Source organism: Phodopus roborovskii, unplaced genomic scaffold (genome assembly GCF_943737965.1).
Source record: "Phodopus roborovskii unplaced genomic scaffold, PHOROB, whole genome shotgun sequence".
Classification (NCBI taxonomy): domain Eukaryota; kingdom Metazoa; phylum Chordata; class Mammalia; order Rodentia; family Cricetidae; genus Phodopus; species Phodopus roborovskii.
In genome coordinates, this window is record NW_026126480.1 from 49,354,747 (window position 1) to 49,417,262 (window position 62,516).

The 62,516-nt window shown below is 52.5% G+C and overlaps 1 protein-coding gene across 16 annotated transcripts; it reads left to right on the forward strand.

Annotated features, from left to right (window-relative positions):
• The first annotated feature begins 6,797 nt into the window (after nucleotides 1-6,797).
• On the forward strand, nucleotides 6,798-60,019 carry Brsk2 (BR serine/threonine kinase 2). Of its 16 annotated transcripts, none has more exons than XR_007835034.1 (22): nucleotides 6,844-7,311; nucleotides 38,308-38,402; nucleotides 39,506-39,591; nucleotides 40,983-41,123; nucleotides 41,444-41,560; nucleotides 42,114-42,147; nucleotides 42,307-42,375; nucleotides 42,501-42,647; nucleotides 44,111-44,142; nucleotides 44,441-44,605; nucleotides 44,789-44,886; nucleotides 44,960-45,110; nucleotides 47,029-47,094; nucleotides 48,921-48,981; nucleotides 49,748-49,955; nucleotides 50,311-50,359; nucleotides 53,612-53,735; nucleotides 54,995-55,175; nucleotides 55,252-55,341; nucleotides 55,535-55,629; nucleotides 57,561-57,608; nucleotides 59,196-60,019. XR_007835034.1 is itself a non-coding variant. In XM_051193405.1 (21 exons), the coding sequence occupies exons 1-21, from the start codon at nucleotides 7,218-7,220 to the stop codon at nucleotides 58,953-58,955; spliced, it is 2,274 nt and encodes a 757-aa protein (XP_051049362.1). In that variant the 5' UTR covers nucleotides 6,798-7,217; the 3' UTR covers nucleotides 58,956-60,019. The 16 variants fall into 16 exon arrangements, 13 of the variants coding, with proteins under 13 accessions (XP_051049362.1, XP_051049357.1, XP_051049356.1 ...); XR_007835035.1 differs by lacking the exon at nucleotides 59,196-60,019 and adding an exon at nucleotides 58,786-58,886; XR_007835036.1 differs by lacking the exon at nucleotides 59,196-60,019 and adding an exon at nucleotides 58,738-58,819.
• Nucleotides 60,020-62,516: the final 2,497 nt, after the last annotated feature.

The window sequence follows — 62,516 nt, forward strand, 5'->3', positions numbered from 1 at the left end:
AAACAAACAAACAAACCATGAGAACCTGCTTTCCTGTGACTGGAAGATTCCAGACGTAGCCTTTTATCTTCCAGCTTGGGCCTGATGGGCTGAATTTTGATACCCTTGAGTGTCATAAACAGTTATTTTGTGCCACTGTTTGGGAGATCTGTTTCACAGCATGGCCTACTAGGTGTTAAGGACACCCACTCACAAACAGCCATTGGCCTTCTTGCCACAGTGTCCTCCACAACACCTTACTCAGGGTCCCCTGTGTCTAGCCAGTTAGGACTGGCTTGCTGTCCAGAAAACTAGATTCGGGTTTTAAGAGATTGTTTTTTAAGCTCAGGAATGGAGCAGGAGAGAGGGGGAGAGAGGGAGAGAGAATGTTTTTGGATCTTCACGAATGAGAACAGTTGACTAGCTCTGCCTTGAGGAATCTTTTAAAGAATTAGCCTATTTTATGGAAACTGGGATACCAATAGGCATGAGGGACCAAGCCTCATAGCCAAAGGAGAACAGAGGTGAAGTGGCCCAGGCTTTTTTTTTTTTTTTTTTTTTTTTTTTGCCAGAAGACAGATGTGCAGGGTGAGGAGGTGGGATGGCAGTACATCTGTCTCTTGGGATTCTGCCATGAGCTCAGGAACCCTACAGCTCCAGGAGCCCATGGTGATAGCCACCTGATGGGCAGTTCTGGTCCTCTCTCTCCATGCCTGCTCTTTGCTGTAGTCCTGGAGTCTTCTGACTAGAAGTGACTGCACTATACGCAGCAATGTCTGCAGCCCTCAGCTATGGGTGAATAGCTAGCTATGCAGAAATCTACGATCAAGAGAAGTCACAGCATCAGTCACAGGTGGGGTGAAGAACGTCCCAAACCCCAGGCCATGCTGGCTTCACAGCGAAATGGAGCAGCCTCTGAAAGTGTCAGCTCCCAGCAACTTCCAAGAGCTCTCAGCCAATAGTGGGTTGAGCCCTGCCTGCCTCCACACACAGCTGACATCAGCAGAGATGCCCTGGCTTCAAGCCCAGTGCTGTGATTAGGAAAACACAATTCTTAGTATCTGAAATGTTTTAATGAAAATGAAATGCTCTCAATTTTCTGTCTGGTCTGCTGTTTGTCTTGTCATGGGGAGGGCAAATGCTTTCTGCTGCTTCTAGACATTGGGGCTGAAGGACCTGTTGGGAAGGAAAATGGGCAGAGCTACCAAGGAGCACTGGGTGCTTGTCTGGACTGTGGCCTGAGGTCACCAGACTGGGATAGGACAGGTGGCAGGAACCCTAGTCTGTTACCAGAGACAAAGCATGGGACAGCCAACAACAACCCCACGCTTGGCAGTGTGCAGTACAAGCATGTGTGTATGCAGTCGGAGCAGGTGTGCAGGACAGTTGGGCTCAGGACTATGACTCCAGAGTGTAGCTTACCATCCTTCTGTTCCTGTGCCCCACAGGAGAAGCCACCTGAGACACATTCCCCTAACAGCCACAATAGAAGCACAAAAGTCTGTCAGGTACAAGTTTGTGGTCACTCTGTGTACACCACACTAGCCAGGCAGGTCTGTTGGTCAAGTCCATCACTGGTGTCTGTCTATCCACAGGAGGAGGTGCTGGTTGTATGAAGGCCTCAGGAGAAGCCAGGGAACAGCATTCTTCCTGTGGCCTTGGGCCTGGGCCCTGGCTTTTCGAGGACCTAGACACAATTGCTCAGGAGGTACTCAGGATGTGTTTGGCGTTCACCCTAACACTGGTCCATGTCAGGGGAAGGTTCACAGAGCAGGGGGCTCAGTGTGAGATGGGGAAAGGTCGAGTGGTGATTATGGGATGGATATACAGGGGCGGGGAACTGTGAATACAAGGAGACACTGCGCAGATCCCATGCTTTCCAGAGGGTCAGGGATAAGGGAGACAAGGATGGATGGTGGCCTCAACAACGAGCAAGTCCCTGGCCTCTGCTCTTAATGTGAGGGTGGTGGGGTTGGACCTCAAAGGATGTGGGAGAACTTCAGCTGTGTTGCTCTTGCCTCATACCTGAATGATACCACTGAGGAAGTGGGGGACAATGACTACTGAGCAGATGGTGGACAAGGGTTGGAGAGAAAAGTTCAAGCCTTAGAGAGCTGCAGGGTCATCAATGCCCTCCCGCTGAGTATTGCCGTTGCCCTTCAAAAGGGGACCTCTAAGACCAGCACCCTTATAATCACCTGGACTACAGTCTCTCTGCAGAGGCCCTTAACTGAGAGGGAGGATTGTGGGTTTCTACATGAGACCCCACAACTATACAGACCCATAAAAAGCTTGACATCTGAGGTGCATCTAGCTTCAGGGCTGCTGTGGGGCTACAGTTCACAGCCCAAGTTTGTTTCTACCCTGGACCTTGAGGAAGGCAGTCAGGACAGGGCTCTGTGGCTTCTGCACAGAAGGAGTTGGAGGTCCAATGATCACACTGCTCATACTCTATGTATGAGCAAACATGGGGCAGTACAGTGCATACTCAGTAGCCATGACAACCATAGGCAGCTCTTTACCCTCCTGCATCACTTGAAAAAAGGTCAGGTTATGACCAAGAGAGGACCATGACATTGGAGGTTCCTGAGAAAGGCAGGAAAGCAACCTTTATTAAATGCAAATTTCATGAGAGACATTCACTTTACAAAAAAAGGAAGCTCAACAGCTATTTGAGTATGGAGAAGTGACGCACAGGGTTACCTGGTGTTGAAAAAAAAAAAAAAAAACTTTCAAAGAAATTGACTCAATGTCCTGAGATGTTGACTTTAATTATCCATGTTCACCATCACTGTGATGCTCTTCCCTGACAGCTGAGGAATGCTTTGGAGGCATGTGAGGCATAAGAAGCCTCTAAACTCTGAAAAGCAAATAGCAATAATAATAAAAACTAAATTGAAACCATAAATAGTCTCATTACAAGCAAGAGCAGGCAGGATGAGAATGCTAGGCAGGGCACCTCTGCTAGCCTCAAAGCTGGTCTGTGGTTGGGACTTCACCTTTGCCTCAGAAGCTATCTCATTAAATGAGTCAATACAAGAAGGTCTGAGCTAAAGATCCACAGTAGACAAAGATACAGCTTACCGTTCCATCTTGATCCAGCTGTCACCAGTGGGCTGGGAAGACTCCATATAGACAGTGTTTGCTAAATTGCTTTGGACACAGTTTCTCTTTGAATCAATTCTTTGTGGCTTGTTCCAAGAGTGGAGGGAAAAGAAAATAATGCATGCTCCTGGCAACTGCAGTACTTGCGTTTACTGCATTTGTTTAATACCACCACTGCAAACCTCATTCCTCTCTCCTTCTTCCAGGGTGTGGGTGCATATTCCCAGCCTGCCCTCCACTCTGGTTGCCTAATTGTATGTTCAAGACAGTAAGGAGCCAGGAAGAGGGCCCCCTGGTGCTGTCTCCTAGGGAATGCATTCAGGGGCCTGGGCTGTTTCCCAGGAAATGGATTAATGCTCTAAAAAGATCCAAAAGGCCCTGGAAACAATGTCTCCTTTCCTTGCTCCCCATAATCCTACATCTGGCTCTGGCTTCCCCAGCCCTAGTGGTGGGGCCCCAGATGCCACATAACAATATCTATGTGCCAGAAAGTAAAGGAGTAAAGAAACAAAAGCAGCAATTTTAAAATGTGGCTCTCCAGCCTGCTTTCAATTTTTCAAAGCGTGGGAAAATGCACACAGCAAAAAGCATCTGTGGTCCTTTTCAGATGTATCCACACGCCAGTCTCTTATCCACATTTGGAGTGCTGTGCAACTCTTCCCAAGGCCAGTGCTGTATTTTCTTAGCCTCTTTTCCTTCTTGGACAAATGTGAATGGAATAATAGGCAGGGTGGAGGAACAAGTGAAGATAAGTGGAGGTACACCTTCCCAACCGCACCCCACATAGGCCTGAAGCTTGGCCACCTGCCATCCCTAAGCCCCTCCCAAATTACCAACCCCCTCCCAAGTCCAGGCCCCACAGCTGAATTACTGTAAAAGCAATTCCAAAGTAGTGGCCTCTGCCCTGGGACTTATACTCCTTAGTCTTGGTTACCTAGTCCCATTTCTTTATGTTAGCATAAGCTAAGCAGAAGCAGGCCTACTCTGCAGGAATTCTGAACCTCTCCTGGCTGTTTGCTCTTCCTCTTCACTGTCCCCCCAAATGCTCTGCAGCCACTCTCCCTGAACAGGCAGAAGCAGGCATGGAAAAACATGCACGGAATCTCAACACTTGGAAGGCTGAGAAGGAGGATCACGGCAAACTTGTGGCCAGCCTAGAGTTCATGGAGAGAGCCTGTCTCAAAACAAACCAAAAAGAAACAGAGGAAAAAGGCAGAGGAATTTCACTGGGACCGGCAGTGGGAAACATTTTTTTTATATAAATAATCATATATTATAGTTTTTCCGGCCTAATCTATTAAAATTTGAAACATTAATTGGGCATTCCTAGACAAAAGCACTGCAGGTTCACATGAATTCTTTTCATGTATGGCTGGAATCTATTTGCTGATATCCTGTTATTTGGTCCTTGGAAGTAATGGGCTCCACTTCTTTTTCTTGACCTGTCCTTATCTGGGGTTGGTCCTAGGTTATGTTAAATAATTCTGGGAGTACTGGTGTAGGGGGAGGTTCTTCTGCCAGAGAGGCCTCTTGGCTTAGATAAGGGCCTCTTTTTCTAACATTAAAACAGGTCAACTTGATCAATAGCACTGAATCCCTCACAGCTCTTGTCCCTAAAATACAATGGAACATATGGGTTCCACTAGCCAAGCATCCACAGTCACAGGTGCCTATTAGCTGACCATTACTTGGAATGTCCCTCAGTCTCAGATCTGCTAATCCTGGATAATGGCAGACTGGTCAAAGAGTTAGTGTTTGTGATTTCAAAAAGATGGGAGTAGGGGATGTGACATCTATTATAAGAATGTAGGATTCGAGAATTTATGGCACAGCTTTGGGTGGACCTGATCTCTGGGTGGTCCTGACAGTAGAGAGTGGTACAGCAGGGACGCAGCTGCTCCTGGAGGGCACATTCAAGGGAAGAGGGTCTATACCTGACCCTGGAGACCTGCAGATTGGTATTGGCTAGATGCGCACACAAAAATGGGCAGCTAGAGAGAAGGGAAGAGACCAAGAGGTAGAGGGTAGAGTGCAGGTAAAGAAGTCTTGAAGGATGAAGAGAGCCATAGACCAAATGCTGCTGAGGCCACTGGAAAGGTGAGAATGTAGACAAGGAGGCCAGGTGACTAAAAGGGCCCTAGTAGACAGGGACCTGGTGTCTCCTTTCTTATGTGGATCATTGGCCCTCCTACTCACCAGTTCTACTTCCACTGATCACCTCTGGACAAACCCTGTTGAATACTCTACTCCAAAGTTCTAAACACTCTTAAGTGTTGCTGGAAAATCACCACTGCCCCTAGTGGTGTCAGCATCAGCCTGAGGCTCACCCTCTGATTACCTGTGTGTCCCCATTAGCAGGACAGTAAGGCTCATTCCAGGACAAAACTTAGTGCTCAGTGACCCTAAATCTACCACCTTTAAAGATCAGGCTGGCCAGTTCTTAGGAGGGGAAGCTGTTCTGAGAGTTGGCTCTTTCTAACATTGACAACATAAACAGGACACAGTGTCCTCACTCTCCATTGTTCTTCCCTGGTAGTGTTGGAAAGAGTGGGACCCTCCTTAAGTTCACGCAGTGACACCTAGGGTGGGCAGGGAAAAATCAGGTGGCTGAAGGCAAAGGTGACATTTCATACCTAGGGACTTGTTGACATGGCACATTGTTGGCTAATGCAGTTTCCCTTGAGGTGCACAGGAAGTATAACCCACATCTGTAAAGTTCTGAGCCTGGCCCCATCTCTCCACTTCCATCACCTTCCACAGCACATCTTAAGAAATACAAGGGTTTCATGCAAGACAAGGAGGGTCCCTGTAGGTCTGACTGCCTCCATTGCTGGCTTAAGGCCATACACTTTTCAGTGGCTTCTCCTGATCTTACGTGCCATGAAACTCCTGGACTCGCGGCTTACCTTAAATATAGAATGGTCTGCTGCTAAGGTCTTAGAGGCACCAGGGGGCTCTGCTACAGAGTGCCTCTGCTAGAGTTTATTGATCTTACTGTATTGGTGTCTACTGGCATACAGCGAAAATGCCGTCCCCTTCTCACGGGAACAGAAATAGCCGGTGGAGAACGGCATCCAGGGCACTCTGGGTACTGCAGTGTACAGCTCTCTGGCTCTGCATGAAGCATTATACCTCAGATGCAGAACGCTACTTGTGTTCAGAGCCCTAGCCTGCACACAGCACCCACGCTGTATGCAGAACCCCAATCTAAAGGCAGCATCTCCACCCAGTCTGCAGAATCCAGCCCGCATGCAGTATCCTTGCCAACGCTTAATATCCCCACCCTGCAAGGAGCACCTGTGCCTGGTGACCAGAACTCCAAAACCGCCTTCAGAACCCTACTGCGGTACAAAGGTCCAATTTTATATATAAAGCTCTCGCGAGGGGCGGAAAACTCCTTCCAAACCCAGGGTGCAGGGAGAAAAACCCACACCAAGGCGGCCACACGGACTTTTCTCCGAGGCTTGCAGCCTCCACCACCCCTGCATTCCTTTTAATGACAAGGGCCCCCGGCAGGTAGAGCACGGTCCGGAGGCTCCTGGCCCTGGCGTGGCCTCCACTTCGCCCCCGCCCCAACGACACCCCAATCTCTCCTTTCTCGGCCCAGAGGCCCAGCGCGCTCTTAGAGACTGGAGGGGCGGTCCAGGCGGGCAGCGCTGATTGGGCTATGCCTCTGATTGACAGCTGCAAGCACCACTTGTCATGGTAGCTGAGGCCGGTGGCGCTCGCTCGGGCTCGGCTGGGGCTCGGCGGCACTCGAAGCTGCTCGGCTGCTCGTCTGGGCTCGGCTGAGCGGCTCGGTTCCTTTGCTCGGCGGGGCTCGGCTGCACGGCCGCGGACGGGCGTGCGCTGGGGGGCGCGGGGCGCGGGCCTCGGAGGTGGCGGCTGAAGCCTGGTGCCCCCGCCTGCCGGGTCCTCTCAGAGAGGCAGAGACATCCCCGCGGCCCGGCGTCGCACGGGTGCGGCGGGCGCGGAGTGGGGGGCGGCAGGGGCGCAGAGCGGCGCGGCCCGCCCGGGGGCGCCGCGGGCCGGGTCAGCGCGGACGGCGCTTGGCTGACTTGGACGCACGGCTGGCCGGCCCCTCCCTGCCCGCGCGCCCGGGCGCCCACTCGCCGGCGCGGGGCCCGGGAGCGATGACATCGACGGGGAAGGACGGCGGCGGGGCGCAGCACGCGCAGTATGTGGGGCCCTACCGGCTGGAGAAGACGCTGGGCAAGGGGCAGACAGGTGCGTGCGCGCCGGCGGCTGGGGGCGCGGGCGGGGCCGGGGTGGGGGGGCGGGCGCGCGGCCGCGGGGCCGGTGAGACCGTGCTGACCGCCCGGGCGGGGCCGAAGGAGGCCGCCTAACAGGGATGCTGTAGGCCGGGCCCCGCGGCCGCGAACAATGGGCGGCGGTGCGCCGGCAGCCGCTGCACTCCTGGGTCCCGTGGTGGAGCCCCGCAGCCCACCGGTTGCGGGCGGGCGCAGCCCAAGGACACGCGGCGCGGCCTGGGGCGCAAGGCGACTGGGGCAGCATGAGCCAGGCCTGGCGGCACCCGGCAGTCCTGCTGCAGGTGCGCGGCCCGGGGCCCGCATTGTGCGCCCGAGCGAGCGCCGGGCCCATTGTGCCGCGGGAGGAGGGGGATGAGCGGGCGCCCATCTGCCGTCTGCCGCGCTAATAGGCATGCTGCCTGAGCAGCTGCGTCCCGGCCGCATGACCCCCCACCTCCAGGCAGCGGCCACCGCCCGGCCATCGCCAGGTCCGGGCCTGGCTTTCCTAGCTCGGACCTCCGGTTCGGGTGGGGGGGGGGTGACAGCTCAGGAACCTTAGGAAAGCTGGACAGCGCCTTCTTCTGCACCCAGCCTTAAGCCTGAGAGTCTGCGACACTGGGCTCCCCTGGGGAGATAGAGGGTGACAGTTCCTGGGCTTGGGCCATACATCCCCGCCTGACGATTGAAACAGACCTGGGCCTACAGCAGAGACAAACCTCCCCAAGAGTCCCCACTGTCTTTCCCTCGGAAGGTACCATCTCTGCACAGCTTTCCCATAGACCAGCAGAAAACCCAGCTACCTTGCATTTGGCCAGCTTTCTGGGGCAGGCTGGGTTTAGTCAGCCCCCTCATCTGGTCAGCCAGGCGCATTCACACAGTCGTCTTTGTGGGAGGCTGGGACTCAGCCATTTTCTTTCTTCTCCCAGGACTGGCCTGTCTTCCGGCTGCCCGAAGGTCTGACTGGCACTGCCCACATCTCCTTTCCGTTTGGAAAAGTTCCCCAGAGCTGGTGCAGGCTGGGGAGTGGAGGACAGTGGGAGGGTGCAGTATGGTTCGGGTGGGGGTTTGGGGACCATCTAGAAGCACTCCAGGGCTTCAGGGAGGCAGTGGGAAAAGGTGATGTTTGGGAAGAAGGTGGGCCAAGCTGAGTTCCCTTGGAGGCCTGCAACTGTGATGTCACGGAGGCAGAGGCACATGGGTTTTGTTGAGTCCCATAAGCTACATCTTCCCCACCCTGGAGTCAGCCCTTAAGCTAAACAGTCAACACTAAGGCACTGAGCAAGGGGCTCATGGCTGAAGGGAAGGCATAGGCAGCTGGTGTTCTATTGAATTCCGGATATGCATGTTTCCTGGGATGAGCAACTGTAGTTTGTGAGGGAAGGGCCTGGAGCAGCAGAATGCAGAAGGCAGTGAAATAATCTAATTATCGTACCAATAAAACATTGTTATAAGAAGCCCTGGGTGTGTAAATGACAGCAGTGAATGATGCATGGTGTCTTGTGGACTCTGGGTAGGGGCTGGCCTCCCTGTTTTCTCTGTGGTATTACATGGTTGTATAGTTGACAGCATGATGGCCAGTGATATAAAAGGACCCTGAGCAGCCTTGCTCCTGGGCCCTCTGGACACACCCTCTCTCCTGACTTCTGACTGTCAAAGTGTGTATGTGCAGCCAAGGAGACTGTTCATCATGTGTGTCTTCCCTCTCTACTATTAAAAGGTCATCCTGGTGGATGTAGGTACTGGCAACTTAGCACCAGGTGACAGCAGAATTACTGTATTTCAAACCTTATATGTTACCCCTGAATCAGGCAGAGCCAGATTTCTTGCCAGGACAGCTTGATGGGGAGTGTAGGCCAGACCTCTGTCCACTGCTGCCCTGCTGACATGCTGATCTGAGGGTTTCTTCTGGCATGACTACATGTCATGGGAACACACACACAGATGGCTCTCAGTTCTACCCACCTGCTCATTTCAACACTAACCCTTGCTTCTTTCTGCTTGGATCTGTCTATCCACATATAAGCTGCTTCTTGGGGGCTGTGAATGGGGATAGTCTGGTGACAGTGAGCCTTCTGGAGAGTGTAACTCCATTACCTATAGGAAGATGGATCTCAAGATGTTGCCTCCATGGAGTTAGATGGGGTAGAGGGTATGTGGCTTTTCTATGCTTTCTGGAGCATCCAATCTGCCCCTTCTTTTGGACCACCCATTGGGCAGTGGCTCAGCCTTGCGTGCATGGGTGGCTTGGGCCCAGTGAGTTTCTCATCACTTTTGTTGGTGTTTGGCCTCTGCATCTGGCTGTTTTGGCTGTGGTCATGCAGTCATCTCTTTTTCTGTTAAACTACCTTGGAGACCTTGAGTATGTCCTCTGATGATTTATCCATGTATCCCTGTACTGGGATAGGAATCCACTGGCAAAGGCTTTGCAGGACTTTGCCCTGATCTAAGATGTGTTTCTCCCAGTTCCCTCCAGACTTGATAGGAAACAGTCCCTACCTTTGAAGGCACCCTTAGAGACTGAATTGGGAGGAGCAATGGGAGATGCTTTAAATCTAGGTGGTATCAGGAACAGAAGGATGGTTGCATAGTCTTTGTAGCCTCGATACTCTGCCCATGCTAGAGCTCTGCCTTCATGGACTCAGCCCAGGAGGGCCTGTAGGACCGTCTTTGTTGGGATTTCTATAGCTGGCTAAAACACCACAACTAAAAGCAACTTGAACAGTAAAGTGTTTGTTTTAGCTTACACATCACAGTCCATCATAGAAGGGAATCATGGCAGGAACTTGAGGCAAGGCAGGAACCTGGAAACAGGAACTGAAGCAGAGGCCATGGAAGAATGCTGCTTACTGGCTTGCTCCTCATGACTTGTTCAGCCTGCTTTCTTGTCTAATCTCAGGATTACCTAATCAAGAAAATGCCCCATAGGCTTGTCTACAGGCCAGTCTGGTGGGGGTACTCTTTTTCTCAATTGATCTCCTCTCTTCCCAAATCTAGTCTGTGTCAAGTTGATATAAAAACTAGCCAGCATAAACCTACTATAGGAGGTGATGACGGGGCCCTCCTCCACTCTGCAAGAAGTGGTCAGTCAGTCAGGCCAAGAGAAGGGATGGGTGAGGGGGTTGCCTTCGAGCTGACCTGCCAGGGCTTGCAGGTCGGTGGATGGTCATTTTCATACTTCTGAATGGCCTTTTGAGGTGGGGTGAGAGCTCTGATGACTGGCAGGCCCCAAGGGAATCTTAGAGTAGAAGAAACTATGAGGATGGAATGGGTGGGCAGGTAAGAGAGACAGGCTGATAAGGGAGACAGGTGGAGAGAAAGAGGTGAGATGTATGCAACAGAGCAGTAGGTGTCCCAGGACAAGGAATGTTGGTGTTCATGAGTGGAGAGCAACACAGTGAACAGAAACAGGAGTGAAGGCAGCTTCTGGAACCAGGTCCCTTTTCAAAGTCAAGCAGGAGCTAGTGAGTGGCTGCTGTGTCAGGCTCTGTCAGGCCCTAGGCTGGACTGGCGAGGGGCTGAGGGGGAAGCTGTGTGGGACCAGAGCCTCTAAAGCTGGGTGGAAAGGGCCTGGTGGCTTCTGCAGTAATGAAGGTGGGTGGCATGTCATATCTGGTGATCACCACTCATCAGGTTCTCGTGGCCCCTGCTGTGAGTCCCTTATGGGATTACACAGCCTTCTTTCACATCTGGCTCTGGCCATCTGACCTGGCTGTACAGATGAGGATACTGTGGCTTCAGAACTAGCACTCTGTTGGAGTTCTACTTATTGGGAACAGGGAATGATTTCTCTCCTGCCCAGGGTCTCGTTATGAGCTCAGATCAGGTGACATGCAGGTCTGGGAGCTGCATGGGTCATGCAGCTCTCCTGCCCCTCTTCTGCCCTGCTGAGCTCCTCTCTACAGCTAAGCCTGGGCACTGCCAGCCCTCCTCCCACAGTTCATGCTTGCTGAGGAGTTTCCATTCTCTCTGAGAGTTTTTTTCAGGCAGTGGGGCACAGAGGCCAGGGAAGAGGAGGTGTGCTTGAAGGGTAAGTGCTCTTGGTAGAGGTGGGGGAACCACAGGGGAACCATCCTGTCCTGGCCCACTGGGATGGTTCAGAGTACACCTGTGTCCCTGTGCACCTGGTCTCTGCCTCGTTACAGGCAGTGATGAAGACCAGAAAAGCCCTTTCATGGACACATGAGCTTCCTGCCATGGGATAGGGCATGGTTGTACTGGAAAGGAAAGACACACAATGGGTGCTCACTCAAGGTGTGCTATGTGCCTGCACAGCTCCTCCATTGGTGTGCTCGTGGGCCTGACTTAGATGGACTTTGCCCAGCCCCGGTGTAATAGGCCTATACAGGGTGGGCTTCTAGAGTGAGCCATGTCTAGATCTCTGCCCTGCTATTGTCCAGGGGAGATGTCTGTGTGTCTAGAAGCAGTGGAGCCAGCTGTTCTGTGGAGCTGCACTGAAGTAGGTGCAGGCCTAGCCCCTGCTGTGACTCGAAGCAGAATCAGCTCTTGACACATCTTCCCAGGGTGGTGGATGGTGGGTGGGCTGAGGCTGTGGGGGCTCCAGGTCCCACCATATTCCTGCCTGCATGAAGTAACCAGAGCCGGTCCTTACTCTGAGGGTAGCCAGACATTGTCTGTGTCACTGCTGTGCAGACTCCCCTTAACCTTGCTGTGCTCTGCTCTTCTCTGTGGCTAGTCACCTGAACAGTAGTGTGAGGCTGGCAGGACCTGTACCCCACCTGTTAGCAGCACCAGGCAGGCCCACTCCTGGATACAGTCTGTCAAGTGTGTCTTGGTGCCCTGACTGTCTGTCTGCTCCAGGTTCTTCTCTGGTATTTGTGGGGTGGGTCAGGGGAGAGCATATCACATTAACCCCTTCCTACCTGCATATCTTGCTTCTATACCACACAACGGAACGCAGACCCTCCATCAGCTATCATTAAGGGTGTCTCAAGTCACTAAGAAGTCCCATTGCCTGGGCTTTAGTAGAGTAGGGAGGACACATCCTCAGTGACCTAGTTGAGTATTTCTTTCAGAGAGTCCCTGAGGTAGGTTAACACTCAGTTGTACAGGCTGTCCTTTGTGGGCCAGGCCTGGAGGTCCTGTGGTCACTTGGAACTTAGTGAAGGCAATTCTGGTCTGATCATTCTGAGGGCTATAGCAGAAAGGCTTTAGGCCTCAGCCTTCATTTACAAATGGGTTTGGGGATAGGGTTTCCTTGGGACTTTTCGAGGCTCCAAAGCTGGATACAGTGTTTGGTAAGAGCAAGTAAGGGTGCCTGTCATGGCCCTCTTGTGGATACTGTGGGAGATGAAGGTCTCTTTGGGCTCCTCTGTTTGAAGAGGTCCTTTTTTTTTTTTTTTTTTTTTTTTTTTTTTTTTTTTTTTTTTTTTGCCATGTACTCTGCAGGAAGTCCATGGGTCTATGAATGGGCTTCCTTGGTTAGAAGTAAGACCTGAGCTTACCTGCTTATTTGCTAATATGCCCAGTGACTCAGATCACAGCCTAAAATGGCCAAACTGCCCACAAGGCCTCTACAAGACCTTGCTCAGAGATGCTGGCTGAGCCATGCTGCCTAGGGTTCTGAACAGGATGGAGGCTGGGCTTTGGCTTAAGCTTCAGGGACAAAGCAGGGATTGTGCCAGAGTGGCCACCACTCAGAGCCCATCTCGCTTAGTCCAGGCCTTGTTCTGTTGTCTCTGAAGGGCCAGTGTTCTGGATCCCAGCATCTGTGAGCCAGCCCCGCCTGCTGGGCAATATCATGAAAGTCCATCTGTTTGATAAGAAACCCCCTATTTTAAAAATAAATCTGGCATGCTGATCACAGGCTGAGTCTAAGGTTTTGCCCCAGGCCTAGAGTTTGACAGCATCTTCTTGGCTGACTGATCAATCTGTGTAGAGTGAGATAGTGTCTTCACTTCCTAATTGTGTGGGAGGATGTAACTGCCTTCTCTGGGTAGCGACAGCATCCTTGTGAACCTGACCAGGGTTAAATGGATACTTTTGGGCCCTTATGGTTTTGGGATGGCTAGAATAGGGCACAGAGCTGGTCTTGGGACATTGGGAGTCCTAGGTTCATCTGGAGGGTCTCTGGCACAGAAATTCTTTGGCCTTCTTGGGGGTCGAAATGCCTTAGACACATTCACTCTGTTGTTGCCCACTCTGGGTCCTGGAGAGCAGGGCTGGCCTTCCTGGCCCTTGGGCAGAGGCTTGAGGGCAGCTTGGACAGCTGCCTAAATGCTAGTGACGCAGGTGGGGGCGGCTACACGTCAGCTGAGGCTCAGAGCCGTGGGCAGTTTGCGCAGGGAGGCTATGAATGTGGCTGTTGAGGGATGTCTGGGCCTGGGAGCCCCTGTTACCCAAGTTGTCTACAGCCCTTGCAAGGGTGAAAGTATCAGGATAAGAGTTTGGGTGGCAGTGCCTGGTGGCCCTCAGTGCTCAAGGAGTAGGGCTGCTGGGTTGAGTCATATGCCTGTGGGTCCTTGAGAACCTGATCCAAGAGCCCATGACCAGAGTGAAGCCAACTTGGAGGATTACTGCCACATGGGCTGGCTTGCTACAAGCTCCCCTGGGTTCCTGGGCTCCTGGATACTGGTTTTGTCAACATGTGGCCTCTACCCTTGACTGAGCATTCTCTTGTCCTGACCACAAGTCCTCGCCCAAGGAAAGATATTGGCCAGAGTGGCCACCTTGAGGGATTATTGGTGCTGGGTTTGGGGAGGTTGTCCCTGAGATGGAGTTCTTCATGCTCTGGGCCTGGGGTCTATTGGACAGGTAAGGGTTTTTGTTCGGCTTCCTCTTGTGTGACCAGGTAAAGAGCTGCAAGCCTCACCCTTGACCTCATTCTCATACATAGTCTCTGGCTTGTCTTGGTGTGATCAGTGGGCCCTTCAGATGTGAACAAAGGCCTGGCATAGCCTAGGTGTTAAGGGTTTATCTACTCAGCTAGTATAACCTGAATACCTAGAATGCCAACCCTTCTCATTTTAGACCATATTGGCTGGCACAGAATTTTGCTGGTTTGGGGACAGTGTCCCTTTACCCTAGCTGTTTCTGGATCTCATACGCACCATCATTAAGTCAGGTTTCTAGTCTTTGGAGGTACATTGTGCCCCTTCTTTCAGGGCTGATGGGGCTGTAGTCATGATCCTACTAACTTGCCCCCTACCACCAAAGGCAAGTCCATCCCAGTAGGAGCTGGGCAAGCCCTATCCCTGCTACAACAAGTAGTGTTTGCAACTGTCTGGAAGCCCTGGGGTTATAATTTAAGGCATAGTTTGTATGCTATGTCTCTGGTCAGGTCTATCCTTAGGGCTTAGTTGAGAGACCAGGCTACAATAGGGAATCCCTTCTTCTCCATGCCTCTGTCTGTATAGCAGGGGGTGTATGACAATGAGATGACACCAGCGGAACTGTCTTACATGGGACTGAGCAGTTCTGTGCCTCCTGCTGTGTTCAGTGACAACCACAGGGCCAGCAACGTGCAGGCTAAAGGGCTTGAGACACGAGGAGAAACTACATAGACAGACCCTTCTGGAGCTCTTGTTGGTATAGCAGCAGGCAGAGAGAGGTGATGGGATTATTGTCATCTCTGCCTAGCCAAGAGGATGCTGGGCAGAGCCAGCCTCTTGAGGCATAGAATGGCATCTCTACCACCTTCACAGGCTCTGAACTAGTGAGCGTGTGGGCTGATTCTGTCTCTTGTCATGTGCCCATGGAGTCTCAAGCAAATCCTTGAATTCCTACTGGATTGAGCTCATCTCACTCTGGCCCTGTCTCCAGCATGGTGGGCATGGGGGAAGGAGACTTAGGGCAGCAAGCCCGCTATGGGTCTCCAGCTTAAAGGGAGTCCTCCCAGACTCAGCCCTGTGTGATTTCAGTGGATTGGGGCAGTTATGGAAGCTGTGTGCTCCGTGCTGGATCTGTCCTAGATTACAGCATTTCCAGGTAGGATGTTCAGGGGTCTCTAAAACATAGTAGGCCCCTTCCTGACATTTCCAACTGCAGTCCCCAGCAGCATGCATCTAGTTTTTGCTTTAACCATGTTTATTTGGAAATAAATCCTACCTGGTACTGTTCCAGTGTGTATGTCAGAAAGACAGAGGCTCTGCAGATCACAGAGCTGTTACCGCACCAGAAATAACTCTGGCTTCTAAAGCAGCAGAAGCTGGTCCAGCACTGGAATGAGAGTAAAGAGCTTTCCTGGGCCTGAACTTCTTTCATTGGCTGCCTGTATTTGCTGATCTATTGCTCCAGAATTCCTGAGTGGGATGGGCCTATCAAGGGAGAGAGGTTGGCTCTACCATCTGTCCTGAGCCTTTCAGCAGGTGAGGGCAGAGGTGTGTGTAGAAGGATGGCATCCCAGCTCAGGCCAGGACTCTCACTCTCCTGTGTAATTGGATGTCAGAGTTGCTGCTCAGAGCCAGCCTTCATATATGCCAGGTAGGAGTGGCAGTATGCCTCACTGCCCACTGGCAACTGATACAGCTTCCATCTCCAGAGAGAAGGACTTCCACCCAGTCAGAGTGTAGTTTCATGAATACTACTAGGGATACTACATTTCCAGCAGATGGACAGTGGATGCAGTAGGCATGGAGCTGGGTTAAACAAACCAACCTGTCAAGGCCTCTTGCATTAGGTCCCACATCCCAGCACCTTTCTTCATGGAGCTCTTGTGTTAACACACTGACTTATGGCCTCTATGTGGTCTTGGGAGGCTGTGTCGGGACCTGGGAGGCAGTGGGCAGTGACAAGCATGGTCATATTGCCTGACAGCTAGCAGATGCTGGGAAACTGGCATGCATATCCCCTGGAGAATGTTTATTTTCTTTGGTATTGGAGCTGCTAAGCTTAGCGCCTGTGAGTTGGGGTTCATGTCTAGAACAGAGGTATCTTGGGTATGCATGTGGCAATTTAAGCTGTTAGTCCATGTATATGGGAGGTGTTAGGGCTCAGGACTCCCTGGAACTGGGTGCCAGCATCTAGTGACTCTTGCCTACCTTAGTGTGCAGAGGAAGCTTTTGGCAACCTCAAGTGGTGCAGAGGCCTCAAGTCCCTTGATCCTTCTTGGGGGACAGCATCAGCCTCCAGCCTTCAGGTCTACTGTGTGGGGCCTTTGTTCCTGTCTAGCTGGGAGCTGTCCAGCAAGACTGTGCTGAAGTCCACAACTTCTGCCAGGTGCGGTTGGAAGTAGGGTGCTTCTAATAGCGGCTGGTCTTCATTCCCCAGCTTCAGCTGTACCAAGCTATGTGAGAGACTCAGAGGTCTTTGGTGAATTTCCAAATTTTTCTCCCAGCTGTGTCTTTGGGTTTTGTGATGGCCTTGGGTCACTGCTGGGACATGGACCTGGCTATGGACCAGTGGAAACTTACACATATTGGGCCTCATGCTGCCAGTCCTGGCCTGGCCTGTGTGCTCAAGGGTGCTACATGCAGGCCTCCAACTGACTCTGGAGGAGAACACTTCTTATTGGTACAGATTTTGACATTGACTTCTTGGTGGGACATCCTCTAGTGGGTGGTTCTGACTATAGGAGGACGAGGACATGGGTATCTTGGGGTTGGGGCAGGTCTACCGTTGATGTAGCCTTTCTCCTACCCTCACTCCTGACTGCCCATTGTTTCATAGTTATAAGGATGATGGCCATGCAGGAATGTGATGACCTTGGGTAGCTGTTGGGGCATGAAGTGAGGAGAGGCTGGCTGTAGGTCAGGCTGATTCCTGCACCTTATCCCTGGAAGGGGAGGTGCGTGGAGGTAAGAGTTGCTGGTGGCTCCAACCTGAGTTCTTCATTTCCACAGGGCTTGATTCTAGGCCAGCCCTGTTGGTTCCTTGCACATAGTGTCCATCTTTCCTGTCATCGCCCCCTCAGGCTACCTGGGATATGGGGATGCCTGGAGACAGGTGACATTTGAAATAAGGAGAGGCCTTGGGGGTCTTAGGAGGGGCTGTTGAGCCAAGAGATTCATGAAGGACCAGCCACTTGGGGTGTCTATAAGAAGCAGGATCATCTCAGATGGAAAGACAAGCCTGTGGGTGCCAAACCCCAAATCCCTCAATAGTCATTAATGTCACCAATACAGTAAATACCACAGGGTGACAAGGTAGGTGTAGCTGTGCCCAGTAGAAGGGTTCACAAGCCCACTGTCATGTTCTACCCTTGGAAGAACACATTTTAAGGGCCATTCCAGGCTGCAAGTTGGAACACTACCCAGCGACATCAGGATCCAGTGTCTGTGGGGAAGGGGAACATGCTAGGCTTGGCATAGGCACTTGATAGTCCCATTGTACCCCAGTGGTAGCACAGCTTGCCTTACTGTTCTAGACACACTGACAAATGCAGGCAGGAGTGGGTTTGCAGATGTACCCTTGCCCCAACCCCTCTGGTGTCACACTACTTTCCCTGATATACAACACTGGGACCTATGCACTGCCTGCATGTACCCTAGCATCATCTGGAGGAGAGGGACACAGAGCCTGATTAGGTCACTTTGGGGTCAGTGGCAGTTGTTCTTAGACCCAAAAAGACAGGATGATGGCTATACCCCTGGCTACATTGCCTTTGCATCTTTTGTTGTGGTGCTGGATGACAGTCCCACCAAGGGAGAATTCTTGTGGGTCCTGAGCTGATAGGGTGCCACTTTTCACAGTTCAGCACTGCTGGTGGGGCATGTGCTGGTTGATGCTCCTGAAGCTGGGCTCTTGCTGGTAGAGACCTGGCTGAGGTGGGGGTTGGGGGCATCTCCACAAGTAATTGCCAGTCTCCAGGTTCATTCTTGCTGCTAAGGCTGGGGCTGGCTGCCCAATAAGCTTTGACCCACTCTCTAGATGGAAGCTTCCAGAGCTAATACTCTTGCCTACTCCTTCAGAAAGCACCTGCATTTCCTACAGTGTTTTCCTCACCAGGTCAGATGGTTTATCTCCTGGCTTCCAGCACATCAAGGCCTTCAGGGCTATGGGACCTGAGGTGCCAGGGTCAGCTCCTTCTGGCAGGCCTCACTTCTCTATTCCCACTCCTCTCCCGGTCTGCTTTCCCAGCTCTGCTCCCATTCGTGATCCCCCTCTGTCACAGCCGCTCCTAGGGGCTCCCTCCAAGAGCTGTGGACTTCAGTGGGTATATGGGGACAGAGCCAGCCAGATGGCCCTGCCTAGTGCCCGGAGGCGAATATGGTACTAGAGACCCCACTGCACAGAATGAGGCCTCTGACTTCAAGTTCTGGCACCCATTGGGGACTGGAATGAGGATAGGCAGAGCTCTTGGGACAAGGCAGCCCCCAGCCTGAGTGACAGCCTGGAGAGTAAGAGGTGGTTGGGGCAGACATAATGCTGGGTTTCTCGCTTGGGCACTAGCTCAGTGATACTTGGGGACAGATGCTGCTGTTCGGAGGCACTGGTGTGTGGGCCGGCAAGTGCTGCCTCTCTCCTCTCCCTGTCCTTCCTGCCCGCTGCCCACTAAGCAGATTCTATTATTACCTTACTGCAGATTACTGGCCTCCCGCTCGAGGATGGACAGGCAGGCACGTCTGTGTGGGGGTGGCGCCAGTGTTTCTGTCCCTGACAGCAGGTGACTGCAGGGCTCAGTGTGATTCCCCTTCCCTGACTGTGGCCTCCCAGTGACATTGTAGGCTAGGCATGGGTCCATCTGTCCGTCTCTCTGATTGTTTGGTGTGGGGGAGGGGTCCCTGAACTGTGGTTCCTCCAGAGAGGTTGTTTCCCTGGACATGAGAACAGTACTGGCAAGGCTGCCTCCCCTTCCTTGGCTATAAGGACACAAAGGCAACAGCTGGACTCCTCAGCTTTCTCTTTGTTCATAGGCTCTGTCTTAGTTTATTTCTCTCTGTGGATTCTTGCAAAAGGGCTAGTACAGGGCAGGCATGGGGTGAACGCTGACTGAGTGACATGGAGATAGTCAGAAGCAAGTGAATCCCATCTGTATGGAGAGAGTAGATTTGCCTATGCTGGCCCATTGGTGCTCATAGCTGCCAATAGTAATGGAGCACAAGAGTCCCGAAAAGATGAGCGAAAAGATGGAGACCTTTTCTGCCCTTGAATTCCTCAAGGAGATGCTAGGGTTCTGCTGGTGAGAAGGCCCAGAGTCACCTGCCAGGGCCTCACATGCCTGTGGGAAATGCTAAGGGGTTAAGGTGCTAAGAGGCACTAATAGGTGGTTGTGAAGGAGCTAGTGGAATTGGAGCATCTCTGGGTCTTGCAAGTTGTCCCTGGTACTGGCTGTGTTTCTGGGAGAACATTGGAGTGGCCCATCCCTAGGATATCAGAGTGAAAAGCCTGCAGGATGCTCAGATGGGGAGACCTGGAGCCTTCTGCTTTGGGATGGGGTTTGAGGGTGTGTGCAGATCAGTAGGCCTGCGTCAGAGTATTTCTCTCTCCCTACCCCCTTTTTTTCTCCCTTTCCCCTTTGTGTGTGTGTGTGTGTGTTCATGTGTCTGTGTGTGTGCATGCATGTGAGCTGTGTATTGCAGGCTTGTGTTCCTATGTACATGTAGGCCTGTATGAAGGTGTGTATAAAGGTCTATTGTGTGCACACTTGTGTGTTTGTGTAGTGCTGGTGTGTCTGTGAAAGTCTGAACTCTCATGTCTGCCTGTGTGTGGGATGACAGTTAGAGACTCCCTGGGGCTTCCCAAGGAAGGCATCCCCAACCTCGTCACCATGGCAACCCCATTGCCCATCCCTTGGGTACTGGAGGGGTGGGGCCTAGCAGGTGCAAAGCAGGAGATAGCAGCTACAGGACTCAGAGCTCCGCCAACACATGGGAGCATGGGAGTGGCTGACTGTCTGGACTCCCACAGTAAGACCCCCAGCTTCCCAGAGCATTGCAGACTGCCCAACACTATAATCCTGCTTGTCCCTCAAAAGCTAGACAGCTGCTGGTCAGAGCACTGCCATTAGCTAGGTCTCCTTTGCTACACCATGGTATGCATTCAGAAGCTGGGAATCTGCGCCCACCCTCATGGAGGCCAGTGGGAGTTCCTAGTGTTGGATCCTAGGTTGCAGGCACCGATCTCCCTTCACTCTTCTGGTCTCCACCTTGTCCCTGCTCATCGTTCTACCTTTACCCTAAACATGCCTTCCAGGAAAATGTTGCTTCCTCAGAACCATCTCTTTCTGGGGTCTCTAGACCTGCTACTCTGAAAACGGCTCAGCCAGGTGCCTAATCACCTGCTTCCATTCCCTAGGTCCTGCACCTAGGGAGGGAGGAAGAGCAAGGCTTCCTTAACTAAGGACACCAGCTTAGATGATTGGTTCACACAGTTGAATTACTGAATAGATAAGGGATTCATCAAAAATACCTCATTGGGATAATTTTACGGTATTGAATTGCAGAGACCAGTTAATAGAAATGTAATGTGATCACCTGGCTCTGAGGGGATTGGAGTGGGAGGTCCTCACCCACCTCTAGAGATGTGTCTCAGCAAGAAGGGAGTTCCCAGAGCTGTCTAAGACTCCAGCATGGATGTTGGTAGTGGTGTACAAGGAGGGTGTCCTGTTAGATTCCTTGTGTGCCCTGAAATTTCCAGTTTCATAGCACTTTTGGACCCAGATAAGGGAGCTAGGGGAGGGTGCCCAACATGAGGGGACTGCAGAGGGTACCCATGGTGCTCCCTAGAAGGGATTGAGGACTCTACTTGGGGGTCTTGGACAACCCTTCCTGCTGCTGGGCTACTGGGGGTATGTGAGGAGGTTAACACCCTGCTTTGGGTTCTTGAGCCCTTTTCTTCCATGAATGGAAGATGTGGAACTGCCCCCCATCCCTCACATACAGTATTGATGGTAGACCGTGAAGTGTACCAGGGACCTAGATCCTATAGCTACTGAGTCCACACCCCCAACATCCCCATAGCCTCTCAAATCCTCTCCTAGGACATACACCTTGTAGTCTATTTATCCCTTCTTGCCAGCATGGAGGATTTGTGATACCCTGTTCATGGCCTGGGGTGTACAGACCTAGCCTAGCTTCCCTAGAGCCTCTTCCATAGTGGGACTTACATCTGCTACAGGGATGCTTTCTCTGTCTAGTCCTTGCTCCCCATCATTACACATGTTTATTTTCCTACTCTTGGTGCCTTTGGGAAGGCTCACCTGCCCATCCTGAGTCCCAGCTTTAGGGAGTTGGAGTTCAATGCCTGGACCACATGTCATTGTTCACACTAGGGGCCTCAGGCAGACCCCAGGGCAGAGCTATTGAAACAACTGTAGAGAACCCATGTCTTCCTTGTCCCCTAGCTTGGGCACATCATTCTTACTAGAGCCCAGAGTGATATAGCCAGTTGCCAGGCTTGGGTATTGGAGACACCCACACCACCGGTAGCCCCACATTGATTCTAAATCTACCTGCAGACCTTATCCTGTCCACAGAGTTAGGGCCAAGTCAAACTCTACCTACTTCTCATGCTGACTCCATGTTGGGAACAAGAGAGCCTTTGGGACAGCTAGACTGGTGACCTGGTCCCTGGAGAGGTGGCCCTGCCCAGGCTACAGGTTTGGTACCTGGGTTTTCCTTATTCCTCTATTCCTTTATGTCTTCCTTGACATAAGAATTTCCCCCTCCCCAGGAAGTCTGTCCCTTAGCTTGAAGGGGATAACCTGGTCTTAGAGCATTCTGAACTCTGTTCTAGGCTCCTGTCCTAGATATATTGGCAGGTGAGGACAGTTTCTCCATGATGTTTCCTGGACAGGGCATGTAGAGTTCCTTAGCTCAGATATCCAGTCATCTATGTCTCATTGGAGAATCACCTGCCATAGCTTCAAGGGTGCTGATGATGTCCTAGTGAACAACAGGCCTTGTGTCCCCATTCACACCAGCCTGTCACTCTAATATGTGTTTGGATTGTAGAAGTCACTTCAAGGTCCATGTGTTGTTTCAAGGCCAATATGCCATGTGAACCAATTTGTGAGATTGCAGAAGGCAGATCATGACAGTGATGGAAGTGAGCTATGGTCGCACAGACTACAAGGACACTTTGGGGGTGAAGGCTGTGTAGGCTTTCCTGATTGGCTGGTGACTTAGTACATGAGTGCTGATTACAAGACCAAATGAGTGTTTGAAATTCTTGTAGTTGTTATATTCTTGTTGTCAAGTCTATTGATAATGTTATAGGATGTAAGTGAGGTGGGAATTCTGGACAGCAAGTCTCAAGGGGCACATCAACAGTCCAAACAGAAGATAGGAAGTGTGAATGCCCTAGGGATGGGTCCATATTCTCTTCCTACTTGCCACTTAATTGTCATGCAGACTTTTTTGTTTCTGAGACTTATGTAGGGTGTCTTATGGTAGGGATGCCCTAGTTTTCTGTGCCATAGAGTGTAGAGAATCTCAGAGTGATGCTGGGCAGACTCCTATGCGGCCCACTGGTGGACTGTTAGGCTGCTATGGGTCCTGGACAGTTCTGAGTCCCCAATGTTAAGTATAGGCAGGTGCTGATTATCTCCTCTATTCTTTGGACCCTTGGAAGTATGATGGGTAGTAGACATATAAAGAAGGAACCGTATTCTCTGATTCTGGAGGCTGCTTACTCACATAAGCATCACCCATGGACCCCAGACAGGATGTCCCTGGGCACTCCTTCTTTTGGCTGTCAGCAGGTGAGGGCACAGCAAGGGATCTGGCTAGTGGGCAGTTGAAACTCTGTTCACAGGACTTAGTGGTTAGGGAGGTGACTGGGGCATAGTGGGGGCCCCAACTAAAGGAGGCAGGAAGGAAAGGAGAGCCTTGGATGCTCCTGCCTTATCTGCTCCTGTCACCATGGCAACAGATGGAGGTTTGGAAAAAGAGAAGGAGGACTGTATGAGGTGTCTGGGATTTGGAGATAGGGATCCTTCAAGGATTATTCAAGAGGGAGGGATATAACCTCAGGACCTCTTCCCAGGGACATTGAACCCCCAGGGCTTGTGAGTGGGCTTTGAGTAGGACTAATCCTAGTTTTTAGGACCTCTTGGCCTGATTCCTGGGACAGAATGGCAGATTGGGAAGGGTTTCATGTTCCCAGATGAATAGAGAACATCAATGGACATGGCTCTGTGTCTCACACCCTGAAAAGGTCTCCCTGGACACCAACCTCACCCATCGATGGTTATGTCCCAGATGTTGCTGAGCCCTTTCTCCCCTCCTCCCCAGAGAGCTTCCTGGACTGACCTGGCAGGTAGAACTAGTCTGTAGAGCACCACCTGGCTACACTCCCAGGCTCAGCCTTTAGAGCTCTGACAGGGTCAAGGCTGGGCTAGGGGTATGCATGCAAATTCAGAGCAACCCTGCACAGGACAGTTATGGTCTGTGAAAGTTCACACTGGTGCATGGGGAGATGAGAGAGGGAGCTGGCCTTCTCGGTAGGCCTAGGCAAATTCTTGAGAAAAACAGTGGGAACTTCCACCACGGGGAGGGAAAGCAGTCCTAGCCAGCTGTTACATTCCCAAGTACTGTGGGAGCTTGGCACTTGAGCTGAGGCCTTGGGACTGACACTACCCTCTGTGGGGGAAGGCAGCACTGCCTATAAGCCTGGCCTTGGTACCCAGGAGCAACTTGTCAACCTGGTTTGGCTCTAGAAACTCCTACCTGACTTTCCCTCTGGAGCACAGCCTCTAGCCCCCAGTGTGCTTTCTCTGCTGCATCTTCCTCAACAATTCAACAGACTGGGTATGGGTTCCTTAAGTGAGGCCCAGTGGCAAGGAAGTACACATCTCTGGGAGGGGATAAAAGGGAAGGGGCTGATGTTAATGGGAAAACATTTCTTTAATTGGAGACGGCAGTAAGGATCTTAGGATAGTTTCTGCCTCGGGTCAAACACTGCCCACCCAGGCTACACAGTGATACAGTGTCCTACCATTGTCTGCAGAGCCCAGGGCATTTGGCTGTCATTCTCCAGACTCAGGTATAGGGCAGGATCTCCTTGGACCCCAAACAGAGCAAAGGATAGTATATAAGCTCATCTGGCAGCCATTGCATGATCCTCCACTATATGCCTCTTCATGTCTGCCACAAGCCTGGTTGGTGATCTAGCCTGACCTCCCAGGGAGGATGGTGCGATGGGTCCCAACTCACACTAAGGCTGGAACCAGTTGGCTACACTGGCTATAAACACCTCTGGTGGTCCTGTACTCCATTGTGCAGTGTTCTTTCCACTCTTTAGTCTACTACCCTCAGATGACCTCACTAGGTCACAATCAAGGTAAGGACATGCTAAGCCCACCACCCTCCCTATTAATCCGGGGAATTTTGCCCTTCCCACTTCCTGGGTTCTTATCTGACCTCCAAGACACCCACAGTTATGGTCCCTGTGAATATGGTCTCCACCATATGGGGCCTTTAGGGAGTGCTGAGGGTAGACGGACCACCTTAAGAGGCTGTGAGTTTCTACAGGGCCATTACAGGTCTTGGATCCAGGTGGGTCCCTTTAGTCTGTGAGGGCCTCTGGCATTGGTGTTGGCAGGAAAGAGTGACCCTGTCCTCAGATATGTTGGGAAATGAAGTGTATCACCTGCTTCTATAAAAGGGTGCCAGGCCTTTCCTCTCTGCCCAGTACCCAGAGACTGAGCCAAACAAAGGGGAGGGAGAGGCAGCTGTGATAGGGCCTGAGATTAGCCCCTCTGGCCGTTCTATGGTTGAGACCCCTCTAGCCCCAAGCCTTTATCTCATGATTCACAGGTTCATAAAAGCATAGCCTCCTCTCCTGGGCTGACAGTGGGAATTGGCACTGACTCGTCACAAAAGGACATGTTTGGGCTGACAGGCTGAGTGCTTCATTGCTATGGTGGGTGACCCCCTGTAAGCCCCATGTCCACTTGCAGGAAAAACCCACTTTCTTTGCCTGCTGTCAGAGTTGAGCTCACTGGGATGACAAGGGCTGGCTTTAGAGCTCACTGAAGCCCCTGGCCTGATGTGGAGGTGAGCTGGGCTCCCTCTGCTGCCCATTCCTGCTATTCTGTGTTTGGAAATGGATGCATGCAGGGGATCTGGGTCCTCTGGGCCCTGGTATGAGAGTTCTCTGTTGGAAACATAAAACATTAGGACCGATTTGGAGAAGTGGGGTAGAGGCAAAGGGTTAATCTCTCCCCAAAGTAGGGGATCAAAGGGGGCTTCTTGGCCACTTGATGGAATGTTTGCATTATATGGATCAATTTAATTTCACCTCTTTCTTATTGCTAGAAGGCAGGACAGGTGGAGGAGGCATGGGTAGCCAGGGTGGAATCAGTGACCCACTGGAACGACACTACTTGTGTGCAGAGTGGTTCTGTGCTGAGACATGATTTTCATAGAGTTGGGAGGTCAGGGGGCTAGAAGCCTGTTGAGTAGTTGGACTTTGTTTTTGTTTTCTGATACTATGGATGCTTTATATTCATGATGTGGTCCATTTATATTTTCACCATGCATCTGAATCCTTTGAGTTTCTTGGAGTTCTCAGTTGCCTTTATTTTATTATTTTTTCTTTTTGTGGCATTGTTTACCTATTATGTCTGATTTTATAAACTCCAGGTCTATTTTCCTGCAAGCACCCCACCCCACACCATTGCCTGGGTTGGGAAGGCCTCTTAGGAGCAGTCTTCAATCCGTGGCCTCCTTATTGTGGGCTGATGGGTAAAATGCCTCTGTGGCTACTTCTAGCCAAAACTGCCATTCTGTCCCATCTATTCAAAGCCTTTGCCTTGGAGGCATGGGTTCCTGGTATCTAAGCCCTCCAGGCTACCTTTGGGCAATGGTGTTGGCTCCTGGCTAGACCCCTGCCTATGCCTCTTCCTTGGTGAGCTTCTAGCTGCCTTTCAGTGGGAGATGAGATGAACATGTGCAGAGTTGTTGGTGCTTCAAGTGTGGGGTCTTCATATTTGATGTCTACCACCAGGTAAGGGTACCAGGAAACCCCTGTACTAAGGCTGGAGAGACTCAGGTCCTACTAGACCAAGTTATAGAGGAGCCAGCTTCCCAGACCTACCTGCTCATCCGTGGGCTGCAGAGATATCTTCTATCTGGGAAGGGACTTGGGATACAGGACAGCAAGGTCATATGAGGATGATGCTCCTCTTCCCTTCAACATCCCTTCCATTCCTGGGTCAGAGCCTCTTTTAGTGGACACTGAACCGGGGGTATATTTTGCCTAAGAATAGGAGGCCCCTGCACCCATTTGGGTGATAGGCAGGGGAGGGCAGGGGCATATAGAGGCAGCCAAAGGGCCTCTGGCATGTGAAATATTTCAGGGCTTAATTAATTTAATTTGAGAGATTCCTTTACAGAGTGTGAACAGTTGTCTCCCCAGAGACGTGTGCCTTCCCTGGCATACTGGTGGGCGTCCTCGGGATCTATGTGTGGGAGCTTTGCCTGCACCCTGTCGCCAGCCTCCCCCAGCACTGGGGAATCCTAACTACAGCCATGGCTTGGAAACATGGATGCCCAAGCTGTGGGGGTGGAGGCTGAGAGGTGAGGAGTGGCTAGGGAGGCCAATTCAGAGCTCACAGCTGTGTGGTTGCTGAGAAGAACATGAATACTTTGATGTCTACAACTTCAAAGTCTCCACAGCCTGACAGAGAGAGGCATGCACCAAACCAGTCTTCCTTTGAAGCTGTCCACTGGGTCTGAGCGCCCCCAACCTGGGAGCCAAATTCCCTCCCCTGTGTGTGCCCCAGGCATCCTGATTCCTCTGTCCACCAGCCTTGATTTCCAACCTGATATGGTTTGTCATTAGGATCAGAAGAGGGGCCAGTCAGGACTTGGGGGTGAGGAAATCGGAGGGCCTTCCTGGACCAGCAGGCAAGCTCTAGAACTGTAGTTAAAGTGCCACACTCTGTCCAGAGCAATATCACTCTCAGCAGGCAGAGGGATGGTCAGTGTCTAGCGATCTGGATCCCTGAAGCCCCATCAAACTTGGGTTCTGGAGAGTTAGGGGTCCCTGGTGACTTGGAACACCCCCAGCTCAGCCCTGGGCAAGTCTGCTTTCCCACACTCTCAGCTCTGCGTGGCAGGAGACCCCTCTACCTGGCAGCTGCACTGTGCTGTCTGTGTTGACAGCTGGTGGCTGTCAAGGATCTTCTCACGACAAGCTTCTTGGGGCCCTGATGTCCCCACCCATGCTGTCCCTGGACTGTCTCCCCAGTATGGTTGACTGTGGATAAACAACATGGCCTCTCTGTCTTCTCTCATTTTTGACTGCCCCTTTGTTCAGGCATGGTAGACACCCTGAGCTTGGACTGAAAGGTAATGTTTGGGACAGCACCCAACTGGAAACCTCGACTTCTGATGCAGTGGCAGGAGAATGAGGCCTGAAGTCCTGTGAACTTTGTTTCTGAGCATGAGACCCCAGGCCCTGAGCCCACTTCCCCTTCTGAGAAAAAGAACAGAACTTCATGATAAAAGAGGAAGGTGCGTGTGAGCCTAGTTCTGGTCACACAGTGGCATTGCTGGGACATTCTGTCCTCCGTGTCCAAGGCTGGTACTAGGTCTCAGTGCCTCTGTCCAGTGCAAGTGTATTTGCTGGTAGCAGTCATATTGTTAATGGGCAAAGAGGTTTTTGTGAATGAACCTTTGTGAAGACAGGACCAGGTTTGTGATGAAGAACATACAAGTGCATGTGAGCTGGGATGTCATGTGTTAGCTCCCGGACCTCCAGACAGAAGTCGCTATAAAAGGATGTGATCTCTCACACTGCAGGGTAGGCAGGGCTGATTTTTGGGATTGCAGGGAACTCCTAGCTTTTTTCCAGTGTTGGGGGATTGCTGGTAGTCTTTGGTACACCCAAATCTAGATACCTCACATTGGGATATTGAACTAATGTGCAAAGGTCTTTTACCAAGGCCTTCCCCTATCCCCCATGTGCCCCATTTGAGGCTTGGCACTCAAGATGGATGCAGGCATCAGCAATGAGTACATGACAATCCCATCTCCACCAGGTCTACCGCCTCCATCCCCTCAAGGCTGCCTCCCACTCTGGGTTCCCTAGCACCAGATGAGTCTCTGTGTAGGGCAAGAGTAGGGAGGACCAGGCAGGGAGGAGATGCTCCCAGGGGACCCTGACCTCCAAGTGGGTAGTGGAGGAGTTGTGGAATCATGAGAAATGTGGGAACCTAGCAGTGGGAACTTTGCCAGCATGTAAAAGGGAAGAGATGTAGAACTCCCTCACTTCAAAAATCCTCTTGATATCCAACAAGGGCAAGAAATGGCCAAGATGCTTGTCCTCCTCCAGTGTCCATGTTGACTGCCAGTCTTTTGTCTTCTGCCCTGGCCTGAGAGGCTCAGGCATTGATCATTCTGGGATTAATGAGCATTGTGGGCCCTTGCTACACAGGAGGTGCTTTAGCTATGGGGCTCCCATCGGGAAGGATTCTGGGGCTGTGGCCATGGCTGGGGATATGAAGGGGAGCTAAGCAGGCTGATGCTATTGAACCTTGCCTCCTATCACTCAAGAAGAGCTCAACCTTGTCCTAGGCCTGGGAAGGGGTGGAAAGTTTGATCTGGCCAGGGCACTGCTGCAGTGAATAGCTGTCCCCTATGGCTGCCTGCCTGTTCTAGCATCATCTGGAAGTTTTTAGGGACTGAGCATTCATCATTGTATAACTGGTCACCCTGACATTGAATGGCCTAGGGTAGTAAACACCATCATTTCCTGGTCCCTGGTGTTAGGATCTTGGGACAGCCTAGCAGTGGCCTTGGCCTAGCTGCAGTCCAAGCTTAGCTGTGGCCCTGCCTTAGTTGTGGCCCTGTCTTAGTTGTGGTCCTGGTTCACAGTCTGATGAAGTTCAGCTGGGATGTTGTTGGGAGGTGAAGGCCGCTCCCTGCATTGCTCAGGGCCAGAGAACTGCTGTATAAAGACCTCATTCACCTGCAGGGGGCTCTCCACAGAGCAGCACCTCAAGTGTATCCATGTTTCTGGGGCCCATGGCCAGGAGAGGGACCTGTGTGTGGTGTGGCTCCAATAGGCTGGCTCATCTGGGGCCTTGGAGAGGTCTGCTGGAACAGTGAGTGAGTGAATAGAAGAGCTGAAACCAGGCAGGTTGGCCCATAGGACAGCTGTGGCTACCTATTCCCAAGAGGCCTGCCTCCTCAATCTGTCTTATCAGCATGGTGACCAGGGAGCTGGTGGCTGCTGCCTCCTGGCCTTCCTCCCCAACTCTAGGATCAACTGTTTTCAGGAACCCATGGGAACCCATCCAGCTCTGTGCACCAGTGCCTATGGTTTCCTGCTCTGGGGTGTGTGTGTGTGTGTGTGTGTGTGTGTGTGTGTGTTGGGATTGTGACCTGCAGTATTAGCTGAGACCACTGTGAGGCTACTGGTGGTGCCTGCTGTCTGGGCAGAGCTTGCAGAGTTCTTTCAGGATGTTCAAGGACAGCTGTGAGCTGGCAGGGATGGCTTTGTCTGTTCTCTGCTGCCAGTGAGACTGTGCATTGATGCAGAACATCTGCCCCCTTCTGTTGAGGGTGGGGACCCCATTTCTCAAGTATCTGTCCTGCATCTTACCAGGCACTCCCTCAAGGACTGATCTGCTGCTGTAATGGGCAGCTTGGCCAGGACAAGTTGGACTCTGCATTGCGATCTATTTTCCCAGGATGGGGCCACCCCCTGCCAAACCCACACAGGCTGACTGTAGTCCCATCTGTCACCTCAGGGAAATGGGAGCCACTGCCCCTTCACACACCCACAGTGCTGCCTACAGAGAAGTGAAGGAAAATGGGTCATCGCATGCTATAGTGGTTGCCCTAGGAGCTGAGCCTCCCAGGGTAGACCCAGGGGTCTCAGGATAAGATGCATTTGGTCACAGAGGCAGGATAGTCAATTATGGGGGATGTCAGGTGACCCTTGAAACATTGTTGTCATGAGCACTAGTCTCAAGCCTAAGGTTAGGGCAGGTGGCCCCTGCTGGGCTCAACTGGAACTGTGAGGGGGGTGCTCATCAGTCAGCTGATGGGGCCAGCATTCAAGTGCATCCTGCTTGGTGATAAACCTCACTTCTCAAAAAACTGCAGAGGAAACTGCTGCCAGCCACTTACATACTGTACCCAAGCACTAGCTAACAGTGCAGGATCCTGCCCCCCCCCCCCCGCTGCCACAAGCCAAGCACCATTGCCCCCTGCCTACTGCATTCAGCACCAAGGACAGCAGTCCAGATCACTCCTCGCTGCTCAGCCAAGAGGCAGCTCAACCTCAGCCTGCCCTCTCCATCCTCTGCCCCTAGTGCTGCATCTGACCACTGGCACTCTGCCCTGGGCAGAACTGACTCCTGTCCATCCTCCTCTGAAGCAGCTCTACTAGCATAGGCGTTGGCTGAAGCCAGGTGACCTCTAGGCAGATGAGCAACCTCAAGGGTAGTAGTGGAAGGGCAGATGCACCCAAGTAGGTGCAGACAGGTGCCCAGAGGAGAGGTGCTCCCCCTGCCACACGCGGCTGTTCCTGAAGACCTGTGGAGAGGGGATCCCACCAATGACAAGGCTCAGGGGAGGGGTTAGTCAGAGTGATGGCCCTTTGGGAGGATTGGGAAGGAGTGACCCTTAAGAGTGACTGGTTAGAGATGTGGTAGGGCACAGGAGAGAAGGGAAAAGCACTTGGTCCAGGTCTCATTGAACTTGGCTTCTGGGAGCCTCTAAGATGCTGCCTTCCCTTTCCACTGGCCCCAGAGTTGTGGGACAGGGCTCATGGGCATAGCCTGATCTAGGCAGCAACTGCGACACTGGTGGCTTCTATACACCCATACCCGGCACCTGAGCACCACTGTACAAAGCTTTAAGACATCAGTATTGTGTGGAGTGACCTGGCAGTCTGTGGAAGTCATGCCTCCCTGTCCAGCCTGTGTCCTTGGACTGTGTGCTCCCAACAACAGGTGGTCCACATGCAAGGGCATGTGCCACACCTAGGAGTGTAGACTCTGGGCCTTGTAAACTCTGCACATGGTAGGTAGTATGTTATAACCTAGTCAGGCCTGCACTGGGCCTACATGCAGTGAACAGATGGGGCCTGTGTGCCTCTCATGTCATTAGCAAGAGGGGTGGTAGAACAGTATGAATGGGAAGTTCTAAGATGACCCTGTGGGAAGGGCTGATGGTCACTATTCCTCTCAGGCTATTACAGACAGGTCATATCTTAGCTTTGTAAGGAGAGTGACTTAGGGAAAACAGCACCCTTCACAGAAGGGAGCTGGGCATGGGGAGCATGGACCTATGCCGAGATCTGTTGAGGCTCCGTATACCAGGGGCACTGGGAGCTTGAGAACCTGAGAAGCATGAGTGAGTGCAAGTGCAGATGCAGCTCATGTCTCCTTGGTAACAATCCTGGAGAAATAGAATTTCTGTTGCTGTGAAGAGATGCCATGACCACAGCAACTCTTATAAAGGAAAACATTTAATTGGGTGGTTTACCATTTTTCAATCCATTATCATCATGGTGGGAGATGGTGGCATGCAGGCAGACATGGTACTGGAGAGGTAGCTGAAATTCTATCTTTCACAGTCAACAGGAAGTGGTCTGTTTCACTGCATGTAACTTGGGCAAAGGAGACCTCAAAGCACAACCCCACAGTGACGTACTTCCTCCAACAAGGCCACACCTACTCCAACAAGGTCATACCTCTTAGTAGTGCTGCTCCCTCCTACATTTCACTCCCTGGCCTCCAAATGCTTATAGTCACATCATATTGTAAAAATGTATTCAGTACAACTTCAAAAATCTCCATAGTCTATCACAGTCTCAACAAGGTTTTAAAGTTCAAAATCTCATCTGAGATTTATGCAATCTCCCAACTGTAATCCCATATAAAACCAAAACAACAGGCATTGGTGGTGCATGTCTTTAATCCCAGCACTCAGAAGGCAAAGGCAGGCAGATCTCTGTGAGTTCAAGGCCAGCCTGGTGTACAGAGTGAGTTCCAGGACAGGATCCAAAGCTACAGAGAAACCCTGTCTCGAAAAACCAAAAAAAAAAAAAAAAAAAGGATGTGTGTGTGTGTGTGTGTGTGAGAGAGAGAGAGAGAGAGAGAGAGAGAGAGAGAGAGAGAGAGAAGAAAGGAAGGAAGGAAGAAAGAAAGAAAGAAAGGAAGGAAGGAAGAAAGAAAAAACAGAAAAACAGGTCACATACTTCCAACATAGGGACATTCAACTTCTCTCTCTTGGGCTGGTTCCACTCCCTGTTAGCAGCTCTTCTGGGCAGGTATCCCATGACTCTAGCAGCTCTTCTGGGCAGGCATGTCATGGCTCTAGCAGCTCTTCTAGGCAGGCATCCCATGGCTCTAGCAGCTCTTCTAGGCAGGCATCCCATGACTCTAGCAGCTCTTCTAGGCAGGCATCCCATGGCTCTAGCAGCTCTTCTAGGCAGGCATCCCATGGCTCTAGCAGCTCTTCTAGGCAGGTATCCCATGACTCTAGCAGCTCTTCTGGGCAGGTTTCCCATGATTCTAGCAGCTCTTCTAGGCAGGCATGTCATGACTCTGGCATCTCTAACATCTCAGAGTCTCCAAAGCAATCCAGGCTTCACCTTCACAGCTTCTCTCTGTGGCCTCTCTGGGCCTCCATTCAGGGAAAGCCCTGACACATGCCTGGCCCCAGCAGCTTTCCTTGGTCATGGAGGCACGTTCCATAGCCCCCTTTCTTCTATCCTGAACTCTAAAGCCAGAACCATGTGGCCAAAGCTGCCAAGTTCTGCTGCTTACTGGGGCTGGAAATGGCCCCCTTGTTCATTTACATCTTCACCAGTGTTCTGTTTTCAATGGTTTCCTTTACCGCCTAAGCACTTTCTGGTGCTCCTTATCTCAAATTTTATACTTTGTAATTTATCCCGATCAGCTTGCTCCTTTCCATTATAAATCTTCTTTAGAGTTACTGCTAGTAACCACACAACAGAGTTTATACTAGGCTGTTTTGAGATTTCCTCTGCCAATGTAATTACTCCAAAACTCTTCACTGTAGCCTCAAGCAGACTCTTCAGACATGGGCAAAAAACAGCCACTTTCTTCACCAAAATATCGCATAACTGGTCTCTAGACCAGATACTAACATTCTTCTCTGAAACCTCTTATCCAGGCACCCACAGTTCAGATCACACTCAGCGCCACTGTCTTCCATGTTCTTATTAGTAAGGCCCATTAAACAGCACTTAAAGCATTAAGCTGCTTTTCTAATCCACAGTCCCAAGGTCCATATTTCTTCACCAAAACCATGGTCAGGCCTATCACAGCAATACCCCAGTCCCTGGTACCAGCTTCTGTCTTAGTCAGGTTTCTATTACTGTGAAGAGACACCATGACCATGACAACTCTTCTAAAGGAAACATTTAATTGGGGACTCTGACAGTTCAGAGGTTTCATCCATTATCATCATGGTGGGACATGGTGGTGAGCAGGCAGACATGATGCTGGAGAGGTGGCTGAGAGTGCTACATCTTGCATAAGCAACAGGAAGTGGTTTGTTTCACTGTGTGTAGCCTGAGCAAAGGAGACCTCAAAGCCCAACCCCATAGTGCACACTTCCTCCAACAAGGCCACACCTACTCCAACAAGGTTACATCTAATAGTGCCATTCCTTTGGGGGCCATTTTCTTCCAAACCAGCACAGGGTGTCACAGTCTTGAAGGTAGCACTGGGACCTAGAGAACAAGCAGAAAGTTGCAGCCATGTGCTTTTTCTAGCGGCCCTGGTCTAGCGTGGAAAGGCTGAGGGAAGAAACTGGTAATAGATTATAAGTGGACTGTGGTTTCCCAGTTGACATGACACCTCTGCAGAAATACTGTGCTTGGGATCTAGTGTAAGGTATGGTGCAGTCTTCAGTTCTTGCTGCTAGTCATTTTGAGGTGGTTATCAGTTGTGAGACAAGCAGGCACATGCTGCATCCATGATTGGTGCTGCCACCCAAATGGGCGTTCTGTCAATCTTGGGATAGGACATCTCTGGGCTGCCACCTTTACCCCTCCAACCACATGGCCATTGCCTGAGGTGCTAGGAGTTACAGAAAATACATCCCCGCTGCTGACATTGTCACTGACCTAGGGTACACTACCCAAACCACAGAACAGCAGACCATCCTGGTGGCTGTCACTGGAGAGTAGGAAGTGTTCTCAGAGAACCCCACTTGGGGTTTCCAGAAGGATTGTCCAGCAATGGCAGGGCAGGGGGCAAGAGGCAGTGAGCCATAGTCTGTGTCCAATGCTCCTGGGCACTTGGCCATCAACCAAGGACTCCTACAAATTCATAGGGTGCCAGATCTGCCTCCAAAATGGTAACTTCATACTTTTCCATCTCCACTGCCCCAAGTTATCCCTGGGCTATCCTTGAAGATCTCCTGTCTTGATGGACAATTAGGCTCATTCCTTCATCTCCCCAACTGAGGCAGTGATTCTATGGGATCATTGGAGTCCAGAGGGCAGAGCAATGTGCCAAGCTGCTACTCCACACCCCCTAGAAAATGCCCAGCCCACATGGTAGTGTCTTGCCCCAGTTCTGTTTAGCTGGATGGAGGACGGGTAGATTTGGAAGGTCATCCTGTTGCCCTAACTCTGGCACAATCCTTAGTCTCTGCCTCTAGTGAGGATCAGACATACTCAAAGCCCAGCATTGGTGGTGCATGTCTTTAGTCCCAGCACTCGGGAGGCAGAGGCAGGTGGATCTCTGTGAGTTCGAGGCCAGACTGGTCTACAGAGCTAGTTCCAGGACAGGTTCCCAAACAATACAGAGAAACCCTGCCTTGAAAAACAAAACAAACAAACAAACAAAAAAGTGCTCAGAACTCAGCCACCCTATACTGGGCAGCTGGGGCCCCATCAGGGCCTGCCTAATGCCCGACTTGACTAGCTACATTTGCATACCTGCCTACCTCCCCTGATTTTTCTAGTCGGCCTCAGAAGCCTCAGGTGCCTGTGGGTGGGAGTAGCCCTAGAAGGGCCTGGGGCCCTCATGCTCATGTCAAAGTCACCTCTGGAAGCCGGGGAGCCCTTCTTGGAGGCATAGAAACCACAGTCCCTTTGAACCTGCTGCTGTCCCATGCAGAAGTCATGCAGAGTTGGAGCTGGTGTCTCCTCATGATACTAGCTCAGCTGCACCCGGGCAAGGCCCTGTGTAATTATCTGTGACATGGTATACTTTCCCTTTCTATGTGAGGCTGCATCTATGTGAAGACAATAATTAGAGATAAATTCACAATTGGAAAATAAGCCCCAGCAAGTTAGAGGGCTGGGTAATGAGGAGTGATTGTGGCTTCCCGCCAGAAAGCCTCCTGTCCCCCAAGGCTGCAGACGGTAGAGCTCCTGAAGGCATTCTCCATACTCAGTGCAACAGGGAAGGCTCATAACCCAGACATGTAACCCCAAAAGACCCCCATGTGCCCCTGCTCCTGAGGCAGAACCCCATTTTCCCACATGGAACCAGGGGAAAAGTGGCCTCAAATGTCAGGGGATCTTTACCAAAGAGCAGCATTGCCGTGCTGGGCAAGGCAAGGTATGCAGGAATGTTCAGGGTACAGTGATGAGAAATGGGCTTCCTGTGCATAGCGGAAGCAGATGGAAGAAGGTGAAGGGAGGGGTCCAGGATGGCTCCCCTGCACCTTAGCCATATTGCATCTAGAGCTGCTTACTATGTCATTCATTCCTGAGCAGGGGTCATGATTTCTTACTCCCACAAAGCCTCTAGAGAAGGCTTGAGGCTCACGGGCACTTTGTTCTGGTGGCCATCCGTTCTCTTGGCTTTTGAAAATCAGCTAGGTAAATGCCCAGTCCCCCTCACCCCCAAGGTGGGACCTGATATACAGCTATGCTCAGCAGACTTTGGAAATCACACTGGATAGAGATAACAGCATTGTCTCTCTCTCTCTCTCTCTCTCTCTCTCTCTCTCTCTCTCTCTCTCTCTCTCTCTCTCTCTCTCTGGTTTTCCAAGACAGGGCTTCTCTGTGTAACTTTGTGTACCAGGCTGGCCTCTAACTCACAGAGATTCACCTGCCTCTGCCTCCCAAGTGCAGGGATTAAAGGTGTGCAACACCACTACCCGGCTAGCATTGTCTTCCTAATATTGCATGCCCACTCCAGTTTAGTACCATGTCATCCTAGTTCCTGAGGCAGGACAATATTTTTCTACATGCCTTTCATGGTGCCTGCTATCTGGCTGGAGAATGGGCTTGAGTGCTATGCGTGTGGGGTATGTGTGCACATCCATGTGATGGTGAGTACATGGGGTATACAGATGGGTAAGATGGGAATGTTCTGGTATATGGGCACATACATAGGAGGCTGAACGTATATGCCACCTGTTTGTGAGGGTGATTTGTAGGCATGTACATAGTATGTGAGTGGATATGCATAAGTACATTGTGGTGGTGGGGATAGGTGTATACACAGCCATATAAGAGTGAGTTTGCCTGTAGTGTGAACATAGGAGTGAGGAGATGAGGTATGTGCCATCTCTGCCAGGACCTAACATGTCCCATGAGGTCAGTTGGTGAGCATTTTATGGTATAGTCACACTGTTACTTAAATAGCTACTAGGTATGCTTGCTAGCTGCATTGTGATGACATATGGAACTCTTCCTGTTGAGACTCCAGTGTTCCCTGTTCCTCACTTGCTGAGACATACAGTCAGCTGAAAGACATATCTGCCTGGAATACATTACAGGATGCCTGCCATGTTCCTCCTACCTGCCAGCCCTGCCCTTATTCCATCCTTGGGCAGAACATGGCTTTTTGTCCTCTGAGATCCCCTGAGGGGACACATTGTTTCTGGGTCACTCTCATCTCTTGCTTTGCCCTGGTGGCCTTGTCCTTCCACAAGTGGGTCTTAAAGGTTTTCAGGAGCATTTCCTCCTGGATCAGGAGGCTTTTATTACTTGTCATACTGTCCTTACTCATTTCTCTTGTACCTATAATCTTTTTTTTTTTTTTTTTTTTTTTTTTGCAGAATGAATAGTTCTTAAGTACCTTCTGACCAAATGCAAATGGCTTCATGTCTTAGTGCCTTGGCCAGTGCCACAGCCAGTGTGATGACTGAATTATAGATAGCATCAGTCATCAGTTATCAGTTATCAGTACCCTTGTCCTCCTGGCTAGTTTTCTTTCTCCCCAATCTGAGCCGGAATCACAGGCATTCACGCTGATCAAAGACAGACAGCAGGAGGTACTAGAGCCTGTGCCAACCCTCAGAGAAGGTTTCCCTGGCTAAGGTGCCTCACCGTGACCACCTCCTAGCCTGGGCTCTCACATGGCAGCCGGGGTGTTTGCCCATCATGAAAACTCAGCTCTGCACTTGGATACCCAGGACCCCAGCTCCAAATGGGTTCTAAATCCACATCTCTGTTGTTACCTTACTCAAAACATGAACTATCTTTCTACACATTTATCTGCTTTGTGATTATTTTTGCCAATTTGTATAATATTGTCATGTGTATGTGCATAGATGTGCACATACATGCACATGTCTGTGTGCACAGTGTATGTGTTTTCTTATCAGTTTGCAAGAGCCCTTTGATTTGGTTGGGAAATAAATCTTTCGTGGAGAAGGGGGATAGCTAACTGCCCATATTAGAAATGCTTGCTCTAGCCCTACTCTGCCTTTTCACTGATTTTTCCGTGCACTGTTCTCATGTCCTGCTGTGGCTCATTCTGTTGGGACAGTATCTGGACACACTCTGAGTTGGAAAGACCAGTCGCTGCCCATGGCTGCTGATCTTGGTCTAGCTTTGCTTTCCACTAACCATCGTGGGTCCCAGAGAGGACCCCTGCTATCTCCTCCAGCCTGCCTAGCATCCGTATGTCTCATGAGGCTCTTCCATCTCTATGCACAAGCCTCAAGACAGGTAGACTCCTCCATGGAGACCTCAGGTTTCAGGAGGAATCTGGTTTTGGTGCAGCCACTTTTCCATGGAGCCCTTCTGATCAGTGAGCAAGGTGGTCAATGGCCAAGATCTGACAGGCTTGGGAATTGTAAGTCAGGATGCAGAGCTCCCAAGTTAGGATGTGATCCCTCTACCTAAGGTTGGGGTGATGTAATGCTGGAGCTAGAGTCTGACCTCTCTCCTACAGGCCTAGTGAAGCTGGGAATCCATTGTGTTACCTGCCAGAAGGTCGCCATCAAAATTGTCAACCGTGAGAAGCTCAGTGAGTCGGTGCTGATGAAGGTGAGGCAGAGGGCTGAGGTAGAAGGGTTATCACCTGGAGGGATGGACCTAGGTGTCTGGGACTAACACATGGGTGGCCTCTGTTCTACTCCTAACCCCAGTTGAACCCATAGGATCCTGCCCATTCCTGCTGGAGCAACAGTAGGTTAGCTCCTGGGCTAGTACAACATCAGGAAGGGTTCCACTTGACTATATTAGCCTGGACAACAGTCCCAAAGTGGACAATGATGGCACTGGGCTGACATGAGGCCCATCAGGTTGGGCCTCAGTTCTCTGATTAGAATGAGGAACTGCCCTTTGCCTCTGAGACCCCTCCTACCAGGACCAGGCTATCCTGAAGAAGGCTGGATAGGCTTTAGCTCCTGATGTGGAAAAGTTGAGTTGAGTGGGTGGCAGTTGTAAGAGAAGACAACAGCTTAGGTGGAGTGGAGGACTTCTGGCATTGGTGGGGTGAACTGGAGACACATTGGATGAATATATTCCATAGCACAGGGGCCCGAGATAAAAGGCAGAGTTTTGGTACTGTGGGCATTGTACACATGGAACCATATGGGAGTTAAAGGCTTTGGGGACAGAGAGGCTTATGAGAGGTGAGAGCCTACTAGTAGCTTCTCATTGTCATTGCCTGTGGGGCCAAGGTATCTGTGGGCAAAGCTATGCCCATCAGAGTTCTAGACTTAAGCTCAGAAACAGACCTGGAGGAGTCACTACTACAGGATCCACCTTCATTTCCAAGAATGGTAACAGCCTGGAGCCTGTAGAAGAGGGCTTGTGTTCTTACACCCTGAACTTGGGTGCCCATGCAGTTCTCTGTACACACAAGCAGTCCCCTACATGTACACAGTGCAGCAAGCACCCTCACCTGCAGCTCTGTCCTGGTCCCCACTGCCAGCTTATATAGAACCCCTGCCCAAGGCATTTGTCCTGGCATCTGCTCTTCCTTGGCCTCCTGGGATAGCAAAATCCAAGCTGCAGAGATCCCTTCTCCCCAGCTCAGCCCCAAAAGCAATGTCAAAATCCTGGGAGACAATGCATGTAGGCCACTAGAGGGTCTGTTTGAGGGTTGTGGTTGGCTGCAGGATAGTGACATGATTTCTCTGCAGGTGGAGCGAGAGATTGCCATCCTGAAGCTCATCGAGCATCCACATGTCCTGAAGCTGCATGACGTCTATGAAAACAAAAAATATTTGTAGGTATTGCTGGGCTTGGAGAGCTGGGGAGGCTGGGGTGGGTGGCTACAGAGGCCCAGGCTGCTCTTATGCTTGGAGAGCTGGCTGTGTCAGTGTTGCCATCCAGCTGAGGAGGGGCTCTCAGCCCTAGCCACAGTAGCCACAGTTTCATTACCAGACCTGTGGCTGGTGCTCCTGGGGGATCTCCAGGCTGTTAACTCGAGGCCAATAATGGGAAGGGCTTCCCTAGAGGAAGGTTTGGGTCTAGGGCCAGTAGAGCTTGTTCCTGCCTAATACTCCCCTACTGAATATCCCCTCTATGGAGATACATCTGTCTCCCAACTCCTACTGCCCCATAAGGCCCAGACTCAGTGAGACAGCCTGGGAAGAGAGTGGAGCTGTAGCTTGCCAGGGCCATTAGGAGGCTAGCGAGCAGGGCCATGAGTGAAGCAGATGGGGCACGGCATGGAGGGTGAGTCTGGCTGTTGTATTAGTTACTGTGACTAAATACCTGACAGGAAGCAGCTTGAGAGGAGAACATATTTTGGCCCTTTTGAGAGCTGAGAATGTGTAGTGGGAGAGGGGAGCAGTGAGCAGGGCATCAGCCTCCACAAACCTGAGGGCTGAGCATTTGATAGTCCTGGACCTCTATGATGGTCAGGAGTGAACTGGGGGTGGGAGGCTCTGCTGAGGCAGTGCTGAGCCTCTACCACTGTGTCCCCAAATGCTGGTCCCAGTGTGGCTCCTCTGTAGGATGTGCTTGGTTCCCTAACTCCTACTAAATCCCACAGGGCTTGGGACTCCAAGTCAGCTGACTACCGTCAGCAGGTCCCCAGCCCAGCCTGGATTCCTGTCCAGGACCACTGAACCCTGTCACCAAGTAAGATGGCTCCCATCTACATCACTAACTGCCCTTTGTTCCCTCCCTTGGAGATCTTGCCTTCCCCAAGGGGTTGTTCAGTCTGAGCCCATCAGACTGCATCCCCTGCATCTCTTTGGTCACTTCTTGAGATTCTAGGGGACTGAGACATAATCCTCCAGTTACCCACACCCTCCCCTCCCCCAAGAAACCAGTCCCCTCTGGTTCTGCATTATAGTAATGACCTCAGGGACTAATACAAACTGGGCAGAGGAGATGGCAGGCCCTGCAGGGTCGGCCTCACTCCATTTTGTGGTTTCCACACCTGATCCTCTTTGCCCAGCTACAGGGAGGCTGTAAGATCTTTCTGGGCCCCAGCTGCCTGGTGTGAGAGCCACCAGGAGCCATAGCAGGTATCCTACATAGGCCCTCATTGGGGCCTTGCTCTGGGCCCTGAACCAGGCTTCTCTAACTAGGCAGCAGGAGAGTAGGCAGGGGCTATGTGCCAGGCCACAATTGCTGGCACTAATGGTCCTTTGCCCCATTCCACAGATACCTGGTGCTAGAACACGTGTCTGGGGGGGAGCTGTTTGACTACCTGGTGAAGAAGGGACGGCTGACCCCCAAGGAGGCCCGCAAGTTCTTCCGGCAGATCATCTCTGCATTGGACTTCTGCCACAGCCACTCCATATGGTGCGAGCCAGGCCAGGCTGGGTCAGGCCTACATCTCAAGAGGGCAGTAGGGTTCCTTTGGGTTTCATATAGTAGATATTGAAAGGCTGCCCAGCGCCCACCCAGGTTTCATCCCTATGGAGGGCAGGAGGACACCTCATCCCTGTCACCCAGGCCAGGAAGACCACTTAGAGTTAGCTGCCAGCATATTATCTAGCTAGCTTGTCACTGGCCTGTCCCACTAACAGGAGTTTGGAAAGGGGAGCAATCTCTACCAAGGAGTTGCAGTGGGGAAGTGGATGCAGGGCTGCATTTAGGCTCACCTGGGTCTTACTCCCCAGCCATAGAGACTTGAAGCCAGAGAACCTGTTGCTGGATGAGAGGAACAACATCCGTATTGCAGACTTTGGCATGGCATCCCTGCAGGTGGGAGACAGCCTGCTGGAGACGAGCTGCGGGTGAGTGAGTGGTGATCCCACAGGCCCAGGATATAACCCTGGGGGCAGACACCACAGCCATTGCTGCCCAGCATGGACAAGCTTTGAAATTGCCTTATGGCTGAAGAGCTATAGAACGTTTTGGTGGGAAGCCCAAGGCCTTTCTCTCACAGCACGAAAGCTGGACTGAGGGTAGAAGGCAGGACCCCTGTCCTTATAGTAGGCATGTGGGGCCCTTTGTCTGGCACCAGCATCTTAGTTTGGTGGTGGAACCTGGGAGAACATTTCATTGGGCCTTCTCTCCTGAGTCTGGATAGATAGGCAGGCAAGCCTGAGCACAGCAGTCCCCAGGCTCCAGACCTTCATCTCCTACCAGAGCATCCAGGGTATTTAGGTTGGGGAGACTTGGTGTCAGAGCCATTCGTCCTCCTGGGGCCAGCCCAGTCATGGCCTGTGGACCTCACATACAGGCTTCCTAGGGCAGGGCTCATGTGGAGAAATCCGCAGGGAGGGTGTAAAGATCTGGGCTGTGCTCCCTGGCCTCCTGGCCCCTGACCTGCTCTTTTGCCCTTAGATCCCCACACTATGCCTGTCCGGAAGTGATTCGGGTAAGCAGCCTCCTGGGTCCCTGTGGTGGAAGGGCCCCTTCCTTATCCTGTTACTAGCTGGGCTAGTCTCAGCTCAGCTGCCTTCCCTCAGACCCACTCCCCCACTAGATACCCCCACCCTGCATACTGCCAATGCCTGGCATTGCCCTCCTCCCACAGGGCGAGAAGTATGATGGCCGCAAGGCAGATGTGTGGAGCTGTGGTGTGATCCTGTTCGCCTTGCTGGTGGTGAGCCCCACCCACCTCACCTTCTTGTTCCACTCCCACCCTGCTCCCCACATCCTCTCTCCCTTCCCTCCTCTTATGCTACCTACCCATGATGAATGCTGTCCTGTTGTCCTGCTTACCCACAGGGGGCTCTGCCTTTTGATGATGACAACCTACGGCAGTTGCTGGAGAAGGTCAAGCGTGGTGTGTTCCACATGCCACACTTTATCCCGCCAGACTGCCAGAGTCTCCTGCGTGGCATGATTGAGGTGGATGCAGCTCGGCGCCTCACGGTGCGTCCTGCCTACCCCTCTGCCCTAGCCAGAACTTGGGTGCCCATGGGGAGTCAGGCCCTTCTGCATTCCTGTTGTCCCTTCTTCACACCATCTCTTGGACCTGTCCCTTCCTCAGAAAGCCCTATACCAGTGGGGCCAAGCTTCTATCTCTAGCACTTGCTCCTGGGCATGTTAGGGAGAAAATGTCTCTGGGAGTGGGGCTTCCCACCTGTGCCTGTTTGTGTGTTGCAAGTATACCACATGCACAGAGATGTGAGTCTGTGTCATGCCAGGTGGATGTGTTCAAGTGTGGATCCATGTTTGCTAGCGTGTATGCCCGGGTATGTGTGGCGAGAGTGTGTACCCAGTTGTGTGTGAGACTGCATACAGCTACACATAGGTTGAGTGCCCATGTGTGTGTTATGTATACATATATTTATGTAGATCTAGGTGTGCATTGGGAGCGGGGGCTATAACCAGCTGCTGTGGGGGAGACTGTATGCCCAGTTGTGTGTGAGACTGCATACAGCTACACATAGGTTGAGTGCCCATGTGTGTGTTATGTATACATATATTTATGTAGATCTAGGTGTGCATTGGGAGCGGGGGCTATAACCAGCTGCTGTGGGGGAGACTGTATGCCCAGTTGTGTGTGGTGTGAGTCCTCAGGTATGTGTCACCTATACACGGCAGTATGTGGGTGTAGATGTGCATAGGTGTGTGCATGTGGCTGATCCTAGCTGCAATGTAAGGTGAGTGCCTGTGTGTATTATCTGTACATAGCTATGTGTGCACCTACGTGCGATGGGGGCCTGTGCCCAAATCTTAGGGGCTCATATATGGTAGATGGCAGGCCTGAGCAGGTGAGTGGTTTTTCGGGTGAGCCCCATAGTCTGTTCCCCTTCACTGCCATCCTGATCCTCTGACATCCTTGTGGAATGCCTCCTGACAATGTGAGCTCCACAGCGCCATCAGCTGGGCAAAGGCTTGAGCAAAGCCCCAGCACTTGGTTTTGAGCTGCATAGTATCTGCCCATGTAAAGGAAGCAAGACGCCCAGTGGGTTGGCCTTTTCTAGAAGAGATATCATCGGCCCCCTCCCACAAAGGAAGTTATAGGTGTAGTGGGCTACCTCAGCCTCCTGCCCGCACCTGCACCCAGCCCCTCCCAGCCGCCTGGCTTTGCCTCCTGGACTGGTTCCTCATTCATACCCTCTGATCTGGGAGGGCCCAACCAGGCAGGACAGGTGTCCCAGGGTGCTGCTCGCTTCCTTGCCTCTCTTCTCCATGGACCCCTGTCCCCCAGTCTCTCCTTCCCTGGCTTCATTTCCTCTGCATATGGGGTGGGGCAGGGATAGGGGTGCTGGCCTGGGCCTCTGGGAATGCGGCCCCTGCCCTGCCTTCTCCTATTCTCCCGCTCTGGCCCCCTACCTCCTAACGTGGGCTCCCCCTGGTACTAACCCCCTGTTTCTCTTTCCTTGTAGCTAGAGCACATTCAGAAACACATATGGTATATGTAAGTAGCTTCTATGCCCACTAACGCCTGCTTTGCCTGTTGCTGTGGTCTGCAGGGCCTGCTAGGAAGGGGGGGAGGGTGCCAGCCAGCTCGGGGCTGCCCTAGCCTCACTCTCCACCTCCCTGAGCGGCTGTTGCAGGATACAGGAGGTCTGCAGGGCTGGGTGCAGGGACAGCAGCAGGACTTGGGCTCACTTGAGGGTGGACTTCGCACCTTCCTGGCCACCTCAGGGTGGGTGGAATGGTTTCAGGATGGGCCAGAAATGAGTGACTGCTGCTGGATGCCCTGTCGTCCACAGAGGTGGCAAGAACGAGCCAGAGCCAGAACAGCCCATCCCACGCAAGGTTCAGATCCGCTCACTGCCCAGCCTGGAAGACATTGACCCTGATGTGCTGGATAGTATGCATTCACTGGGCTGCTTCCGAGACCGCAACAAGCTGCTGCAGGACCTGCTATCTGAGGAGTATGTTGGAGTTGGGGTGGGGCTGGTTTAGTCACTTGGCTCCAATCACCAAGCTCTAGCTGCTGTAGGGAGCATCCTTGTTGCCCCCTGTGGATTCTCCAAAGCCAGAGTCCCTGCAGGGCCACTGTCAGGTACTTGATGTCACTATATGCCCACCCTCTTGGCACCTCTCATCTGCTACAGGGAGAATCAGGAAAAGATGATCTATTTCCTCCTCCTGGACCGGAAAGAACGGTATCCCAGCCATGAGGATGAGGACCTGCCACCTAGGAATGAGATAGGTACAAAGCTTCCAGCTCACCCTGTGCCCCCTATTCCTGGCTTTGGCCCAGCCTGACCCCAGTCTGCATACAGACCCTCCCCGGAAGCGTGTGGACTCCCCGATGCTGAACCGGCATGGCAAGCGGCGACCTGAGCGCAAGTCCATGGAGGTGCTCAGTGTGACAGATGGTGGTTCCCCGGTGCCTGCACGGAGAGCCATTGAGATGGCCCAGCACGGCCAGAGGTTTGTGCCTGCCCTGGGGGCCCAAGCCTCCCTCCTGTTGCCTTGGCCAGGGCAGCATCAGGTTCTTAGCCCACTACCCTTAGTCTGGCCTTGCTTGTCTTTGCCCACTGTCCCTGGGATCTGGACTGAGGCCACTAGACTGGGCTGAGTTCACTGTGCTAAGCATGCTGGCTGGCTGCATGAGCTGAGCTGGGCTGCCCTGGACTGAGCTGACTAAGCTGGGCTGGGCTGGACTGGACTAGGTTAGGCTGAGCTGGACTGGACTCAACTGACCTGGGGTGGTCTGGACTGGACTCAGTTGGGCTGGGCTGAGATGGGCTGGACTGTTTTGAAATAGACTGGGGTGAGCAGGAGTGGACTAGACTGAACTATGATGGCCTGGACTAAGCTAGGCTGGGATAGATTGAACTAGTCTGGTCTGGTCTGAGCTGGGCTGTCCTATACCAAACTGGACTGGCTGAGCTGATCTGGGCTGAGCTATGCTAGACTGGAATGAACTGGTCTGTTCTGAGTCGACCTGGACTGAGCTGGTCTGGCTTGTACTAAGCTGGGTAGTCCTGGGCTGGGTTGAGTTGAGCGTGACTGAACTAGACTGGACTGGACTAAACTGAAGTAGGCTGAACTAAGCTGGGTGTTCTTGTTTGAGCTGGGCTGTGATATTGTGCAGCTATGTTCAGAGCCCCTTGCTCAGCAGGCTTGTCCCTCCCTGGTGCTTGGCTGTCTCTCATCTGTATTGAGCTGGGCTGTGGTGTGGTAGAACTTTGTTCAGAGCCCCTTGCCTAGCAGGCTTGTCCTTCTCTAGTGGCCAGTAGCACTATTGTGGGTAGGATGTACAGTTCAGGAGAGCGATGAATAGAAGGGCACTTAAAGTCTGCAAAGTCTGTCCTGGCTGAGTGGAGTTCCCTAACAACCAGGGGTTTGGGTCATCTGTGAACAGACCTGGAGCTGGGAGATCCCACAGGCCCTGCCAGCAGAGGTCAGCATTGTACTCTGCACACAGCACCCACTGCTCATTGTTCTTGCTGGGAGCTTGAGTGCTGAAGTGTGCCAGGTCTGCCTCTGAATTTGTTAGGAACTGGGAGCCCTGAGGTGGCTAGGTAGGTAGTCATCAATATAGCACTTCCTCTGCCTCGACTCTAGAGTGCTGGCATTCCTGCCCCACTAGGATCTGGGCTGACTCATGCTCCAGCCTCAAAGTTTCAGTCCTTGAGGAACTTCTTTTAGCTTTCCAGCCAGCCATGACCCATAGTCCCTTGGCTTCTGGCAACACGGCGGGACAGCCAGGGTCCCTCTTGGCCATGTTCTTATATAGCCCTTCTCTGGAATTCTGCCTCTTGCGGATATGCTTCACCTCATCAGGACTCTCCCAGTAGCTCTAGTGCATACCATCTACTCAAGAGATAGTTGCACCTCCCTGGCCTCCCTTGAACCCCAAAGGGTAGCTGGGGGCCAGTGCTCAGCCCTTCCAGCATCTGAAGCCTGAGTGAGCTTCCCTGGCTTCTAATACACCTTCTAGGCCTAGGTGCTACAGGATGAGCCCATCAGTGGGTGTGGCTATCTCCAAGGGAATCTGGAAGGCCCTTTGCCCTGGCACATGTAGCCTGCTTCTGCTCTGGTTTAGTCACTTGACCCTAGGCTCTGATGGGACCACTGGTTGGGAAAAGGGATCCTGTGGCTGGTGGTGAGTCTAGACACCTCTAAGCTTGGCTGCCTCCCTACCCAGAAGGTCACCCAGGGCAGGCTGTGCTGTGGCTCCTTTCCCCTTCCTCTCTCTTCATCTCCATACATTGGCCTGGGGTTGGCGGGCCATGCTTGGAGGGCTTGCTCGGTGTGGCCAGGCAGCATATAGCCCAGCAGCTGACCTGCGTGCCTGTGGCCAGGGCAGTAACTCTGTTTTCTCACTTTGTTCCTGCTATAGTAAAGCAGTGTTCAGTAAAAGCCTGGATATCGCTGAAGCCCATCCCCAATTCAGCAAAGAAGACAGGTATACATACACCCTGCCCATCCATCCCGTCCTCCCAGCCCCAGATGCAGGACTCCTGCCTGAGCCAGGCAGACAGAGGCGGGCCTGGAGGCAGGGCTTACTGACAGACAATTTCCACCTCTCCTTTCTGGGAATGGAACCAACCATCCAGCAGGTCAGGGGAGGGGCCTGGCCAGCTGTGAGGAGGCAAGGATAGGTGGGGTTGCTGGGGCAAGGCCCATGGCCAGCCCAAGGCAAGGGGCCACATAATCCAGGTTTGCATAGGACCAGGACAGGGGCACGACCCTGCACCCTGAACAGACCTGCCTTATGGTAATAGGCCTACCACTCCTGCCTCTCTTTTCTCCAGGTGTCCTTGGGTACTATTCCTCCAAGAGCTGGCCAGTTTAGATTAAGTGGCTAAGTGTCCCATGCCCTGGCAGGTGACAGCAGGCCAGTAACATCTGATGCCCACTTATGCTGCTGATTAGCTGGGCCACATCCTGTTGAGCAACAATACACTGGCCCTGTACCTGCCTGTGCCCCCTCCTGCTTGCCTCTTGCCCACTTGGCTGTCCTCAGGGCTGGGGTCATCTTTCCTACTTTGGACAAACTGCAGCTCAACTCCAGCATTGCTGGATCAAGGAGAGGTTGATATGGATCCCATGCTTACATCTTAGCTTCCCTTCTTCTTCCCTTGTGCCCAGCAGTGTGCTCCTATCCGGCATGGTGGGTTCAAAGGTCTCGGCCTCACTGCTCGTGGCTGCATCCCCTCTCCCGTCTCCCAGTATGACCATCTCCATCTTCTCAGGGCCTGACTCCTAGCTGTACACCTGGACCTTTGTCCCAGTGGGGAGCCCCGGTACCACTTTGACCCAGGCATGCTGCCCTGACCATGAGTCCCCATTGTTTCTTGGGCTCCTTAAGGGTGGAGAGACTTGGAGGTCATGGACACAGGGCTCTGGTCACAGGTGGTCTAGGAGCTGGCAAGGAACCATTAGAGATTGGAGTTGCCCAGGTAGGAACCAGAGGCCCTCGGTGTATGGCCTGGCTCGCGCTGGGCAGGCCAAGGTAGTGCAAGCTGGTCTAGTGCTCTTCTGTCCTCTTTTCTCCTGTGTTTGCACCCCACCCCCACTTTTCCCTCCAAATGTGGCAGGTTCCACTGCCAAAGGTGAACCGTGCTTTTGTGTTCTTTCATGGTGAGCTGAATGGAAGGCCTGGTCTCTGGCCTGCAGGGCAGCTGTTCACCCATGTTGCAATGAACACACACAGCTAGCACCTGCCCCTAGCTATTTGCAGGCTAGATCTTCAGTCTGGTGGGGTAATAGTGGGTTAAGATGAAAGTTGTGGGATGGCCCTGGGCTTCTCTTAAAGATAGCCATGGATGTGAAAGGACTGGGCATCTGCCCAGGTAGTAAACCACATACTGGACATTGTACAGTACAGCTTTGGAGAGGCTGGATTTGGATACCAGGGTCATAGAATGTACACAGCTGTGTCTAGTTCATGAGAATCCTCCATTGCATGTCCTTGCACCTCTGTCCACAGTGTCTGTGGACTTTTGGTGAGAGTCCCTTAGTACCTTTTCCTGTGCCTGGTCTGGGCTCACTGGTGGGTGGCTCATCTGAGTGGAGAGGAGCCCCAGGAACCTTGGCTGCATAATGATGGTGAGTGCCAAGGTCAGCAGGATGATCCCTGACACAGCTGTGCCTCTAGAGACCCTCCGGGGCATGGTAGGAGCTTTGGAGCTCTGGGCCAGGACCCCAGGCCTCCTGAAAAGGCCACCTAGGGGACAGGAGCTAGAAGCCATCTCCTGCTGAATCAACACTCTGTTTTGACCCCCCCAGGTCTCGATCCATCAGTGGCGCCTCCTCAGGCCTTTCTACAAGTCCACTCAGCAGTCCTCGGGTGAGTGACTACCCCACCTAAGCCCTAAGATTACAGGGAAATAAAAAGGAACCCCAACCGAAGTGCCCGGGGGTGGGGAACAGGGCCTCCACAGACCGGGAAGAAGCCCCCTCCCTGCCTTGCACACAGGCCTCCTTTGCGGGCACCCTCCTGGCTGCTGCTCTGATGCTGGGCTCTGGCTAACTGCATGTTCTTTTGTTTTGTGTTGTCCGTTTTCTCGTGTGTCACTTGTTTTCTTTTGTGGCAAACCCTTCCCTCGCCTGCCCCCTCCCTCTGGTCCTGCTTGGGGTCCTGCTTGAATGATTTTGCTGATCCTGGCTGCTATGTGTGCATGTGGGTGGGATGGGCATGAGCTCCACTTTGTGGTCACCCCTCCTGCCCCTACTCTGCGCCACTGTAGCCTGTTAGGAAGTTTGTCCTGCCTCCTCTGCCCCCTGAGCTTCCCTATGTGGCCTGCCCCCCGGCCACCTCCTCGGAGCCGGAAGCTTGTCGGAGCGCCTCTCGGCCTGGATACATCCTCTCTCCGCAGGCCGCCCTGCGGCCCAACCCCAAGACTCAGACCTTGCCGTGCAAGGCCAAGCTGACTGACAAGCCGCTGCAGGGCACCAAGTCCAATCCGCTCCCGGCCTGCACCCAGACCCGGCCTCCTGGAGCCAGCCTTGGCCCTCCACTGGCCCTGTCCCCTGGGCCCCCCACCCTGCTGGCCCCTGCTCAGCTCCTGCCAACTGGGACTGAATCAAACACCAAATCTGTCCCCACCATACAGGTGACCCCTCACCCCTCACCAAGGGGTAGTCCCCTTCCTACCCCCAAAGGGACGCCTGTCCACACGCCAAAGGAGAGCCCAGCTGGCACACCCAATCCCACACCACCATCCAGTCCTAGTGTTGGAGGGGTGCCCTGGCGGACACGGCTCAATTCCATCAAGAACAGCTTCCTGGGCTCACCTCGCTTCCACCGCCGGAAACTGCAAGGTTAGCACAGATGTGAGACTGGGTAGGTGGTGGAATCTGATTAGGGGTGGGGGGAAGGGAGTTTCTGCACTGCTGAGATAGAATGTTCCTACAGCTGGCAGGTCTGTGGGCCTCTCTACAAGTCTCTGAGTCTGCCCTGTACCCTCTCTTGTCCCAGGCCCCATTCTATCATCTTCTAAGCAGCAGCTATGATTAGTGAGGCCTGTTGGCTGGTCAGGAAGCCTACAGGTCCTGGCCTGTGCTGAGGCACAATGAGGTTTCAGCACCAGAGCATGGACAGCGCACTAGGCAGGGGGCAAAATGGGCACAACCTACATCACTAACCGACCTTGCCCTTGTCCTTTCCCATGCACAGTTCCCACGCCAGAGGAGATGTCCAACCTGACCCCAGAGTCCTCTCCAGAGTAAGTGGCTGTGCTTGAGGCTGGTGAGAGAGGGACCTAGATCTTTCCCACTGGACATGGTTAACCACCTGAGGGCTTTTGGTCCCTGACCTAAAACTCTTGGACCTGATTTAGCCAATGAGTGTTTATGAACTTTAGGTCCTGTCCACATGAGAATACCAGTAGTGGGACATGTCTTAACCCTGCTCAGAGGAATATGAAGTTGGCTAGGGGCAAGTGATTGTGCCCTGGGCTTCCCAGGAGTCTAAGGGACCATAGGGATGCTTTGGACATAAGCAGAAATGGGATTGTGCTGAGGACAAAGGACAGCTACAAGATACAGGGCCCAGGTAGGGCACCAGTAGCCTGGTTGGCCTGTGATGCTTGTGGGGGAGGGGAAGTTGGCAGAGGCCTGGGGCAGAGTACCTCTGGCCTTGAGCTGAAGGAAAAGGAATATAGGTGGGCCCAGTGTTGCCACCCTACAAATGCTAAATGCCTGCATAGTGTGGCTTCGTTGTATATTTCACAGGAGCCTTTCAGTAGTTACTCGTAGCTGCTGGTGTGAAAGAAAGAAAATGTCGTATGACTGACGTGGGGGGAAGCATGGCACAGATCATATTAGCTATGCGACCTCACATAATGGCCAGATAAGAGGAAAGGCCTCCATTGTGTTTCCAGCACTCAGTACGGACCCGTGGGCGGTTGCTTGCTCTGTGCTAACCCACTGGGAGCAGCATCTGTGGAGGTGTTTGCTGCACAGCCTTTTTGTCCAAGTGGGAGTCAAAGGCTGAAGCTCACCATAACTGTTCTGAGGCTCTGGAAGCACAGGACCATATTTGCCTAGGTTATGCCTTTATGTTGGTCTGATCAAAGGTTTTGGAGATCTACTAGAAACATTTTTTTTTAAGTAAAGTAGAAAATCTCTGACAATAGCTTAAGGCCAGTGAGAAGGCCTTACACCACCTCCTCCTTGATCAAGACCCTTTGGACGCTCCCTCATCCCTGGCCCTGCACAGTGGCCCAGAAGTCTTTAGCACCCTCATCTTCTGTCAACAGCCAGCCCCTCACTGGCCATAGCCTCCACAGAACTATAACCAGGAGAGGAGAAGTATCTCAGAAACTGCCTCCCTTGGTCTCCCATGATGTTGGGCTGTCTGGCTAGAAGCCATGAGAGCTCCAGCAGTCTATAGAACTCACTCCTCCAGAGCCTTTCTCTCTAGTGCCTTCAGCTACTTGGCTAGGGCCCACAAAGCCAAACAGTTTTGCTCACAGGTCTAGGCCCTTCTGTCATGTACTATTATGGACCTCACCCAGAATTCTGTGTGTACAGGCTAGCACCAGGGTCGAGCAAATATGGACACCAGAGTTCTATTATGGACTGTGTCACCTGTGCCATGCAATCCCCTCTGATCCTCTGGCTTCTTTCAGACATGGCCATGTCTCACATGCTATACCACCCAAGTATTACTGCTTACTTCTGTGACGTTCAGCCAGAAACTTTATTTGTGTTTTCTAGAACTAGTTGGCTGCTCTGAAATATCCTGAGCATTGCAGGTCTCTAGGCCCAAGAATGGGCCTTGGGTACAGGTGGGGGCAGTGGCCTACATGAGGGGCATATACCCACAGGACTGGATAGAGCTGAAGCACAGAGGGGCTGCAGGTCTGTGTCTCCACAGAGGCAAAGGAACCGTCCCAGAAATGAACAAGAAGGGGGAAGTCACACAGCCAGGAGAACCTACACTTACCCTAAGCTAGCAGAGTCTTGGTGCTGTCCAGCTGTTCATGCTGGCTACATGCTAGCCCTATCCCTGAACACCAGTGTGCTTCTGTGGCCATTCCCCCAGTTTCTAGCTCCTCTGAGTCACTGGTGCAGGGATACGTCTGACTGGGGTGCTGACTGTGCCCCCTCTGCAGCTACAGTAGGCAGCGGGAAGTCTGCCTGGCCATGTTGACTGGGAGTTGCCATGAGACAGCCTGCAGCGCAGCTCCCCTCACCCTCACCCTCACCCCCAGGACCTATGGAACAGGCATCCAGCAATGATTTGACTGGACATTCTGCTTTCTGGTCTCAAGGCTGCCGGCCAGGTGTCATTGAGCTGCGGTTGTCCCCAGGACTGGGAAAGAATCTCTTCCAATTGTCCATGAGTCAGGGTCTCTGTAGCTGTTGGTGGAAAGCCAGTCAGTAAGGTGGCAAGAACTTCAGCTGTGCACATGATTAGTTTGTGGGACCCCGCAAGTGGGACTGGGAAGCTTGACATTTGCCTTCCATCCCCTGGACTGGCATTTCCAGCCCCGGAAGCTGAAGTATAAAAGATTATACTTAAGAGTAATGCATTCACTTAGGAGATGGTGTATGCAGTGAGGAGTGCCCCAGTAGGGCTGGGGTTGTACTGATCTATCCTGGCCAGCCAGCTGAGGCCAGTTGGACAGTAGTGGAGTAGTAGCCAAGCACTATGTCAAGCTATCATGGGAAGAAAACAGGTCCTGTAGTCATGTGGGCAATGTGTGCCAGACCTGCATGAGGCTCTGGCTGTGGGATATGGGCAGGCCCTTCCCGAACTGATCCTGCCAGGGTTCTTACTCTACAAGCTGAGGTGTGGAGCCACATAATCTTTACCTGGCCCAAGAGAGCCCTACCAGACTCTAGTATGCACCAGCTTGCAGTAGACTGGGAACATATTTGGCAGAAAGTTGGAGAACAGGCTTCTCCAAACATTCAGGGGCCCAAGTAGAGGGTTGAGATAGACACTCTCCTGTTCCCTGCTCTGCCCACTGGAATGCCTAGCAAGAACCACTCAGACACCTCTGTCAAGGACTTGTGGTAGGGATAAAATTTGTAATTAAGGACACAGGATTAGGGTTAGGGTTATAGGGTGAAAGTTGGGACAACAATATGGGGTCTGGGTTAGTGAAATGTGGTTCAGGCTGGGGATGTAGGTTTAAGTTAATGGATGATAGGCTAAGGTTAGGGGTTATGGTTAGGGAAGTTTGATTATGATTAAGGATTTTGGTTTATTGCTATGGTAAAAGTTATTTTTAGGTTTTGTTTTGTTTGTGGTGTAAGTTTAGAGTTGGGGGTTGCCCTTGGTGTTGGATTGTGGAGTTAGGGGGAGTGGGTATGGTCAAGCTGGCATTAGGGTCACAGGGCTGGTATTGGTTGTTGGGAGTCCCTGTACTGCTCTGCAGGGAGGGCTCCACTGCTCCAGTCCTATAGAGGTTACAGGAGCAGACCAGGCACCACACTCCCATCATCACAGCCTCTGCTCTGCCTAGGCTGGCCAAGAAATCGTGGTTTGGGAACTTCATCAACCTGGAGAAGGAGGAGCAGATCTTTGTGGTGATCAAGGACAAGCCCCTGAGCTCCATCAAGGCTGACATCGTTCATGCCTTCCTGTCGGTGAGGTTACGGCAGAGCCAGGAGGACACCCTCACCCATGGGCCCAGCCTCCAGGCAGACCACAGGACCTCTCATTCCCACTAACTCTGGACACCCACATGTCCTTATGTTCTTCTGCCTGGACCACCATTGTCTACCTAGGCCTTCATCCTGCTGGGAGCTGGACACACCTCTGGGAGGGGGGAGCTGTCTATGGCTGGTGTGTGCTGGTCTTCAGGTGAAACCTCCCTGAGATTGAGGGAGAAACACGGGTGGTCACACGAAACAAAAGAGGCCATGATCCTGAGGGAAGTTCTGATGACACCTAGTTAACATCATGAGGCCCACAGTTTGTTTCCCATACTACTTATTTATTTGAAGTCTGTGACTCTCCTGCAGCCCCTAACCTTCCTGAAGAGACTGAGCTTCTCAGAGAACATGGGGCATCTCTAGATATGGAGAAGCAAAAAAATCACATAAAGACTGGAAATGAGACTTTCCAGCCAGGATATGAACTCTGCCTTGGAGTCTTTCAAGCTACCATATCTGGCTACAGTTGAAGGATTTCCTTGGTTCCCTGGGGGACAGCTGAGAATGTCTGACAGAGGCCTCAAACCAGGGAAGGCCATTCCCAACAGAGGGGTCATACTTGAGGTTGGCCAGACTCTTGGCCTGCTGTGTCTCCTTGGCACTCCTACACTTTAACCTGAGCCCGTCTCTTTCATACCTCCATCCATTACATCCCTTCACAAGGCCCCTGGGTCATCAGGCCAACTTGGAGCCCCCAACTACTTCCCCATGGTGGCTAGTCCTGTATACTGGGGTATTGGGGTGACCCTGTCAGTTTTCTGGTTTTACTCTTGCTGCTGTCAAGTTCATGTGACCAGCCCTTGGTGCTATGGACTCACACACAGCCTCTTATATTCACAGAAAGCTTATAGCTTTCCTTGGTCACTACTCAATGCTCCTCTATTACTGCCCCTGACTTGGGATTGTAAAGCCATCTGGCCCCTTCCAGTTTAGGGTTCTCTGTAGAAGACCCAGGGTAGTGGCCAGTGTGCACCCTGGCTGGCTGAGCAAGGGGGCTCTGAACTGTGCTTCCCTGTTAGTCTTCCATGTTATACTTGGTTCTCAACACTGGAGATTGATTGGAGGGCTAGGGTTGTGTTTGGTGCCCACATAGTGCTGGCTCTTGTGAGGTTATCTCCCCAGAAGTCCAAGAGTGAACTAGTGAGGCCTGCAGGTAGGCTGCGCTCATGTCCAACCTGTGCACACTGCAGATACCAAGCCTCAGCCACAGCGTTATCTCCCAGACAAGCTTCCGCGCTGAATACAAGGCAACAGGGGGCCCGGCAGTGTTCCAGAAGCCAGTCAAGTTCCAAGTGGACATCACCTACACCGAGGGTGGAGAGGCCCAGAAGGAGAATGGTATCTACTCAGTCACATTCACTTTGCTCTCAGGTAAGCCAGCTGACTTAGTGGTTGCGTTTCACCCTCACTGGTCCTGCCAGTGCCCTGACTGCCAGTCTTCTCCCAGGCCCCAGTCGCCGCTTCAAGAGGGTTGTGGAGACCATCCAGGCCCAGCTGCTGAGCACCCATGACCAGCCATCAGCCCAGCACCTGTCAGGTGAGATGGGAGCTTGGCATAGCATCTGTGGCTAGTGCTGCTTGGATGGGAGGTATGAGGACTTACATGGCCTCCTACTCTGACGGATGCCCACCTCCCTGCCCTGAGCAGTGCTGCACCCCTCAGGGAGCAGGGCCCCTTCCCGGGCATGGTGGGCTGCATCACACTGAAAGGCGCCTCTTGTCCACCGTAGAACCACCCCCGCCAGCGCCAGGACTAAGCTGGGGTGCTGGGCTTAAGGGCCAGAAGGTGGCCACCAGCTACGAGAGTAGCCTCTGACGCTGGCAGGTAAGGTGTCCGGCCTGCTGCCGGGGAGGGGAGGGGCTGCGGGCAGGGCCTCCTGCAAGAGCCAGGCTTGCCCTAAGAGGGGCGCCCTGTGGCCACTCTCCTGGCCTGGTTCTGGACAGGCCTGCAGGCTCAGCACCCAGGCAGCTGGACATGAGGGCAGCCTGAGCAGGCTCTGAGAGTAGGTCCCAAGGCCTTGATCTTTGGGGATCCCCTGTGTAGCACCCTACAATGGCTGGTACTTGCCACCCCCATGCCACTGACCACCAGAGCTCTGCCTTAAACAGGATGGAGTCTGAGGCTCTGGTCCTAGCAGGGTGTGGGAGGAGGTAGTATCTGTGTGTCTGTCTGGCCCTATGCATAGGCATACACATGGGACCTATGTGTCAGAATAATAGCTAGGATATAGCCTGGGCTATCTTTTGGCAAAGGGACAGGCATGGGGCTACTTAGACACTCTTGAGAAGTATAGAAGTGATGGGATGTGGCTTAGGGCCAGCTCTCTGAGCCCTACTCTCAGCTTATTGTCTGAACAGCTGGGGCCTGCTAGAGTCACTGTGTGTGTGTGTGTGTGTGTGTGTGTGTGTGTGTGTGTGTGTGTGTGTGTGTTCTTTCCACCTGTTTCTCATCTCATCCCACCCTCATTCCATCGCCTGTAGATGTGCTCCCAACATGGGCCTTATCTCCTGGCAGGTGGGGCTGGAGCCCCCACAGCAGCCCCGGGGTCATTCAGCCTTCCACTCTTCTCGAGCAGGCAGGGCCAGATGTTCCTGTGGGCACTTGTACTTCAGTCAATCTTATCTCTCTGGGGCTTTAGATCCCCATCTTGGAAAGAAGAAAATAGGCTGGGAATAGCAACAGTAGTGAGAAACAGAGAGCAAGGAATGACAGGCAGTGGCTGAGGCTGAGGCTGAGGCAGGCAGAACTGTTCAAGCCAAGTAAAGCCAGGGTCTAGCGTGCTGCTGGGGTTCTGCTCATGGTGACGCTCCTGTAGTCTTGAATGTTGGACAGCTCTCCACACACTATCCTATGAGATGCTCTGTTATACCCCCACCCAGTGTCATATCCCAGCTGTTGCAGGGAATATGGTGGGTGTGACCTATACACAGGGCCCACCTATCAGTTCTACTCAGTCACCCGTCAGTGCTAGAGCCTACTGTAGAGACTGTTTGGCACCCACCAACTCTTGGATCTCAGCTTGTCCCCCTGATACCTGTGCCCCTGTGTCCTGGGCCCTCATCCAGTGAGCTTGGCTCCAGTGGCCCTGCTGGAGGTGGGCAGAAATGCAGACCTCCAGGGATACGTAGGAACCATCCAGAAGGGAACCCCACTTAGGGAAAGGAGACTCGGAACCGCTATGAGTAGGCCCAATGGACACACCCCACCCAAGTCTCCTTATGCCAGCAGGCCTAGCATAGTAGGAGAGGTGGGACAAATGGGAGCCAGTGGGGGTTGAGGTACAGGCACTGCAAGGGTTAAACAGTGCCAGAGCAAGAGCGTATTCAGCTCGGGGGTGACAGGCCCACAAGGGGAAAGACCACATCCAGTCTTCTGGCTTTGGCTGTTGGAGGGTAGCCTTCCACTGTCTGCCTGGCTCCAACCCAATTGTAGTCATAGGCCTGCTCTGACCTAGATCCTGGTTCTCAGCTCTGCCCCTTCTAAACTCTACACTTCCTGGACCTGCCTGTTTCACCCAGTTTGTGCAGGTTCAGCTCCTCTCTTCCTGCCAGACAATATTCTTGGGCACTGCCTACTCCTAACCCTGCTCCTCTATGAGCCCCAAACCCTCTGGACTCTGTCCACTTCTGGTTCCAGCCCTCTCAGGACCCTGCCCCACCCCCCGCCCCAGCTGGCTGCAGGTTGCCAGCCAGCCTCAGGTAGCAGGTGGGCAGCCTGTTTACTCTCTCCCTCCCTCTTTCCATTCTGTGCTCCAGACACCACTAACTGTATGGAAGTGATGACGGGGCGGCTTTCCAAATGTGGTAAGAACCCCTCATGCTCACGTGGCCCCCAGCCTGCCACCTCCACTGCGTGCCCCCATAGCCTACCCCGATTAGTGCTGTCCCACTGTCCCTGGGCTGTTCTGGGCCCCCTGTGTATGCACAGGCATTGGACCACCCACCACCCCTGGGCCCCTTCTAACAAGAGTGGTCTTAACCACTCACTTCCTGCACCCCCCTCCCTATTTTTACAATGAAGCCAGGCTGAGGAGGGACTTCAGTGCTCAGAGCAGAAAAAGGTCCTTGTGCTTGACGCCAACAAGATTCCTATATGTAAAAGCATTACCTATATGTAGCACTGCTCTGGAGGGCAAGGTGGACACCTGTCTATAGACCATGCCAGTCAGAAGAGGAGGCTCAGCACTGGGCTCAGATTAAGGTCAGGTGAGGGCATGGAACTGAGGTCTCCAATAGGCACAGCTGATAGTAAACACAGGCCCAAGAGGGTGGAGGGTCACCTATTACTTCTGCCCTCCAGGACCAGAAACCCAGCTGTGGCTGCCTGTCCCCCAGCTCCCTGCCTGCCCGCCAACCATTCATTCTGTCTGTCTGCTGCTAAACTGTCTGTGATAGCCAGGGCCAGGTTCTCCCTGTATGCTGCTGGTCACTGGCTCTGGCCACCCTTTTTGAAAGCAATCATTACTCACAAAGCAGCAGCCAACCCCAGAGTCTGACTCAGCCCTGGTCTTTCCATTGCTATTTCTATACCTGGGGTTGGCTAGCTCACATGGCTCTGACACTTGGGAAGGGAGGCCCAGGACCTTCAGGGCTACACTGGGCGAGGGAGGAATCTCACTGCCAGTCCTGGGCCTCAGTTCTCAGAAACAGCCTCCAGGTCCCATGCTACTTTGAAGGTGTGGAGGATGCAAGGGTCTACCCCCACTGCTTGCTCCTGGCACCAGGAATCCCACTGGCCGCCTACCCATCCTGCTTGCTACCTGCCTATCCTTGCTCTGCCGTTCCATCCGACTTCATCTCGTTGGCTTTTTCTTTCTCTTGTCAAGGCCCCTTCGTTCATTTGTTTGTTCTTTCTCTCCTTCCCTCCCTCTCTCCCCTTCCCCCTTTTTTTCTTTTCTATTCTCTCTTTTTGTCTTCTGTTCTGTGTACCCAGGCACCCCATTGAGTAACTTCTTTGACGTAATTAAACAACTTTTTTCAGACGAGAAGAACGGGCAGGCGGCCCAGGCCCCCAGCACACCCGCCAAGCGGAGTGCCCACGGCCCCCTGGGTGACTCCGCGGCCGCTGGCCCTGGAGGGGACACCGAGTACCCGATGGGCAAGGACATGGCCAAGAAGGGGCCGCCCGCCGCCCACCGTGAGCAGCCTTAGACACTAGTCCCTCCCCAGCACAGCACAGCACTGCACAGCACAGCACTGACTGTGGCCTTCTGCCGCCCTGTGTGGACCAGGCCCCACCTGCCTGCCCAGAACTTGTCTCAAGCCTGGGAGGAAAGGAGAGTGGCCAGGGCGTGGCCCGCAGGCTGGGCTGCAGGGCTTGCTCTCTTTTCTCTCTTGCGGTCTGTCTCTGCCTGTCTCTGACAGCATCGCTTGTTTCCGCTCTGATACCAGGAATTATCCCGAAAAGTTAACATGTCACCTCCACGAGGCCATCCTCTGTGCTGCGTGTGGACACTGGCTGACCGAAGGCAGCTGCTGCGGACCACCCTCCCTCCTCCTCCTGCTGTTGCTGCTGCTGCTGCTGGGCAGAGAGGCTAGCCCACTGTCCACATCTCTGCCCGTTCCCTGGCAGCTCTGCATGGCCCAAAGGAGGAGGGCCTGACTCCCAGGGGACTCTTCTTCTAGCCCAGCCACCCTGGACTCCCAGCGACCAGACCCTTGACAGGGACAACCTGTCCACCATCTTCCAGGGTAGGGGACCATGGTGGGTGAAGCAGTGGGAATGGATTGTCCTCCAGGTCACATGTGGAGGCCTCCTGGGCCACTCGCTTCACCTTTTCCACACTCTGGCCTCACCAGGGCCACCTCTTCTCATCCGCATCCATTGCCCACCTTGTCAGGCTGCAGAGCTCCGGCTGTGATGGTTCTCTCGGGCTGACGTGGAAATAAGAGACCTGGGTACCCCAGAGCTGCCTGGGCTGGCCAAGCTGTGGGGGCTGGGCTGAGACCAGTATTATTTATTTGATATTTTAATTTATTGAGTTTCTTTATGTCTCTGTTCTCTGTTCAGGGAAGGGGAAGCAGCAGCAGCACCCTCCTGCCGTCTGTCTGTCTGTTCTGTCTGACTTGGGCAGGGTGGGTCCGGAGCCCAGGTTCCCTCTAAGGACAGAGCCGTTGCGGGGCTGGGAATGGTGGGGAGCCAGCCAGTGGATGCAGCACTGGCAAGCTACTGTAAACTTTAAAAGAATTCCTGCAAGATATTTTTATAAACTTTCTTTTCTTGGTTGTTTTTGGAAAATGGTGTGGGGTGGGGCCGCTGGGGCAGAGCTAGAGTTTGTGTTTCGGCTCCTCGCTCTTGGCTATTTCTATACACATATACATACATACATATATATATATATATATATTTAAAGAACGATGTGGTTAGCTCTGTCCCGGGTTGTTTTATTACTGCTTAGCAGCAGCTCCAGTTCCACACAAGGGCTCAGGATACAGGGCATCAGCTTGCACTGACCAGCTGTGCCTGCTTCCCGGAGGTTCTGCCCAGTACTTCTCTGCTGCGCCAGGCTTGAGGGTGATCTTGGTTTGGTGTCTGAGCGAGAAGCGGTAGAAGGCCCTGAGCTGGCACCCTACGCACACACAGGATGGCAGGGGTACCTCGGGGCCTTTTAAAAATTATAATAAAAGAGTTAAAACAAAACAAAAAAATCAAAGCCAGAAATGGAGTTAGCAGTGTGCTCTGCAGTGGGTTCCTCCTGGAGGTAGCAAGGGCAAGGGGCCCACACCACTGCCTGCTGCCCACCGAAGCCCATCTCACTTCCCTCATCCCCAGCTTCTGTCTGTGTTCCGTTCTGTCTGGCTAAGCCAGTCCCTCCCAGCTGGCCCAAGGTGCCCGGCGTAGCAGCAGGAGGGGCCGGGGGGCAGGTTTCATGCATGCCTTTGCTCTTCCCCTCATGTACAGATTTTAATGCTTCTATTACATTCAACCACCATAGGCTGGGATTCCCATACATAGGGCAAAATCAAACACCTGTAATAACAGCAAAGCCACGAAGTACAAGTGGGAAGGGGCTTATCCACGGAGTCAGGATACTGAAAGCAATACCTCTTGTTAGCCTTCCTTTTTTGTACTTTGGACACATGCGGATTCGCAGACATCACAGAAATGGACAAGCCCCATCTGGTGTAACCCCTGTCAAATAACTGTGAGCAATTTCAGTTCTGGAACAATAAATTCCTTCCGTAAAGACACATGATGCAAGGTCTCCATCCGGGATGGGCGGGAATGGGAAGGGCACAGGATGTCTGGAAGTGGCTCTTGTCCCCAACTTGTATCTGTCTGGGCTGTCCTCAGGGAAGAGGTCCAACCCTGGAAGGGGGTCTGTTAAACAGGCTGGGGTGTTTTCCTAGGCTCTTCCACCAAGGATGGGCTTCCAGTGAGAACCAGAGCTAGGAAAAGAGCAGTCTAGAGGCATGGGCTGGCAAGGAGCTCTTCTAGGAAGATAGCAGAAGTGACAGGAATGCTGTCTTCCTTATGGCAGTTCCAACATCACTCCAGATATGCCTAAGGTCACCTAGCACTTGGCCTTTCTCCAGGAAGAGTCCTTATCTTACTCCCTGCAACTAGCCAGGCTGCCCCAGCCTCATCACTACCTCTCTGCTGCTACTATATGGAGGACAGGTCTATTACCATGTCTTGAATGCTCAAGAGCCTGTGGCTGGGCAAGTCTCAGGAATCTGAGCATATTTCCCAGTCCATGAAGCTGTGCATTTCGCACACTGCTTGTTGGCAGAGCTCTATATATAGCACATTGACAGTGGAGGCTGATGATTCTGCCTTGTGCTGTAGTAGTTCATAGTATCCCTGGCCTCTGCCTAGTACATACCAGCTTTCTTCTACCCTTTTGGGGCTCTCTGACACTGCATGTGTCTCCTGGGGGAAGTGGCCCCAAATGTGGTCCTTCCCTGGAGCTGAGGCCCAGTTAACACACAATCTTACCAGAGAAGCCTAAGAATCAATTTTTCCTGGCTTTTGTGATCTAAGGGAAGCAGCTCTGCAGAATCAAGCTCAAAACCCAGGACAAGAATGCAACAAGCAAAGCCAAGGTCACCATTTGCTGAATTCTGGATGTCACTGTGCCCTCTAAGGAGTGGGGTACCCAGAAGCACTTGACAAGGATAAGAGACCAAGCTCCTATTAGAGCTTTTCAGTTAACTTTAGCTTGAAATGTGGGTTGGGTAAGGATTTGATCCAAAGGTGCCTGATTATCTGGTCTGGGTGCTAAGATGTCTTCCTGTGGTCCTGCTTCTGGTTTGCTAAGAGCAGCAACACCCCTATCCCCACCTAGTCTTCCTCTAGCTGGCCCACTGGACATGTAGTCTGCAGTCAGCCTTGGTGGACACTAAGAAGGCAGCTTATTTCAGACCCAGCAGCTTCCCGTTTGCACACTATTACACCCCCGGGGCTCACCTTCTATAATCCCACTCCTGACTGTTTATAAGGCAAAGCAAGCTCAGCCCATAATTCATATAAAAAAATAAATAGGACTATGCACATACAGCCTTATGCAGTTCACACTGAGTATTAAACCCACTGGTCTGCATGTTATTCTGAAGAAATTAAAATGAGGACTACCAAAAAGTAAATAAAAGGCCTTTAGAGGCCAGCCCCTGTCTCAGGACATAACTTTATTGACCCAGCAGTAAGTGTGTAGGCAGAACAGAGGGACACTCTGATGGCTGCTTCCCACCCCAGGGATGAAGCACAACCTG

What these genes read in the sequence shown, in the direction of transcription:
- Brsk2 (XM_051193405.1), top strand. Translation starts at nt 7,218, where the DNA reads ATGACATCGACGGGGAAGGACGGCGGCGGGGCGCAGCACGCGCAGTAT. An exon ending in CTGCTGGAGACGAGCTGCGG is followed by an intron (nt 41,561 to 42,113) that starts GTGAGTGAGTGG and finishes TTTTGCCCTTAG; the next exon opens with ATCCCCACACTATGCCTGTC. An exon ending in GGGGCGGCTTTCCAAATGTG is followed by an intron (nt 57,609 to 58,737) that starts GTAAGAACCCCT and finishes CTGTGTACCCAG; the next exon opens with GCACCCCATTGAGTAACTTC.